This window comes from Camellia sinensis, chromosome 1 (genome assembly GCF_055761805.1).
Source record: "Camellia sinensis isolate YWXY chromosome 1, ASM5576180v1, whole genome shotgun sequence".
Lineage (NCBI taxonomy): Eukaryota > Viridiplantae > Streptophyta > Magnoliopsida > Ericales > Theaceae > Camellia > Camellia sinensis.
Genome location: NC_138961.1, coordinates 195,432,573 through 195,502,009, shown reverse-complemented (window position 1 = coordinate 195,502,009; position 69,437 = coordinate 195,432,573). Strand labels below are relative to the sequence as shown.

The 69,437-nt window shown below is 33.6% G+C and overlaps 2 protein-coding genes across 2 annotated transcripts; one reads left to right on the top strand and one right to left on the bottom strand.

Moving 5' to 3' along the window:
• Positions 1-17,293: 17,293 nt before the first annotated feature.
• Positions 17,294-24,522, bottom strand: LOC114308280 (isocitrate dehydrogenase [NAD] regulatory subunit 1, mitochondrial). Its single transcript, XM_028253838.2, has 4 exons — positions 23,702-24,522; positions 22,079-22,318; positions 19,082-19,160; positions 17,294-17,757 (listed from the first exon to the last, which is right to left on the bottom strand). The coding sequence occupies exons 1-4, from the start codon at positions 24,236-24,238 to the stop codon at positions 17,483-17,485; spliced, it is 1,131 nt and encodes a 376-aa protein (XP_028109639.1). The 5' UTR covers positions 24,239-24,522; the 3' UTR covers positions 17,294-17,482.
• A 6,966-nt stretch (positions 24,523-31,488) lies between these two features.
• On the top strand, positions 31,489-48,257 carry ATGRIP (Golgi-localized GRIP domain-containing protein). The gene is made up of 22 exons (XM_028253836.2): positions 31,489-31,834; positions 33,612-34,143; positions 34,374-34,489; positions 34,980-35,149; positions 35,844-35,937; positions 37,198-37,284; positions 37,394-37,474; positions 37,749-37,874; positions 40,639-40,747; positions 41,046-41,125; positions 42,518-42,646; positions 42,757-42,857; positions 43,225-43,358; positions 43,475-43,572; positions 43,651-43,770; positions 43,890-43,917; positions 44,018-44,076; positions 45,401-45,472; positions 45,544-45,591; positions 46,267-46,372; positions 46,794-46,852; positions 47,728-48,257. The coding sequence occupies exons 2-22, from the start codon at positions 33,675-33,677 to the stop codon at positions 47,836-47,838; spliced, it is 2,397 nt and encodes a 798-aa protein (XP_028109637.2). The 5' UTR covers positions 31,489-31,834; positions 33,612-33,674; the 3' UTR covers positions 47,839-48,257.
• Positions 48,258-69,437: the final 21,180 nt, after the last annotated feature.

The window sequence follows — 69,437 nt, the reverse complement described above, 5'->3', positions numbered from 1 at the left end:
TTCTTTTTCTTGAGTGTTAATTTTTTTGGGTGAAGCTAGTATATTTCCAGCAGGTTTGTTACTCTAATTCTTTTTCCAGCAAGTTTGTTTCCACTAGGCATTGTGTTTGATTAATTGGGTATTCGGATTCCCTTTTTCCAGCAGGTTTCAATATTGTGTTTGTTACTCTAAATCAATATTTTTAGATATATATATATATATATATATGCCTTCATCAATAAAATTGATTGTATAATTATATAGCATGTATAGATTGGCATAGCATGTGCACCAATTAAGAGATAAAAAGGGAAGACTAGGATGGCCGGCTGAGACCCACACAACATGTACAGATTGGTGGCTCTGATACATGAAGTAACATCAAACAGGAACTCACCTTTATTGTGCTTTTTGGGGTGGTTAGTCCATATATTTTGATATTGAAAATCAGATTTTTGAAATTAACACCAAAATTGCAAAGTTGAATGCAAAACCAGACAACATTTCAATGGAAGAAAATCAGGAAGATAGCTCAAAAATAGCACTAATGTCTTAGGTATGCATACCACAAGTGTGCCCGTGCAACATTTCATTAAAATTTCTGGATTGACGATAAAACATAGCATGTTCAAATTCATAAAAGCTGACCTGTACATTAATTCATACAACATAACAAACATAGATGAGCATTGTACCTTGATTATCTGGGAAGAAAATTTGGTGGAAAGTTGTGTAATGGATTTTCTCTCAATAGCTCTAATTCTGTGCCACACACACAAAAAAGAAAAAAGAAAACTTATAAAAAAGACATTTTAAGGTCACTGCTTACCTTATAACATGTTAATGACTTTGGCAATTCTTTTGCATAGTAGATGGTGATAAGCCAAAAATTTAAAACAATAAAAAATGATGATAACCAAAAGAATTGAAGAAGAATTCTGGATATAATCTTAAGTAATAGCAAAATGCTTACCAGATCAGCTCTCCTCCTCCAATAATGTCTCTTGAATTTATTTTTGTTGATTTTGGTCTTAAAAAAACTCCCATAGTCCATATTCAAACACCTTCAGCCTTATCAACCATGACAGTTGACAATGATCACCTACCAATCCTCCTTTCCTTCTGTAACTCCAACAACACAAACCAAGTCAAAGAAAACAATCTCAAAAGAAAGAAAATAAATTTGTATGGGCAAATTACACATACCTTTTACCTTTTTTCCTTTGTTGTTTTATGATTGATTTTGAGATAAATTGTGTTTGATGAAATGGCTGAGAGAGACACTGTGTAATATGTTCTTTTATTTTATTTTATTTTATTTTGAGGAAACGTCAGCTATTGTTTGTATATTAACAATGCATATAAGGTGCTTGAAAAAATGCATGTGAGAGATAGAAATTGATAGGCGTGGCTATTGGGCTGGTGGGTTTTAGCTGGTTTTGGAAAGTGTAATTTGGTCAATTAATTTTTTATTTATTGTTTAAAAGTACTAAAATAAACTTTAAAGGATAAAGTTTTTATTTTTATTTAAACTTTGACGACATTATTAATTTTTTTGCATTTATCTAATATTGATTAACATAAGATTGTAAGTTTAAAAAAATCATGTTGTCCCTTATCAATGTTTGGATTTTTAGGTGTTTGGACATGGAATTGAAGAGTTACGCTTTGAGATTGATACATGTTTAGGAATCTATTATGTTTTTCCTGTGTATAATACAGATATTACAAATAGCCAAATAATTTTTAGAAATAAAGAAATTGGACCAACCTTATCAACCATGACCGTTGATAGTTTACCAATCCTCCTTTCCTTCTTTAACTCCAATGACACAAACCAAGTCAAAGAAAACAATTTCAAAAGAAAGAAAATAAAATTGTATGGGAAAATTACACATACCTCACTTGACAATTATCCTTTTACCTTTTTTCCTTTGTTGTTTTATGATTGATTTTGAGAGAAACTGTGTTTGATGAAATGGTTGAGAGTTACACTGTGTAATATGTTCTTTTGATCAGTTATTACTAGGGTATGCCCGTGCTTGAAGGCGCGATGAAAATATTATTGGAATGAACATGTAATTGGAATGATTTTATGATTTTAAACAAACAATAAAATGTAAGTCCCACAACACAGAAATATATAATAAAAATCAGACGAAATATGCCAGCCAATGCATAAAAGGTGTTTGAAAAAATGCATGTGAGAGATAGAAATTGGTAGTGGTGGCTATTGGGGTGGTGGGTTTTAATTGGTTCTGGAAGGTGCAATTTGATCAATTAATTTTGTATTTATTGTTTAAAAGTACTAAAATAAACTTTGAAGATAAAATTTTTATTTTTATTTAAACTTTGATGACATTATTATTATTATTATTTTTTTACATTTATCTAATATTGATTAACATAAGATTGTAAGTGTACTATAATTTAGCTTTTAGCAAAATTTGTTATAATGTTTTATATCAATCGTCTTTTCTTTCTTTTTTTTTTTAATTATAAGCGGAGGTCCATAAAATATCAAAAAATGGTTCTTTCTATTTGGGACACCATGTGACACATCATAAACCAATCACAAATCATCATGCCTTCTGTTGTCCCTTATCACCTAACAAAAAAATCATGGGTTCTACCTTCTCTACTAAGCCATGCAATAACACGTGGTTGTGCCGTTGAGACACAAGACAACTGTTCTAAAATATCCTTAAATTGTTTTGACTATCTTAATGTGTCATTGACATGAAAATCAATGGTTGGACCTAGGATGAAACCTCTTACCTCACAAGCTATATCAAAAAGAAATTGCATAGTAAAAAAAATTACATGTGTGAATGTTTTTATACATAGGAAAAACATAATAGATTTGTATTATACACAGTTTGTTATCCTTACTATTCAAGATTTTAGCATTCCCATGCATAAATAGTTTGCGTTGCCTCTTAGCTTTTGTCGCCAATAGTTTGTTTGGATTTTATTGAGTGTCAACTCTTTTTTGGTTAGTGCTTTGATTGGTTATTATTTGGATGCAATATAGGACTGCTCTAAATCATAAAAAAAAGGAGTCTGATTTGTGCAAATTGGTGATTAGGTCATATTAAATTAGAACATATTTAATAGAAGCTGTGTTTGGATTTTTAGGTGTTTGGACAATTGGACTATGGATTTTATCAATTGCATATGACTAAAAACACCCTTGATTCCAAAACAAGGGTGAAAGTTTTTTTTTTTTTTTTTTGGTGTGCTTGAATCTTGGATTTGTAGAGTGATTTGTGGAGGGAAAAAGAAGTGATTGCAATTATGAATGAAAGCTAAGAGTTTTTTTGTGGCCCTTTCCTTCAATAAAATTTTTTCCTTGAAATATTTAGTTTACTAGGGTGTGTCCGTGTCTGAAGGCACGGTGAAAATATTATTGGAATGAAAATGTAATTGGAATGATTTTATGATTTTAAGCAAACAATAGAATATAAGTCCCACAACACAAACATATAATAAAAATCAAACGAAAAACGCCAGTCAGTGCTCTGCAATAGAAAAAAATAAACAATAAATTAAGCACACCAGTCAGTGCTCAGCAATATAAAGAAAATGCCAAATAACAAATTAAGCACATCAACCAATATTATTGGATACAAAAAAAGGACAAAAAACAAATTAAGCAGGCCAATTAGTGCTCCACAATAGAAAAAAATGACAAATTAAGCACACCAGCCGTACGTTGCAATTCAAAAAAAAATGATAAAAAATTGTGCAATAAACAATTATTTTAAAAGATTAATACGTGCACAATCCAATCCTATATTAAAACCAACACCCTTCCTGATAAAAATATATATGGAAGCAAAAAATCAAATTCAATCGAAAAAAATATATGAAGTTTTCTTTAAGCTAATTCAAGAGCATATTAGGAAGAAAAAAGAAAAAAGAAAAAAAGACTATAACACCAAGAAAAGGAAAAAAGAACCTATCTACGTGCAATTTATAACTAAGTTTAGATGTATGTTATATAATATACATTTGAATTATTCACTTGGTGTTATAGTCTTTTTTTCTTTTTTCTTTTGCCTTCCTAATATGCTCTTGAATTAGCTTAAAGAAAACTTCATATTTTTTTTCGGTTGAATTTGATTTTTTGCTTCCATATATATTTTTATCAAGAATGGTGTTGCTTTTAATATAGGATTGGATTGTGTACGTATTAATCTTTTAAAATAATTGTTTATTGCACAATTTTTTATCATTTTTTTTTTGAATTGCAACGTACGGCTGGTGTGCTTAATTTGTCATTTTTTTATTTGTCGTTTTTTTCTATTGTGGAACACTAATTGGCCTGCTTAATTTGTTATTTGTCTTTTTTTTGTATCCAATAATACTGGTTGATGTGCTTAATTTGTTATTTGACATTTTCTTTATATTGCTGAGCACTGACTGGTGTGCTTAATTTATTGTTTATTTTTTTCTATTGTAGAGCACTGATTGGTGTATTTCGTTTGATTTTTATTATATGTTTGTTTTGTGGGACTTATATTTTATTGTTTGCTTAAAATCATAAAATCATTCCAATTACATTTTCATTCCAAAAATATTTTCACCGTGCCTTCAAGCACGGGCATACCCTAGTATATATATATATATTTGACAATCGCAGGTTATGTACTTTTGCAAACTATTTCTCTCGAAAATTATTGACATGTATCACCGCTATCTAATGAAACTCTACTACTATTTTATTAGACTTTGCTTACTATTCAATTAAACCTCACTTACTAGTCGATGAGACTCAACTTACTTTTCATTGATACTCCACTCACTATTCCATCAAACTTGATTTACAACTCAATCAAACATAACTAATACTCAATAAGACTTCATTACTAATAGAATTAAAACAAATTGTAAGTAAAGTCACAATGAATGGTCAGTAATAAATATAAATATAAATTTTAAAATAGTAAACAAAATATAGACTTGACTTAGTACTTAATAAGACACCACTTCATTTGACTTGATTTACTACTTAATTAAGTCTCACTTGTTACTTAATTATTCGACTTGACTTACTACTAAGGTCTCATTTAGCATCTAACACTTTTAGCCTAAAAGTCAAAATGTTACTAAAAAAATCAAAAAGGTCTATAACATGTACTAAAAAGTCAAAGATTTTATTTTCTTTCTACTTTTTGCACATCTTTTCGTAAAAAATTAAAAAGTCATTCCAAACATGCTAAATTTTTTTTACCTCATACTTTATTCAAAAAGTCAAAAAGCTACTAAATATCATGTTCTTAAACGAGGCCTAAATTATACCTCACTTACTATTTAATGAGACCCTACTTACTACTTTATTAGACTTTGCTTTATTACTAAATTAAACTATACTTACTAGTTAACGAGACTCTACTTACTACTCCATCAAACTTACTTTCAACTCAATCATACATGAGTACTACTCAATAAAACCCTCTTACTATTGATTGGTAAGTAGGATGAGAACAAATTGTAAGCAAAGTCCCAAAAATAACTAGTAAGTAATAAATTAGAAACATCAAATAATGTTAAAATAAAACATTATTTAAAATTTATAAAATTAAAAATATCACATAATGTTCAAACAAAAGAGAGACAGAGACATAGATAAATTAGTAACTAGAAATTGTCTTCAATTTGTAAAATCTAAATCACCATATTTCACTTACTCTTTGTGAAAAAATATGGAAAAACAATCTTGTTCATTATGTATACAAATGAGTTGAGAGTTGTTCTATATTTTCCTAATTACCTATTCTTATATAGAAACTAGGGTATGCCCGTGCCTGAAGGCACGGTGAAAATATTATTGGAATGAAAATGTAATTGGAATGATTTTATGATTTTAAGCAAACAATAAAATATAAGTCCCACAAAACAAACATATAATAAAAATCAAACGAAATACACCAATCAGTGCTCTACAATAGAAAAAAATAAACAATAAATTAAGCACACCAGTCAGTGCTCAGCAATATAAAGAAAATGTCAAATAACAAATTAAGCACATCAACCAGTATTATTGGATACAAAAAAAAGACAAATAACAAATTAAGCAGGCCAATTAGTGTTCCACAATAGAAAAAAACGACAAATAAAAAAATGACAAATTAAGCACACCAGCCGTACATTGCAATTCAAAAAAAAAATGATAAAAAATTGTGCAATAAACAATTATTTTAAAAGATTAATACGTACACAATCCAATCCTATATTAAAAGCAACACCATTCTTGATAAAAATATATATGGAAGCAAAAAATCAAATTCAACCGAAAAAAAATATGAAGTTTTCTTTAAGCTAATTCAAGAGCATATTAGGAAGGAAAAAGAAAAAAGAAAAAAAGACTATAACACCAAGTGAATAATTCAAATGAATATTATATAACATACATCTAAACTTAGTTATAAATTGCACGTAGATAGGTTCTTTTTTCCTTTTCTTGGTGTTATAATCTTTTTTTCTTTTTTCTTTTTTCTTCCTAATATGCTCTTGAATTAGCTTAAAGAAAACTTCATATATTTTTTTCGGTTGAATTTGATTTTTTGCTTCCATATATATTTTTATCAGGAAGGGTGTTGGTTTTAATATAGGATTGGATTGTGTACGTATTAATCTTTTAAAATAATTGTTTATTGCACAATTTTTTATCATTTTTTTTTTGAATTGCAACGTACGGCTGGTGTGCTTAATTTGTCATTTTTTTCTATTGTGGAGCACTAATTGGCCTGCTTAATTTGTTTTTTGTCCTTTTTTTGTATCCAATAATATTGGTTGATGTGCTTAATTTGTTATTTGGCATTTTCTTTATATTGCTGAGCACTGACTGGTGTGCTTAATTTATTGTTTATTTTTTTCTATTGCAAAGCACTGACTGGCGTTTTTCGTTTGACTTTTATTATATGTTTGTGTTGTGGGACTTATATTCTATTGTTTGCTTAAAATCATAAAATCATTCCAATTACATTTTCATTCCAATAATATTTTCACCGTGCCTTCAGACACGGACACACCCTAGTAAACTAAATATTTCAAGGAAAAAATTTTATTGAAGGAAAGGGCCACAAAAAAACTCTTAGCTTTCATTCATAATTGCAATCACTTCTTTTTCCCTCCACAAATCACTCTACAAATCCAAGATTCAAGCACACCAAAAAAAAAAAAAAAAAACCTTTCACCCTTGTTTTGGAATCAAGGGTGTTTTTAGTCATATGCAATTGATAAAATCCATAGTCCAATTGTCCAAACACCTAAAAATCCAAACACAGCTTCTATTAAATATGTTCTAATTTAATATGACCTAATCACCAATTTGCACAAATCAGACTCCTTTTTTTTATGATTTAGAGCAGTCCTATATTGCATCCAAACAATAACCAATCAAAGCACTAACCAAAAAAGAGTTGACACTCAATAAAATCCAAACAAACTATTGGCGACAAAAGCTAAGAGGCAACGCAAACTATTTATGCATGGGAATGCTAAAATCTTGAATAGTAAGGATAACAAACTGTGTATAATACAAATCTATTATGTTTTTCCTATGTATAAAAACATTCACACATGTAATTTTTTTTACTATGCAATTTCTTTTTGATATAGCTTGTGAGGTAAGAGGTTTCATCCTAGGTCCAACCATTGATTTTCATGTCAATGACACATTAAGATAGTCAAAACAATTTAAGGATATTTTAGAACAGTTGGCTTGTGTCTCAACAGCACAACCACGTGTTATTGCATGGCTTAGTAGAGAAGGTAGAACCCATGATTTTTTTGTTAGGTGATAAGGGACAACAGAAGGCATGATGATTTGTGATTGGTTTATGATGTGTCACATGGTGTCCCAAATAGAAAGAACCATTTTTTGATATTTTATGGACCTCCGCTTATAATTAAAAAAAAAAAAAGACGATTGATATAAAACATTATAACAAATTTTGCTAAAAGCTAAATTATAGTACACTTACAATCTTATGTTAATCAATATTAGATAAATGTAAAAAAATAATAATAATAATAATGTCATCAAAGTTTAAATAAAAATAAAAATTTTATCTTCAAAGTTTATTTTAGTACTTTTAAACAATAAATACAAAATTAATTGATCAAATTGCACCTTCCAGAACCAATTAAAACCCACCACCCCAATAGCCACCACTACCAATTTCTATCTCTCACATGCATTTTTTCAAACACCTTTTATGCATTGGCTGGCATATTTCGTCTGATTTTTATTATATATTTCTGTGTTGTGGGACTTACATTTTATTGTTTGTTTAAAATCATAAAATCATTCCAATTACATGTTCATTCCAATAATATTTTCATCGCGCCTTCAAGCACGGGCATACCCTAGTAATAACTGATCAAAAGAACATATTACACAGTGTAACTCTCAACCATTTCATCAAACACAGTTTCTCTCAAAATCAATCATAAAACAACAAAGGAAAAAAGGTAAAAGGATAATTGTCAAGTGAGGTATGTGTAATTTTCCCATACAATTTTATTTTCTTTCTTTTGAAATTGTTTTCTTTGACTTGGTTTGTGTCATTGGAGTTAAAGAAGGAAAGGAGGATTGGTAAACTATCAACGGTCATGGTTGATAAGGTTGGTCCAATTTCTTTATTTCTAAAAATTATTTGGCTATTTGTAATATCTGTATTATACACAGGAAAAACATAATAGATTCCTAAACATGTATCAATCTCAAAGCGTAACTCTTCAATTCCATGTCCAAACACCTAAAAATCCAAACATTGATAAGGGACAACATGATTTTTTTAAACTTACAATCTTATGTTAATCAATATTAGATAAATGCAAAAAAATTAATAATGTCGTCAAAGTTTAAATAAAAATAAAAACTTTATCCTTTAAAGTTTATTTTAGTACTTTTAAACAATAAATAAAAAATTAATTGACCAAATTACACTTTCCAAAACCAGCTAAAACCCACCAGCCCAATAGCCACGCCTATCAATTTCTATCTCTCACATGCATTTTTTCAAGCACCTTATATGCATTGTTAATATACAAACAATAGCTGACGTTTCCTCAAAATAAAATAAAATAAAATAAAAGAACATATTACACAGTGTCTCTCTCAGCCATTTCATCAAACACAATTTATCTCAAAATCAATCATAAAACAACAAAGGAAAAAAGGTAAAAGGTATGTGTAATTTGCCCATACAAATTTATTTTCTTTCTTTTGAGATTGTTTTCTTTGACTTGGTTTGTGTTGTTGGAGTTACAGAAGGAAAGGAGGATTGGTAGGTGATCATTGTCAACTGTCATGGTTGATAAGGCTGAAGGTGTTTGAATATGGACTATGGGAGTTTTTTTAAGACCAAAATCAACAAAAATAAATTCAAGAGACATTATTGGAGGAGGAGAGCTGATCTGGTAAGCATTTTGCTATTACTTAAGATTATATCCAGAATTCTTCTTCAATTCTTTTGGTTATCATCATTTTTTATTGTTTTAAATTTTTGGCTTATCACCATCTACTATGCAAAAGAATTGCCAAAGTCATTAACATGTTATAAGGTAAGCAGTGACCTTAAAATGTCTTTTTTATAAGTTTTCTTTTTTCTTTTTTGTGTGTGTGGCACAGAATTAGAGCTATTGAGAGAAAATCCATTACACAACTTTCCACCAAATTTTCTTCCCAGATAATCAAGGTACAATGCTCATCTATGTTTGTTATGTTGTATGAATTAATGTACAGGTCAGCTTTTATGAATTTGAACATGCTATGTTTTATCGTCAATCCAGAAATTTTAATGAAATGTTGCACGGGCACACTTGTGGTATGCATACCTAAGACATTAGTGCTATTTTTGAGCTATCTTCCTGATTTTCTTCCATTGAAATGTTGTCTGGTTTTGCATTCAACTTTGCAATTTTGGTGTTAATTTCAAAAATCTGATTTTCAATATCAAAATATATGGACTAACCACCCCAAAAAGCACAATAAAGGTGAGTTCCTGTTTGATGTTACTTCATGTATCAGAGCCACCAATCTGTACATGTTGTGTGGGTCTCAGCCGGCCATCCTAGTCTTCCCTTTTTATCTCTTAATTGGTGCACATGCTATGCCAATCTATACATGCTATATAATTATACAATCAATTTTATTGATGAAGGCATATATATATATATATATATATATCTAAAAATATTGATTTAGAGTAACAAACACAATATTGAAACCTGCTGGAAAAAGGGAATCCGAATACCCAATTAATCAAACACAATGCCTAGTGGAAACAAACTTGCTGGAAAAAGAATTAGAGTAACAAACCTGCTGGAAATATACTAGCTTCACCCAAAAAAATTAACACTCAAGAAAAAGAATTAAACACCTCAAAATGTTACTATCAAATTTAGAAGAAACTCAAAAAAATATACTTGATTTAAAGATAGATACTCAAAAAAATATACTTGCTGGAAATATAGAAGAAGATTCTTCACCTGAACAGTATACCAGATTCTTTTGGTTTGCTCTCTTGCTGGAAATATGCCATGATGGGTCAAATATACTAGATTCTTCCTTTAGATTCTTCATTTTACAGTGGCTCCATTCATTCGGTCGTCGTTGCCACTGTTGATGAAGATTGGAATGGCGGAGAGAGAGAAGAAGAAAGAGAAAAGACGAAGAAGGTAATAGGGGGTTCAGTGTTGTGTCTCCAGCAATTGTTGGGCTCCGATAGGAATTGAAGAAGAGCTTGGGAATGGGCTCCGATGGAGAGAGAGAGAGAAAGGGGTCTCTTCAAATTTTGAAATTTGGAAGAGAGACAGATTTTGAGATGAGAGGAGTAGGTGTGAGGGATATATTTTGAGATATTTTGGAACTTACATTTTGCACCATTAGACCTTGATGGTAATTGATCTCAACCATTAAAATGTCCAAATAGGACAAATGAGAGTAAGACATTTTCAGCCATTGGATTAAATCAATCTAATGGTCCATATGTTGACACATATACATTTTGAGCCTTGAATTCAAACCAAGCCTTCCATTGTTATATAGATTAATGCTTTCAAGTGTAGTAGGTAAAAGAAAGTAATTATTGTACATGTATTCATTTATTACCATTAATAAATATTGACAAATGAGAGGTCTTTCTAAATTATTTTATTATATTTTATTTTCAATTTATACTTTACAATAATATAATATACTATAGATAATGAGAGTTAAAAGATGTAATATGATAAATAAATGAGTGAAAATGAATATTAAGTATTTTATTACACTTGACTTACTATTCAATGTGAAACTTCACTTTCTATTTTATTAGACTTGACTTACTCCATTTACTATTTTATTAGGTTTGACTTATTATTTTATTATATTTTACTTACTACTCAATTAAATTACACTTACTACTCAATGTTCACTTAATACTTTATTAAATTTGACTTTTTTGTTTTTTTGGATCAACAAAAAAGGAAACTTTATTGATGAAAACATATGAAATATAGTTGGATACATTAATAAAGGGGAGGACAAAAGCAACAAGTATCATAGCGAAACATCTTAATCTCAACTAGACTAGCACCAAGAGATCACCTAATCATATGCTAGCTCAAGACCAAGGAGTTGGTAAGGTACCAACACAAAAGAACCAGACAAACAAACACAAATACAACTCATAACACACCCACCACCAAGCAGTAGCCGCCATAAGCCTACGGCATACTACAATCAAGAACTAAGCAATAAATCTAATTAGTTGAACATTATTGATAATCTCCTGCACTGTGTACCAACAATCCTTAGAGTGAGCTTTTACCCAAAGAGCGATTCTAATCTTGATTAAATTTGACTTATTACTCAATTAAATACTATTTACTATTCAATAAAACTATCCTTACAACTTTATAGTAAGTAGCTTTGACCTACATTGAGAATTCACTTGCTATTTCATTAGATTTCATTTATTACTTAGGTTCCGTTTGTTTCGACATAAAATATTTTACACAAAAAAATATTTTTCTTATAAATTGATTTTACATAGAAAAAATATTTTTGTTTTTGTTTTTCAGCATTTAGTTGATACTTGAAACAAAAATATTTGGATAAATTATACAAATAGTCCCTGTATGTCAATTTGGTCCATGTTGTTTCAATTTGCTCAATTTTGCCCCTTAATTTAACAAATTGTGTCATTTTAGTCCAATAAATAGAAGTTGTTAAGTTTAGTGAACGGAAAGTCAAACTATGTGTCAATTTGATCTATGTAGTTTACACAATGTGTCGTTTGGTTTCTGTCAAAATCAAGCAAATTAAAATAACATGAACCAAATTGACACATTGTGTAAACTACAAAGACTAAATTGGCACATTGTACAGACTTTCTGTCCACCAAATTTAACAACCGTTATTTATTGGACTAAAATGACACAATCTGTTAAATTAAGGGGCAAAATTAAGCAAATTGAAACAACATGAACCAAATTGATACATCGTGTAAATTACAGGGACCATTTGCATAATTCATTCAAAATATTTTATTGCTTAAAAGAGAAATTTTAATTCAATAGAGTGTCATTTATGACTTTTTAGTGAGCTAACTAACATATTTACTTGAAAAAGATAAATGTGTTGAAAAGATAATGAGTCAGAGTCAACTTTGTAAAAATTGATTTATCAAATTTTTAAAGGTAAGTTATTTATTGAAAAAGGGAGCTTTTTTGATAAATCAACTTTCTAAGAGCTTTATTCCATCCAACCCATATTCTTTTTGACTATTCCATTAGGTCCTATTTGAGATAAGAAGACCAAAATACCATTTTCATCTACTTATGTTCCATTTAGTTCACATTATTTTCTTATATTTCAATAAGTCCTATGGGTGACATAATTACCAAAATACCCCTAATGTGAATGTTCACACCGTCAATGTGAATGTTCATATCGTCAATGTGTAGGGGCCCGACCCATGTCGATCCTCGTGAGTGCCCGGAAAAATTCAAGTCGGGCCGGGGCGGGCCCCGCCCATTAACAATGTGTATATTCACATTGACATATTAACATTCACATTAATAGAAGTGTAAAATTGGCCCATGTCCCGAGGCGGCGCGAAACCCGCCCGCGGCCCATGGACGGCCCGGGGCGAGCCCGGTCCGGCCCGTTGACAATGTGAATATTCACATTGACATATTAACATTCACATTGATAAGAGTATAAAATTGGCCCACAGCTCATGGACGGCCAAAAGCCCGCCCACGGCCTGGGGGCCGGGCTCGGCCTAGCCCGTTGACAATGTGAATATTCACATTGACATGTTAACATTCACATTGATAGGAGTGTAAAATTAGCCCGCGCCTCGTGGCTGCCCGAAACCTGCCTACGGCCCATAGGCGGCTCGGGGCGGGCCCAGCCCTGCTTGTTAACAATGTGAATATTCACATTGACATGTTAACATTTACATTAATAAGAGTATAAAATTGGCCAGCGGCCCAGGGCGGGCCCGGCCCGGCCCGTTGACAATATAAATATTCACATTAACATGTTAACATTCACATTGATAGGAGTGTAAAATTAGCCCGTGCCTCGTGGCTGCACGAAACCCGCCCACAATCCGTGGGCGGCCCAGGGCGGGCCTGGCCATTTTTTTTTAATTCTTTTTAATTTTTTGTACCAAAATTTTATTATTTTTTACAAAAAAAGACACTAGACCTCGACGCGAGCCGGGCTTCGGACCGAGCCTTGAATGAGCCTTAACCAAGCCGATAGGCCCGGCCGAGCTTCAAAGTGATGGCCCAAACCCTAGCCTAGGGTCTCGGACTAGGCTCGAGCATGGGCCCAAACGAGCCTTTCTCGGGCCCGGTCGGACCGACCCACAGGCCAAAAAATTAGGCCCAGACCCTAGCTCTGGCACAAGGGTATTCGGGCTTTGGACAGGCCGATGGATCGAGCCTCGGGTCGAGCTGGTGGGCCTAGGCTTAGCCTCGAGCTTAGGTCGGGCTTGGGCAAGCCCGGTCATTTTTTTTTAATTCTTTTTAATTTTTTCTACCAAAATTTTATTATTTTTCACAAAAAAATACATTGCGCCTCGGGCGAGCTGGGCCCCGGACTGAGCCTTGAATGGGCCTTAAGCGGGCCAATGGGCCGGGCCGGGCTTCAAAGTGATGATCTAGGCCCTAACCTAGGGTCTCGGACATGCTCGGGCCTGGATCGAAACAAGCCTGCCCCGGGCCGTGGGCGGGCTTCGAGTAGCCCACGGGCCGCGGGCCAATTCTACATTCCTATCAATGTGCATTTTAACATGTCAATGTAATATTCACATTGTCAACGGGCCGGGCCGAGCCTATCCCGGGCCGTGAGCAAGCTTCGGGCAGCGGACAAATTTTACACTCCTATCAATGTTAATGTTAACATGTCAATGTGAATATTTACATTGTCACGGGTCGGGCCAAGCCCGCCTCAGGCTGTGGTCGGGCTTCGGGCCGCCCACGGGCTGCAGGCCAATTTTACACTCTTATCAATACGAATGTTAACATGTTAATGTGAATATTCACATCGTCAACGGGCCGGGTCGGGCCCGCCCTGGGCCGCTGGCCAATTTTATACTCTTATCAATGTGAATGTTAACATGTCAATGTGAATATTCACATTGTCAACAGGCTGGGCCGGGCCTGCCCCGGGTTGCCCATGGGCCATGGGCAGGTTTCGGGCAATCACGAGGCACGGGCTAATTTTACACTCCTATCAATGTGAATGTTAGCATGTCAATGTGAATATTCACATTGTCAACGGGTCGGGCTGGGCCCGCCCTGGGCAGCGGGCTGGTTTTTGGCCAGCCATGGGCCGCGGGCCAATTTTAAACTCTTATCAATGTGAATGTTAACATGTCAATGTGAATATTCACATTGTCAACGGGCCGGATCGGGCCCGCCCCGGGCCGCCCATGGGCCGCAAACCGGTTTCGCGCCGCCATGGAACGCGTGCCAATTTTACACTCCTATTAATGTGAATGTTAACATGTCAATGTGAATATTCACATTGTCAACGGGGCGGGTTTCGGGTCGCCCACGGGCCAATTTTACATTCTTACCAATGTGAATTTTAAAATATGAATGTCCACATCATAAAATTGCTAACCGTTCAAAAAATATTTATAAGGGTATCAAAATTAAATATAAGGGCGTAAGTGTCCAAGAAAATAGTGTAAATAAAAAAAATGATTTTATGGAATAAAACTATACATACATGGGACTAAATGGGCTAAAAAATTTCTTAATGGACTTCTTGGGTTAAAACACTTCTAAATGGAATTCATCAATAATTTACCCATTGAAAAATGATGCAAAAATATTTTTCCTAAAAAATATTAACTTGCTTTTTGTTCAACCAAACAAAGGAATGAGTAAAATATTTCTAATAAAAAACATTTTACTTCAAAACAAACAAAGATTTCACTCACTATTTTATTAGACTTGAGTTACTACTCAATGAGACTTCATTTAATATTTCATTAAATTTGACTTACTACTCTACTTACTATTGAATATTTTTGTTTAACTAGGTGAAATGTTATTTGTTTAACTAGGTGAAATGTTATTACAACAAAACCTTAAATTTCATAAATGGCACATGTCGCATAACGTTAAAATAAAATAGAGATAGAGACTAAATATGAAGGGGAAATAGTTATATATATATATATATATATAGTGTGTCATTAATTTCATGTGTTGTCAAATCAACAAAAAAAAAAAAAAAAAAAAAAACTTCAAAAGAAAGGTAACCTGACTAACTGGTAATATTATTGAATTATATTTTATTTATATGTAAATAGTAAGTTTATTTATAACAAGTAACAAATGAGTTAATGATAAGTGGTATGTATATTTGTAATAAATAGTAAGTTAGATCTATTTTTCATTCCCAAATTAACTAAAACTACTTTAACTTTTGAAAAATCACTTTAATTTCCTATCTATTTTTAGTCATAACACATCTAATGACTAAAATTTTATCCTATTCAAATATAATGGTTCACATGTATTTAGGTACCGTACATAAAAACAACTTTCATGTCCCACAAATTTTTCCCAAGTTTCGCTAGCTTTGAATTTAAAGTGGGAAAATGTTTGGTAGCTCAAATTTTTGTGACTCAAATGGCTTAAATCTGTCAAAACGACGTCGTTTTACACTTAAAATCTGTCAAAACGACGTCGTTTTGACAGATTTGAACCATTTGAACCACAAAAATTTGAACTACTTAACATTATCGTTTAAAGTGAACCCAAGATATGCATTGTTGCAAGTGCAGATCCTCTTAAAAAAATAATAAATAAATAAATAAAATTGGGTACTACAAAACTTGTATTTTTTTTTTTTTCTTTTTTGGGGGTTTCCCAATAGTGTCCTGGCCGGCTTATTGCACATCTAGACTAATCCCCACTTACAGTGAAAGCCTGCCACTGATCATAAGGTGTTACAGCTATCAAAACTCAAATTACGGAGCAAACCCAATTGAATCTCAGAACTTATCCAAGCTTGTGGTTACAAAACTGGTAATTATTTTTTAATAATTTGCACTAGCACCTCTAGGTACTTCTCAAATCACAATGTTATCTCCCTCCTTGCTCTTTGAAATGTCACTTCACCCCCCTTAATTTGGATTATCGTTGAAATATCACTTCACTCCCTTAATTTGGATTATTGAGTAACAAACTCCTCCTTCCTTCATTTAACCTTCTTTTATTGGTAAATATCGCTGCTGTGTGTTAGTGTTGATGTTAACAAGATCTAGCTTGATTCAATCATGTTAGGGACCACTAATTTGGTAACTCTAAACCCACCACTAATGAGGTGAAAAAGCCCAAAAACAAACAAAAACAAACAAACACAACACATACTGTGGCAGTGGATGACCCACTGCCACATCATTAGTGATAGCTCTAATTAGAACTCCCACTCATTTTTTTTATTTTATTAACTTTTTAACTTTTTGAATAAAATATAAGATAAAAAAATTAATATGTTTAAAATAACTTTTAAATTTTTTACGAAAAAATGTATAAAAAATATAAATAAAATAATCTTTGACTTTTTAATTTAAGTTATAGACTTTTTTATTTTTTTTAGTGACTTTTAAGTTAAAGTGTTGCTTGCCAAACGAGGCCTAAATAATAGTAACAATATAAACCCATTCCAAATTCCTATTTTCCCCAATGCCATGCTTCTCCATGACAATCACCAAATATGAAAGACAAAGTGAACTTTTACAACAGTAAATATCACAAAATTTGACCCATTGATAGGTCCTTGTTTGAATTAGCAAAGCATTATTATTTAACTTGAATTGAGATTATTCAAACCAAAAATAATAATAATAATAAGTGATTAATAGTGTAAGAAAGCCTAGCAACTAATGCAAGTGAAATATTAATTGAGAAAAACAAGCATGTACGAACCCCACGTCCGGTAAACAGTTATGGAGGATTATCTTCTCAATCAGCCTAAAGCTGCTATGACTGCATCAACCACCTCTTGTGTGGTGCTACTGCCTCCAAGGTCTTTTGTCCGGTGCTTGCCCTCTGATATAACCCGCTTCACAGCAGTTTCTAATCGATCAGCAAATGATGGAAATTGGAGATGTCTCAGCATCATGGCTGACGAGAGAAGCAAGGCCACTGGATTTGCTTTCTTCTGCTCCAGTACTTTCATATTTCCCACATTTCCCGCTGAAGCACCTTGCTCAAAAACAGCATGATCAGCCCCAACATTTCCTGCAGCAAAAACAGATGATTGATTGAATATTTTCTTGGCACAGAGTCTATTTTCTAACTAATGCACTTCATACATTCGCCATAAAGTTTTTCAACAGAATTTGTACATATTTGTATGAAATGAACATGTATGCAGGTACTAGAAGCATCTAAACATGTATGCATTTGGTATGGATGAATGGCTTCTGTTGATAAACTTGCAAACAGATGCTGTCATATAGAAAAAGAAAAATAGAAAGAGAAAATAACTCCATTTTCACCCATCTCATACTACAAAAGACATTAATAAATCTAATGGTGAAGTTGTACGCTACTTTTACCCTCAACTTAACCTTTGTTGCCATGAACTATAAATGGTACCCTTTTCCTATGTCCCATTGTATTGACATCCACAGATCACCAAGCATTTTTGTTGATTATTTTTGCTGTACTTGGATAGAGAACTGATCTATAACTTCTTTAGCAATTTGGCTCATGTCCAAAATGATAAGGACAACCTTGTTCCTATTTCATTTAATCCACTAATACCAGTCAAGCTCAAGCAGAACTGGTGCTACAATATCTGTCTTGTTGCCACGAAGAAAATATCAACTTCTATGATAAGCATGGTTTTAAAGTGAAGGAGTTGTACCACCCAAGGAAAAGGTTCCACCATATTGATCTGGGCATGTCAGCACACAAAGGAAATTATATGGAGCCATTTAGTCTTACCCTAACCATTCATATGGTTGAAATAATTTGACAAAAGTGCCCAGCGCACCACATGGTTTAAGTAAATCATTGGTTGGAAAAAATTCCCCTCCCAACATAAAAATGGCAACTTGTGCCCTGAAGATCTCACATATGGTGTCATCAATTAGTGCCATGTCACAGCAGTTGAGTTACAAAATTTTTATTTATTTAAAAAAAAATAAAAAATTAAGAGCTCATATAGGAAACATGTCTAGTTTATGTTTAGTTATTGAAACATGTCTAGTTAACTAATGTATGATAACTGAAAACCCATCAATCAATTCCACTGAAGATAAGCATCATCCAGTAAATTCCACAGAAAAATATAGTTCAAATTAATAGCAAGGATGCACTAGCTTAAATTAAATAGTCAGGCACTTGAGTTAATTAATTTTCTTGAACTAACTCGATCCAGCTAGATTTTCAACACTGGCTGATTTTCATGGGGTTCCAACCAATACAATTAATGAACATTACACACCTATAAGTGGATTTCCAAAAACGATAAAAGGAGCAGAAAGGGAAAGGGGAAAAAAAATAACAAAAACATTAGGCAGGAATAATCAGAGTTGGAAAATGTTGATTGATGTACCTCCTGGCATGACTCCTGTGCCGCCAGCAATACCAGCAGCAGTATTTGCAACAAGATTGCCATAAAGATTAGGTGTCACCTGCAAAATGGAACCAGCATTTTTCTTCAGCTAAGAATCTTCATTTCCTTCTGGAAAATAAACAATCAAAGACGAAGCCAAGCAGTAGAGTGATAATGTTAATGACTGAATTTTGATTTTATGAACTTATCCTCGTATTGAGGCATAACATCATTTCACTGATCAATGCATATGTTGCCAAAAGGAATTATGATGATCCATACAGATGGAGAAATCGAAAAAAGTTTATGCCCGTACAACTATAGTGAGATGAGTGAAGGGGAATTATTTCTGTGCAACATGACAAGAGACTGTCTATCAAGATTCAAGACAAGGAGATTCTATAGAAGTGCCAGCCACTTTCGCTGGGGAACTCTCTTAGTAAGTAATAATACCCCGAGACTTGGTGGTAAAACACTTGCTTACCCAAAAGAGGTATTTGGGGACCATGAACCCCCCAAAGCTCCAAAAGATCCAAATAAACGAAACCTTCATATGTATTTCACCATAAGCCCTCCAAGAGTTTCAAGGCTGGCCCCTCAAAATTTTCAAAATTCTTGCACTGCCGGCCCTAAAGAAAACTCCTTCCTTTGTCTCTAGGATGGTTATGTTATGGGCAAGAGGAGAGCCACCCAGCCTACCCACCATTGTGTAGCCCATCACCATTGAACCTTTATAATATATATATATATATAAGAAGAAGAAGAAGAAGAAGAAGAAGAAGAAGAAGAAGACTAAAATCTACATGATGACTACACCAGTTATGGACTTCAGTTGTCCAGCAGCAGGCAGTTATGTATATAGAACAAGTTTGTAGCTAAAATAAAAAAGCAATAAGATGGAAAACAGGCAATACAGAGACAATAAGAATGTACGAGCATGAGCAATTTAAATGACAACAATCAGAGAGAAATAGTTGAGTGTTCTTGTCTAAGATGCTTCTGTCATGTGAAGCAAAACCAATGAAGGCACCACTAAGGAGTGATTAATGTTCCAAGAGACAGTAGGAAGGTCCCAAAAAAATATGGGACTCCTACACAGTGAGAGTAGCCTATTCTTCTGACAAAGCATATGTCCCAGCATAGAGCTAATGCCCTTAAAAGGATTCATGTACATGACTCCAAGCAGTTAGAACAGGAAAACCATATATTATTGAATTAATTTATTGCAATCAGAACAGGAAAAAAAAATCATTGCAATAAAAATAATATATATAAAAAAAAGACTACTAAAAATATGATCTATCACCTTTATTTTTATTTTTTTTTTCTCCTTTATCAGTTTAGTTATCATATCCGGATTAAAAATAAATAAAAACAACCCCACATCACCTAATTTCTCTCTGATTGACAGCGAGAATAAGCCTCTTCAGGCAGATACATGTTGACACATCACCTCCAACAACATTAGAAGACATAATTCTAGAGTAAAAAGACGATGTATTGAGTATTTGCATCAGCTTGTGATAGTTATATTTCCACCATCCCTTTTTTCGACCACACATGGTTCCGGACTGATGGTCCTTATCTTAACAAAATCAGACAACCAGTAAAGAAAAGGGAAAAATAAGACAAACTAAAAATTTCCCCTAAAGGAAACTTTAGTTGCAAGAAATTAATTGAAAAGCCCACCCCACATTTCTCCTTAAAACCCAATTATTAAGGAGAGGAAAACTAGAGCCTTATAACTAGCACAGATGGGCAACTCTAGGCGATGTGGGACACATTCCAACACACCCTCCTGGATCATATATGGGGCAACTCCAAGCGATGTGAGACACATTCCAACACACTCTCCTAGACCACAACATACAGTAGCCGGACAAACGACACACCAATTACAGGCCCAACCAAGCTCTGATACCAAATTGAAAACCCCAACCCACATTTCTGCTTAAAACCCAGGCATTACCGAGAGGGAAATTGGAGCCTTATAACCAACACAGATGGGCAACTCAAGGTGATATGGGACACATTCTAACAAAATTCCGATTGGAGGTAATGTTTTCACTCCAAAACTATGATTTCACAATTCAAAATCGAAATCTTATCAAAATCTCAAGCTCGCCGAGATAGAATTGGGGTTCAACTGGAATGGAACCACTCAAACATATGAATCCCAATTAAAAACAATACCAAAGTAAAAGAAAACCTGTAGAGAAGAAATGTGTATCTTAGATTTTGGCTTTCCACTTACAGATAGGAGTAAAACCATATATTATGAGAGATAAACAGTGAGGTTTGCAATGATAATTTATTATTTTTATGTTTAACAGACAAGAAATGTATACATTTAACATAAATATTACAACAAAAAAACAAAAATATTTCAACAAAAAAACAAAAATATTTCTTGCAATATATTTATATTATATGTATATATATTGCATAATTGCTCGCCTAGGTGCTCCCAACCTTAGACCCTTCTATGTGTCTCCATTGTGCGCCCTGCTTCGTACAACTAAGAAGGAAACTTTAGTTCAAAAACTTTAAAAGAAGATGATGAAAGAAAGAAAGAGAAAATGAAAAAAAGTATCTACAAGGGAAGATATTCATGCCTCGTTTGGGGAGAAGCTTTTTGGCTAAAATAGTCAAAAGGCCACAAAAAAGTCAAAAAAACCTAAATGTCGCATCTTACACATCAATCAATCACTTTTTCCCTCACAACCATCTATTCAACTAAAAAATTATCTCAAACACACTAACTTTTTTCATCTCATAAAAAAATCAAAAGGCCAAGTTCAAAATAACTGATAAGACTAATGTTTATATGGATGCGGTATTCCATCAAAACACATTTGTTATTTATGTATCAAGTTTGCAAACTCCACAAACCTCTAGAGTGCCAAGATGCAAATATCCTCTACAGATAGTTAAAAAGTCAGAACTAAATAAGAACATGTAGTAACTAAGAAAACTAAATTCAACTACCTAACTTACCATGACATCAAATTGCTCAGGCTTTGAAACAAGTTGCATGCAGCAGTTGTCCACGATAATTTCATTGTACTTGATTCCTGGATATTTAATTGCGACCTCCCGACAAGATTCCAAGAATAGACCATCTGCAAGCTTCATGATGTTTGCTTTATGCACAGCAGTGACTTTCTTTCTGTTGTTTAAGTACGCATACTCGAAAGCATATTGCGCAATGCGTTCTGAGCAAAACTTTGTAATCACCTATCAAGGAGTGGTATCAGACAATATATACTTCTGAAGCATAAAATAAAAAGAAGTAAATTATGGAAACTCCCTATGTCTTTCAGGAAAAAGATGTGATCATAGGAAACAAAATGTAGCTCATCAAGAAACAAGTTAAAATGACACAAACATAAATGATTCTCATTTCGCAATTAAAAAAAGTACCTCTGAATAGACATGGCTGCATTAAGCCAAACATGAACTTGCCTCATGCACAAAACAAACATCAATTAAATCAGTAATTTCACTACATTTATGGTTGTTCTCTCCAGGAATAAATAGAAGGTTGACAATCCATTATAGCTTAAATCCTAAGGACGGACGCTTCTAATAAGGTGGTGTGTCCATGTCAAACACTAATACACATCAGATACTTCCCAACACATGTTGAATGTTACCAAGAACGCAGATCATGTTAGTACGAGGAAGTAGAATGGGAACGTGATACACCACATACTCTAATGTGGTACAATTAGGGTACTTCTTACTTTGACATCCAATCCTTCACTTTTTCTCTCATCAAATTTAAATTTGATGAAAAAATGCTAAAAAATTATCTCCAATCCTTTCATCAAATGTTCATCAAACCAAGAAAGAATCATTTTTTCATCAAATTGAGAACTTATCAAATCCGTCATTAATTTTGAATTTGATGAAAAGGGAAAATTGGGATAAGAGGAAAAAAATTAAAAAATATTTTGATGAAATATATCAAAACAAGTTTTTTACTCAAATTAGATGCAAAAATTGGTGAAGGGTTGGAGATCATCAGACACCAGCATTTCCAGATGCTATCTTTGGCATAGTTATAGGCTTCATTTGGCATAAATGGTTTGGGCTAAAATAACCACAAAAAGACAAAATAGACTAAAAAGCCAATAAGACAAAATGTCACCCCAAACCATAATTATTTTATTTTTCTCTCACAAAAGTCAAAAAGCTCATCATAAACGAGGCATTTTAGCCTAGACTAAAATAGCCAAAAACCAACCCAAATCACAAACAAACACATAGTCAAATCACTCATTTAACAGATAGATACCAAGACAGAGTGTGCAATATTTAAGCAATATTGACAGGTTCCAATAGAAAGTAATTTCGACTGGACAAATAAGCCAATTCTGAACTTAACCAATCCATAGTATGACACAACAGTAGTATGCAATGCATCTACCATTAAGTCAAATTCCATGTTCATTTATGTTCTTTTGTGTGCAGTTTTTACCATCTCATTTCAAAATTATACAACCAAACCCTCAAAAACCATACAATTCCCAATCAACCAATCACAAGCCCATCAAGATCGCTCATTCAATCGAAATTCAGCACGAAAGTATCAACCAAACACAATAAAAACGATACCTTGAGACTTTCCACGACGCCGGGAACGACTTCGTGCTCGAGGCCCGAATACTCCCCTTCGGTATTCTCCCGAATCACGACGATATCAACGTTTTCGTGCCTCGTCGGCAGTCCAGGCAAATTGAAGCAATGCACGAGCGAAGCATAGAGATCGAGCTCCTTCCTGAGCTGAACATTCAACGAGCTCACACCTCCACCAACAGGAGTGATCAAACCTCCTTTAAGACACACCTTGTTCTTCTTGATCGAATCGAGTACTTCCTGAGGGACTTTCTTCATGTCGCCGTGGACCTCGTACCTCTCAAAGTACACCGGAGCGTGCATCGCCTCCATGACCTGGACGACGGCGCCAGTGACGAGAGGGCCGATGCCATCGCCGGGGATGAGGGTGACCTGGCGAGGAGAGCCGTCACCGGGTCGGGGCATGTAGGTGACGGATCGGGTAGGGTCGAACCTTGAAGGCAACCCTAGGTGGACTTGATTGTCGGAAGAAGATTGGAGGAGTCGTTTTAGGAGTGGTGATGCTCTTCTCGCCATTGATGAATTCTAGGGTTTTGAGAAGATGCAGAAGGAAACTGCTGTGTGTGTATGTCTGTGTAGTGGTTCAGCGATCCGGCGTGAGAGAGCTTTGAAAAGAAGGGTGGAGACCGGAGAGGGAATAATTGAATATTAATTATTTTTAGTAACTAAAAGTGTTTTTTTTTTAGATTTGTAATTATAAAAGTGGTGATTGACTTCCTTTTAATTTGTGATCGGCGTAGAGAGTGTTGTTGGGCTTGTAAAAGTTTGTTACCTATTTTGTTTTAATAATTTAAATTGTTTAATAAGTAAAGTTTCTCGAGGATTGTATGTTTGTAAAAAAACATGTTCAATATTTAATGATTGATTTTTTTAGTGATTTTTTGATTTTTTTGCTAAAATCACTACTTGTCAAACGAGATCTCAGTGTTGCTTTAAGTTATTGGGATGGGTGAAAGTTTTAAAATTTATGATTTTATATCAGATAATTAAAAGATATGATGTATGATGATTAATGAAAGATTATTGATTAATAAAAAATTAAAAATCATAACCTATCTATGAGCATTTTTTCTAAATGTGATGCCAATATGGATTTTTTTTTTTTTTTAAATTATAGTTTGGGTAAGTAAAAAAAATTATTAATTTATGTAACATTACTTGTCAGCAAAACTATTGTGTAAGATAAAAATGTATGTCGTGAGTCAAAGTGTTGTGATTTTTTTTTACAAAACAACCTAGTATATAATTATGTTAAAATATATGGTTAAATATGATTAATTACTCACTCTATAAAAATCAACATAATGTTATGTGTTATTAAAAAAAAATCCTATTAAATATAGAGGGGTGATTTATTTCTCTATTAAAATATTAGGATTTGAATTGGAAAAAAATTTAATTTGTTGGTCAATTTTTTTTTATTTTTATTTTTTTTGGAGAAAGATAATCTAAGTGCATTTTATAGAGAAAATTGTTGAAAAATTCAATATGACAATTGCGTAAGGCATCAGATCCAATATATTTTTTATTTTATTTATGAGAGGTAAGTGCTTTTGTTGTTTTTCAGGATAGTTTATTCCTTATCTATTTGTTGAATTTTTTTGACCATTTGTTTAAATAAATTTTTATCTATTTCATTGTTTACTATTTGTTCAATTTTTTATCCTTATCTGTTCAAATATCTATCCAAAATTTATTATTTGTTCAATTTTTTTGCTTATCTGTTTAAATATATTTGTCAAAATTTTATTATATGTTCAATTTTTTCGCTTATCTGTTTGATTGTATCTCAACCTATCTATTCAATACCTGAGCCTTTTGGAGTGATTTGTTCAAATTGTTTTCCAAGTAGTGATCCGATCTATTTTTGTTATTTGTAAAAATTAGAGCCCTCAATGTGTTTGTTTGTGTGATCATATCACTATCCATACAATCTATCATTTTATTATCAATGCAAAAATTACAGATTTGTTCAACAAAAAATCTTTACAGATCAATAACAACTACAACAAAAACAAAAAATAGATCTCCCACTCTCAAACCCATATCCAAATCCAAATCTAGACATTTTCTGGTAATCCAAATCCAAATCCGAGCCATTTTTGCATAATGAGTCAAATAAATAAATAAATAAATAACATATCTCTCCCATCTCTCTCTCTCTCTTCTAAACTTTGTTGTCCGCCATCGTTGACGAAGTGCTAGAGCTGTTGCCAACACTGTTCCAAAATTATGAGGATTTAGAGAAAGCAAGAATATGAGGATCTGTCACATTTCTCCTGTAACACCCCAAAATAATTGACATAAATTAGACATGATGATTCCAACCAATACTTGATTCCATCTTGATTGATCAATTTCCCTCAAATAGTATTTCATTTCATATGAGAGGAATACAAAAGTGTTCACATATAATATATATTCAATCTCCTAAAAGGGTGAATGTATAACATGTGCAACAATAATGAGTAAATAAATAACAACAAAATATATGCTCCAAGGCTACAAATTTTCAAGACTTTAACCTGGTTACACACAAAAGGTTATCAAATCGAAACACATTTAGCCATTGGCTTGCCAAAAATTCACAAAAAAAGAAAGAGAGCCCATTGCCCTCTAAACGCTCCGCACCCTTAACTAGGCGGGATCACCACATACTTTCCTGCACAATCCACCAAGGGTAAGCACAAGGCCAAGTAAAAATATCTTAACAAAGTAAGGGTGTTTGGCAAGACAAGTTTTAGCTTCTTTTAAGCTAAAATTTACAAAAAAAACAAAATAGGCTAAAATAACTAATAAAATAAAATGTCACATCAAATTCATAGTCATTTCACTTTTTATTTCACAAATATCACATCTAACTACAAAAAAATCTAATCATCTTCCAAAACACAAAAAATTTAGCATACTAAAATAGCCAAAAACTAAAATAGCCTACCAAAATAGCAACTTCCCAAACACCCATAGTATATATGTTTAAGCTGTCTCATATACATGAATGCAATGCCATACCATGTTCAAATATCAAAATTCTATATTTCTTTAAAAATACATGCAATGTTTCTTTCAAAAGTCCATTTTCTCTATAAGATTCAAATAATGACAAATGAGTGATAAATACGACTCAAGTAATCCATAGGCTAGTGTTTGTAAGTAGGCATAACAAGCACTGCCGAATCCTCACTTTACCGGCTCCTAACCAGAAGGCACGTGGTACCTTCTACACTTGTATTTTCGGTCCTTCACCCTGGACACTCATGCCAACTTAAACAATACCAATTACACCCCCTATCTGGACTTATCAAACGTATTTATCCCAAACATTTCAATAACAACAATTATTTTCTCAAAACAATAAATTTATTTTAAGGCATATCCATAATAGAACACTGTTTAAAGTGATACAAACGCATGAAATGAGAGGTAATTACACATAAGTATCTCATTTGTACAATATATCCATAAATCTCCACATTTGTTCAAAGTAAACTTATATTATTCCATGATTCTTTTAAACCATAACAAAATACAATCCATGTGACATTTATACCTTTTTATGTTCAAAATCACTATTGCATTCATATCCCACGTATACCATTTCAAGGCTAATAACATTTTTCAACAACAATAATTATTCATCCCATGGATATCTCCATTACACAATTAATATAAAGAAATTTCTATCGATTTCTTGATAAATTTAACACCAATTTCGTAGATTTTTCACAAAATTCACTTTTCCCCAAATTTCTTCAAAACTAGGGTTTGACCCAAAAGGTTTTTCTTTCATTCTTCGTAGATTATTCTCACAATATATTTTCAAGAGTTTCATAAATTCATAAAACATTTCTAATTTGAACATCCTCATAAGAGAAGTCATTTTCATCAACATTTACAAACCCACACTACAAAAAATCCACATCATACTTCCAAAATCATAAAAGGAATGACTAGACATACTAAAATCATATCTATAACTCAAAGAACTCCCTATCTCAAGATTTTGAGAGAAAAATATGAAAAGTTTCAAAATCAATGGCGTCAAAATTTGATCTCCACTATACACAACGTAGCCCTTGATGAGCTCTCCAAAATTAAAGAAGGCATTATAATCGAAATCTCAATGAATAAGGAGAGATCAAGGATGTAAATAAATTGGGTGGAGGGTCTATAGAGAGAGATGAGAGAAAAGAGGATGTGAGTTAATGTAAAGCGAGAGAGTGAAGTGAAAAGTGAAAGAAAAGAGTACAAGGGCTCAACTTTTGAGTGATTTGATACATTTTTCGGAGCAGATTGTAGACAGACCGCTCGAGTGACCAAACCTACACTTAAGCGAACAATTCAAATTTGAGAACTACTCGAGCAAACAATTCATAACTCAAACGAAGAATACCAACTCCCATAATCTCTCTACCCTCTTGCAAAAGACCGCTTGAGTGATAAAAAAACTTTGCTTGAGCGAAGAACACATACTCCCAGAAGTTTAGACTGCAAAATGAGATATTGGCAGGTCGATGTCATCGTTTGAGCAGTCTCAACCTAAAACGTGAAACAGGACAACCTCAAAACATTCACACCTTCCCGATTGCACTCCAAAGTACAAGATGATATCTCGGAACACGCTAAAATATACATACAGGAATAATCACAAGGAAGAATAGGATAATAACACAAGGCTCAAAGGCTTAACTATGATGAAGACAATTAGAGAAGATAGAAAATATAGATTAATACACTTAATTTGCTTTAAAAGGACTCAGGGCATCATATCTCCTCTTTACCGTTATACTTTGAATCTCAAGAGAAACAGAAGAGGATAAGGAGAGAGAGAGAGAGAGAGATATTAGTGTCACGACCCAACCCCGCCCCTATAGGTTTAGCGTCGTAGCCGGCCAGTAATCCTTGGATTACCGAAGGCCTCTTAACAATTAGACTTGTAATTAGGGGTTGCGGAAGTAAATACATAAAAGAAAAATATACATAGTCCATCGAGATGTGCAGACATACATGAGACTGATAATTTTAACTTTTATAAACATACGAATGACGTCATAGGTACAGTATTTACACGTCACCTCATGTACATATAAAAGGAAAACTTGTTCATAGAGTAAAAGGAACAGTCTTATACATTCATATTAACACAGCCACAAGACATAACTTGATCTGGAACATCCTTGCGAGGTACAAAAGATGGCTGACAAACACAAAAATGCTTCAGGCATCATCTTAAGCCTGATCACGAGCCTGCTCACTTACATACATAATAAATAACTAGTGAGCGGTGGCCCAGTAAATAATAATAGAGTAAATGGGTAAATGAATGATGTCCCATAACTGTGTTTGAAACCAAAGTTCACATTCGTATTCTCATTCTGAGCATGTATACAGAGATTAGAGATTCATTATAAATCTTACATGGTGTATCCGCAAGCACTGACAGAACACATACAAAGAATGTTAAATCGTACTTGTCAGTTCTATAGAAGAACCTCCGGCCGAGTAATGATAATTTGTCAGTTCCATAAATAAACCTCCAGACTAGGAACTTATAAACTTGTTAGTTCCACCTAGGAACCTTCAGCCGGGTACAGATAGTTTGTCAGTTCCATAAGGAACCTCTGGTACCGGTCACTTGTAACATACTTGAATCATAGCATAATGTCATAAATGCTTGTTATTGTTGGACAATCATTCATAGTATAAAACATGACATTTCATTCGACAGATCTTATTTCATATACCAAAAATAATTTAACTTGAACATAACTTTACTAAGTTATTACTCACATATAACAGATGTTGCAAGTAGACAATTCAACTTCCTTGTGCGCGCGTGACCTACACAGTTACAAAACGAACGTATACTGAATTACACTCAAAACTTGCCGAAAACAGGGTCCACGCTCAAGCGTGGCTTTCCTCGCTCGAGCAGGCATGTAGAATGTGAGGGTTCGCTCGAGTGGTCTGTAAATTTTGAAAAAAGTATTGGTTGCTTGTTTTTTACACTCAATGAACGCTCAGTCCTCGCTCGAGCGTGAGACTTAAACCCTCGCTCGAATGTGACTTTTGTCGCTTGAGCGTGCTGTAAAACACAAGAACTTCTGAGGGTTTGCATTTTATGCTCGAGCGTACTTCAGGTCACTCGAGCGGAAGTGCACGCACTCAGAATGGTCGTTCGAGCGTAGATTCCTGCGCTCGAGCGTATATGCAAATTCTGGAATTTTCAGATTTGATCTCCAAGTTCAAAACTTAATCTTTAAGCACCAAAACTTGATTTTTCTGGGGCCAAAACTTGAGAAAATGCATGGAAACTCTCAAAACAACATGAATTAGAGATCATTCCAAGAAATCATGGCCCAATGACTTGCTAATTGAGCAAAATTCAACTTGAAGTGCAGGAACATGCTATAAATATGACATGCATGCATAATTTGAGTTCATAGCTTCCCAACACATGACCAAATAAAATATTCAACTAAAAAACATGGTGAATTCTTAGATTACAACCAAAATATGAACATGCATGTGAGATTTCTCATGAAAAGAACTTCAAAACTTCATGATATGGACATACATGCATGAAATGACTTACAATTCCCAAGTTCTAACTCAATTCTTGCATAAATCAACATAATTCTCTTGAATTCATGCATTATAGTCTAGATTTTAAGGTTTAAGGATCAAATTCTTACCTAGAGGCTTTAGTTCACAAGTGTTGAAGTTGTAACTCTTCAATTCCTCTAATTCTTGCTAGCTTGGCTTCAAATTGACTCTAATCTCTCCCCCTTCTCTCACTCTCACATTTGAATGAAGGGAAGAAAGGTGAATGGAGGCAATAGGTGCCTTTATATAGGCTTCATTAATGTTGTTTTATTAAAACCCATCAAATGGGTATTAAATTAATCTAATTTAATTGTTCGGAATTGAATTTCAACTGAGCTTACCATAATGTTCTAAAAATTTCAAATAGCACATATATCAAGCCAATTTCGTGATTGGATGTCGATAAGACCTTCGATTTATAGAACAAAACAGAAATTCAAACAGATGTGTCTACGATGAACAGATAAAATCACAAATTATGTAACACATATGCAATTAATTCAAAATCTGGTCTTAATAACTTATTAGACATATTAAATCATGAATTAACGTTAATCGTAGGTTGGGGTTGTTACAATTAGCCAGTAGAGAGAGAAATGGTGATTGTGATTATGATGGAAGCAGCGTGTGGTAGTCTAGATATAGGGTTAGGGTAGACAAATCTATAGATTTGTAGATGTTGACGTCGGATTGACAATAGTGGGAGTGTAGTCTCATTCCATCATTTGAACATTTCTGTCTTTATGATGGTTGCTCTAGTAGAGTTATCAGAGTGAATATAGAACCGGTTCAACTAAGCCAACGGCGGTATAAGAGCGAACTACCAGTGGAACATGGCGAACTCCAAGACTAGGTTTCGAACATATAAAGAGAGTGAGGTGATTTAGAGAGGAGAGAGAGAGAGAAGTTTGATGGTAGAATAAAATCATCTTGATTTTAAATATATAAGGTAGTTTAGTCATTGTGTACAAGTATGTCCTTATGAACATAATAATTTCGCATCTGAATCCTTGAATAAAAAAAATTAAATTTAAATATAATAATTTCGCATCTGAATCCTTGAATAAAAAAAATTAAATTTAAATTTATGAATCGAGTGGCCTTATTTTATACCACTATAAATTTAGATGTACTTAATTTTGAAAAATATTTTATTTTGGAAAGTATACTTTGCATTGTGATAAGAGGTATAATTTGCATTTACCAAAAATATCCGTCACGGTTGGAAAACTTTGAGCTTGGCATTGCGAAACGGAAGCGTGTGTAATATTCGGTAGTCATCGTTGTCCCACATGGCATGCGTGAGATGAGACCCGGTTCTCCACAGACGCCCGCGATCTCAATCTCACTCTCACTCCCTCTCCCTCTGCATAAATCCTTCATTATTTTTCTATTCGATTGGTGAAATAGGGTTTTGTTTCAACCAATTCAATTCAATTCAATTTATCCACTCGGCGGAGTCCACAGATCTGACGGAACCATCATTTGATCTCGTCAACTACAAAGGTTGGTCAGTTCTGAAACCTCAAAATCGTAATTCAATTCCCTAATGCACATGCACTTACATACACACACATACACGTACACATACACATACAGGCAAACCAGAACTTGTTCGGCAAAGCTGAAGCTTGGGGGGTTATATTATATATACATCTCAATTTGCATATATATATATATGGCTTTGAGTTTGTGATTGAACACTCGAGTATGGGGATTTAATGTATATACATTTATTGACCATTTTCGTGTAAAATGTATGTATGTGACTGAGTGTTGGGGGGATGGGATGAATCAGCCAGCGGATGTGATGAAATTAACCATTTCTAGAGAAGAATTAGGGGATATATTTGTTTTAGATTGATGTATCAGTGGACACCAAAGTGAAAGATAAATATTATTTCAGTGAGTTAAGCAAAGTATTATGATTCTCGTATTAAGAGACAGAAGTTTCTTTCAAGCCAGAGCTCAACTATTCATTCTTGTATGCCTACACTTGACGGCTTAAGTCCTGTTATTAACTAAAAATGCAGTTCTGCCAGCTCAGCATTATGAGTGCACATTGAATGGCATGACAAAACACACAAAACAAAACAAAATAAAATGTTGAGTGATTGAGATTGGCACTACTGAATAATTCAAACCAAACTAATCCTTATGTCCCACTTAAATAGGGTCAGCAACATGAATAATTTTTTGCCATTCCTCTAATATTTTCATCGATACTGAGGATTTAATGAGGGATTTGGAAAGGGAAAGGGAAAAGTTAGGTGAAATGTGAATAAAATATATCTACATTTCACCTAGTTTCACACATCTTTTCTCTTTCCCTTTCCCTTTCCAAATCCCTCCCCAAATCCCCCAACCAAACACAACATTAGTTAATTTATCCATGAATGAGGCAAATAAGCAAGGACTCAAATTTGATCCTTGACGCCACCTTATAGTGATTGAAAATTACCAGTTCCTTATGCAAGCGATCTACTTGTAGTCACAACTCCATCATAAATGTCTGTTGTTGCATCAATATACCCTTTGGTCACAACTTTTCTTCAACATCCACCATATTATATCTATAGGCACCCTATTATAAACTTTTTTAAATACATAAAAAACATATGTAGATCCCTTATTTTCTTTCTATAGTTTTATTGATTTGACAAGGAGATGTGAGCAATAGTGCTGTGTTTGCTTTTTGTTGGCTCTCTAATTTTGTTCTCAATCTCCCCCCCCCCCGCCCTTTTTCTTCCCTAATATTCAAAATGAAGTAATCATACAATTTTTTTTTGAGCGGATGGATGTACAAAATGAAATTCAACTAAAGAAGCTTCAATATCCAATATTGTATTTATTAACAATCTTTATAATAGCTTTATTGTCTTTATTGTAAAATCAATTATTATTAAACATGTTATAAATGGGTTATTGGATTCTTGTGTTATGTGTGTCTGTCAATCCAACACAACTTGTTCAGGTCATCTATTTTTGTGTATAATGAATAGTTCGGGTTAGAGTTGAAGATCTTGACTAATAAATGGGTCTTGTTTGAGTTGACCCATTTATTGTAAACCCAACCAACGTGACACCATTGCTGCCTCTAGTACTGATTTATTTTGGCTTCTTTGCATCATTGATAGTTAGTTATTTTGTTAGTAATAACTTTAAAATCTTTGCACCCTGATATGTGAATTAGACTTATTTCAATGTTTTGAGTGATTATCTTTTGTTTACTCACTCTCTCTCTCTCTCTCTATATATATATATATATGATCATCATTTGTAGTTGATGGGAAAAGAACGTTGAATTCTTGTATAACAAGCCACGGTGGTTCCAAATAGTGAAACAATGTCGACAGAGGGCGTGGATGTTGGTGAGATGATTGAAAAGCACGCAGAAGATGGTATAAAACCTGACAAACAGCTGATTGGCACGGACAATGGAAGTGGTGAAAATCTTGTTGAAGAGAACGGGTTTCATGACAGTAACACATATACTAGTGATACTCAAGATGAACTTGTAGAAATGGTTTTAGAACTCAATTTCCAGAATGAGTACTTGAAATGTCAGTTTGAGAGCTTGAAAAATTTCCAGTCAGAATTTAGTGAGACTAACCAACAAAAGTGGGCAATTGAGCGAGATGGTGGGCGATCTGAAGATTTGAAAGAGCTCCATGAAAAGGTAGAATCTATGAATAGAGAACTTACGGAAGAAAAACAAACACGCGGTGCTGCAGAGGAGGCTTTAAAGCATCTTCGAGCTGAATACTCGGAAGCAGATGCAAAAGCCCAGGAGCTTTCTACCAAGCTTGCTGAAGGTCAGAATTAATCCATTTCTTGTCTCTCTTTTGACATGTTTAGATGCATCTTCATTTTTAGTATGATTACTTTCAACTTTCAACTTTGCGCTTTGCATTCTGACTCCTTATACATCTCAAAGAATTGTTGTTTTTATACCGAAATTGTTCAGTCTAATGGAATCTTATATTTTTTTTAACATTATTAAGTTTTCTTAGTGTAAAATGCATTTGATGGTTTGTTTGTGTAGCTCAACAGAAGATGGAACAAGAAATAAAAGAGCGTGATGAGAAGTACGCAGAACTTGACTCCAAGTTAAACAGGCTTCACAAACGAGCCAAGCAGAGAATTCAAGAGGTTCAGAAGGTAAATTTAATTTCTGGCTTCTTTTAAGCTTAGCCTTAGAATTATTTGTGAGGCAAAGGGAAACAGTTCCCTCTATACTCATTCAGGCATTGTGGCATTAGGTTTCGGTTCTATCTATATTGTTTTTTCTAAGTTTGAATCTCCCACCAAAAAACTAGTTTGAATTTATAGTTGTGTTTGTAGACATTCAGCTCTGAATAACCCTAGTAATTAATTCATTATACTACATAAATTGTTCTTTCATGCCTGTTTGAAGGTTATTAGAATGGATAACAATGTGGATGATTTCATGTGAGTAAGTCTTACAAGGAACAATAGAGTTGTCAAACACCAGAACATAGAATTGAAGAGTAACAATATAATGCTTTAAATTTTTAATATTATTCCTCAACTGTGTTTCATTGAGCTTAGATTAATTATTAAATATTAAAAGAAAGATATGCTTGTGTTTATTTATTAATTTCAAATCTTGTTTGGAGATAATATTCAGGAAAAAGACGATCTTGAGGCACAGTTTCGTGATCTGAAGGAAAAAGCCGATCAAGCATCATCTCAACAGTCATCATTGCAGCAAGACCTGGATCGCACACAGAAACAAGCGAATGAAGCACTGAAAGCAATAGATTTGGACAGACAACAACTACGAAGTGCAAATAATAAGTACAATCTCCCAATCATTGCAAATTTGCACCAATTTACATAAATTGAGAAACTATCCTCATTTAGTAATTCTGTTTTATTTTTATTTTTATTTATATTTATTTTTTAATTCTACCATGTGCGAGTCCTTTTGATTTGATTCTGCTTGTCTGTGCCGTATATTAGTTGAATCTGTTTGAAATAATAGTATCTGTTGAGTTGCATAACAATGTTGTCCGCCCAATGAGAAACTCTAATCCGTAGTCCAAATCAACGTTTCTACGCTAATCTACCTCATGACTGTATGTAAACCATGACATAGTGTATTTAAATTTTGTGTTTCTATTCCTTTCCTTGTTGTTGTTTCTTGGTCTAGGACCAAAATACCTACTTCTTTGTAAATATCTTCTCCATTTGCAGTAAAGAATCAATTTTTTTTTTTTTATGATTATATTTTTAATTTCTTGGACTTCAGCAAAAGAATCTGTCAAACTTTGAATGTGAAAATATTGGGTTCAAACTCAAAAATGGTTGAGGAAGTAAACTTATCCACTGTCCTTTGAATGTCATGTCTCACTTGATATCTTTCTGTGTGCTGATAAGAGTTTCAAAGTTATTTTCTTAATCTGAAGTTTGCATCATTATTTTCTTGATTTATATAATTGTTTGTCCTTAATTTTGTCATCGTCGTTGTGACAATGTGACTGATATACAGACTTCGAGACAACATTGAAGAACTGCGTCGTTCATTGCAACCCAAAGATAATGCTATTGAGGCATTACAACAATCGCTTTTGGAGAAAGAGCAGGTATAAAAACTTTGGAACAATTGGCAGACTATATTTATGCTTATACTTCAAAAGGAACTGCTTGTTTGTCCAATCTATATAGCTGAAATTGTAAATCCCTGAACATGCCTTGGGATTACGGAAGGGATCCTCTTGCTTCCGTAACTTTGCTGTTTGATGATTGAGGCTCATTTGATGTGCTTGTGAGTTTATGCATACTAGAAAAACCTGTCAAGTGTTCATGTGCATTTTCTCTTTCTCTGTATATTAACCACTTCACATGTTTGTTTTGCATATGTTCAGTGTTTGCAAGTATGTTAAGCACTGCACATGCTTGTAAGAAGATGAACCAAACACTGGAAATTATAAAGCTTATTTGAACTTATCTTTCCTTTGTTAATAAAATTTTCTTATTGGTAAAAAGTTTTCTGAACTGCTTTCATGTCCTAACATATGACATATGTTTTTCAATTTTCTTTGCCTCGTACTTTTAATGTATGCATTGTGTTAAAGAAGAAAAAATATCAGATGCCCTTGTGCTTGATTTTTTCTTCCCTTGCAATTTATGGATCTTGTAGAGATGAACTTTTTGTTGTTCTTTCAAAGCATGCTAACACCTAATGGATAACACTAAACGTGCTTGGGGTTATTATTTGGGGAAAGAAAATTGATAAGACATTTTCGTGAGTCCATGCAAGTGTGATTAAATGTTGATGTATGTTCTACTTTCACTTACCCTCCATTTTGAACTCGTTTATTTTGTTTAAAGTTTAAAAGAATTTATCTCTCATGTTAATAGTCTTAACAAACTCAGTTTAAAATTTTCATTTTCTCGTTTTAATGTGAGAAAAATTGTTGCTGAAACCACATTTAAATTGATTTTTATGCAACCCTGAGCTATGATCAATTATATGTGAAGAGAAGCTAAATACTGTTTTTATTTTTTCTTTTCTTCTACTTCTTTTATTATTTTTTATTTTTAAATGAATCATTTGTAGGATTTGTATGTGATGGCCATGGTCTGTATTTTCCTAGCTTTACAAGTTGAGCTTATATCAATGTTTACCGAGTTTTAAGCTTTATATCAATGTAGGCTCCTAGGTCTCTCTCTATATTGAGAATATTTTCTCATCCTTTACAAAATCACTCCACAAATCAATTATATCGAAGAAAATGCTAATTTGCAACATCAATTCATAATTAAATAAAGGTGCTTTTGGAAGAGATGCATGATCTCTGAATGTGTTTTCTATGTCTGCACATTAACTTGCTTACTTGCAGATGTTGGAAGACATGAGAGGGTTACTGCAAACAGCAGATGACAAAAGGCAAGCTGCAATAGCTGAGCTCTCTGCTAAACATCAGAAGGTAAAAAACATGTATGCAGATGCCTCGGATGTAAAGTTGTGTTTCTGCTGTTCCATTTTGCAAAAAAAAATATACCTTAGTGTCCTCCTGTCTTTTATTTCTTTTTTAGCAAATTGAGAGTGTGGAAGCCCAACTTGGTGATGCATTAGCAGATAGAAGCAAAGCAACCGAAACAATTTCCTTTTTGCAGGTAAGAGCAGAATGTTGAAAGGTGCATTTTTGTTTGATAACATGGAATAGAAAGGAGCAGTTTAATTACTTGCATTTCTTCTATCCATAATATTCTTGCTCAAATGATCACATCCTTTTTTGTCTTTGCTCCTTGTTTGTTTTGGGTCGTTGCTTCTTTTTGCTCCTTGATCTTTGTGCCATTTTTTTTTTCTTCTTATAGCTGATGTTTGTTGGATGCATCCAAAATTTCCCGATGATTACTTGAAACCAAGTGGGCATTATATTTTTTGCAGGGCCTAATTGTCGAGAAAGAGTCTAAGATTGCAGAGATGGATGCAGCTTCAAGTGGTGAAGCAGCACGGCTTAGAGCTGCTATGGAAACTTTAAAAGGAGAGCTTATTCACCTGGAACACAAGCATGTATGAGTTAGATTCTTTAATGCAAGTTACTGAGATCTCCTTCAATTGCATTAACTATCTTGTTTGTTAGATTCACCTTAATGTTATGTATGTTGAAACAACTCAGATAGATTTGATTGGTTGAAAGATCAAGTTCCAGGCTTCCAAGCCTAGGGACAATTTTTTTTTTTTTGGTTGATAAGTTTACCTTGTTCATTGTTTTTTGCTAACCTTATTTTACCTTTTAACTTCGTTTGTAACTTCCTTGACCAAAATATCGATGCCACATCTATTGAATGGTTAGATAAATATAATAGGCTTTGGAAGCCTAAAATGAAGTCTATAGGTCCCGCAAAAGCGTTTTTGGTCCTAAGAGAACTGTCCATGGACCATGGTAGTGTTTAGGATCTTTATCACATTTATTCTCAACTAGTACGTTGCTGGAGTTTTTTATTTATGTTTTCTCTAAATTTAGGAGTTGGGGGTATTTTGGTAATTTCAATAGCCAATAGACATGAGTGGTAGTCGTAGTCCATAAGTGAATAGGGGTTTTGAAGGGTTAACCCACACCATAAACTCAAAAGGACTAGCCAATGTTTAGGGAGGTGAAGGACCTTATCTACTCCACACCGAAAGGGCTCACAACCAATGTGGGACAAATGTGTTAATTGGTAGCTAGAAATTTTCTATTTTTTTAAGTGGAATGCATTCGTACAACCACACCCCAGAGGACCCAACAGCAGTTTATAAGGGTTAGGCCACCTCGCACACCCAAAAGGACTAGCTAAAATTTGGGGAGGTGGAATACCTTATCTACTCCTCACCTAAAGGGTTGTTAGATGAATGCTTTTGAAAAAGTGGCAATGCATTCGTACTCACACCAGGAATACTCAACAGGGGTTTTGTAAGGGTCAACCCATCACACACACCTAAGGGACTAGCCAACTTTTGGGGAGGCTGAGGACCATATCTACTCGCCTAAAGAGCTCACAACAGATCTGGGATAAATGCTAAATGTGTCATTTGGTAGCTAGATTTCAATAAAGCTGATATTGTGTTTTGTGTGAGATTTGTTTAACCCTTTGCGAGGTTAAGCTATTGGTTTCTTTCTTTCTTTCTTTTTCTTCTCACTCTGTCAATCAACCTCTAGCCACTGTTTATGACCCTCACCCTAAAATCAGTCCTAACATTTACGGACCAAAACTTACAACAAAATTAAGATTTATTGTTCTAGGGGTACTATTCACAGCCTAAATTTCAGTTAAGAACTCAACCATATTGAGACCTTATAAACTCCAACCTCTTCCCCTCAGCTTAGGCCTTTGATTTAACTTCAAAACTTATAAATTGGCTGCTGCCCTAGCCCTTGAATACCAAGTTTCAGAAAATTTAGTGACTTGAAAATCTGAAAATCAGGTGCAGTTTTATTCTTATTTACCAACAAAACCTAGAACCTTCTTTCTATCACTTAAAACCCTAAATCACCACAAGCTTTTTGTCATGTTTTGCTACCCTAACTCATTCGTAAAGATGCCATATTTAGAGTATTCAAATATACAACTACTCCTTGACTGAATATATTTACCATGCTTACAGCTGAGCACATGTAGTGTGGTCAATACATAAACCTCTAGTTATAAAAATGGCTTCTAAAGTTTTTTAAGTAAATCCTATTTACTAAATGTAGAAGCTGCCGAGCTGGTCATTTTATTAGCGGTCTATAATTTGCCTTTCTTTCCAGTTTAGAATTCTTTTAGTGCATTATGGTCAATTTACCATATTTTCAGCATATATTGATCCAGATCAATCTGAATATTATTAAAAGACAAGTACTATGCCCTTTTTATTTTCCCCAAGACACTACGTGTAACAATTTTCTTGAGGTCTGTTGTTCTGTGAGTCTGGAAGAAGACTTTGTGTGCTTTTAACACTTGTCTTTTCGGAAAGTGTGCTTTTAACATTTGTCTTCCTAGTTGGCACCTGGTTTGCTAGATAGAAAGGTTTGGAGCGTTGAACACTGGAACTTCTGTATTCTATACATTTCTAAAGGGTGTACTCTTTTTGCAAGTAGAGATGTCTTCGGTTCTTTACTTTGGTGACTGAACAGGAAACATATGCCTTTTATTAAGGTTACTTGGAATGAGTCGTATAGCATTAATAATGTGAAATTGACATGTTGTTCCCCTAAGAAATTCTTTACAGATTCTAGGCATTAAATTGTTAGCTACCATGATCTGGTAGTATTTTTTGTGTAAATAATACCAATGAGGAGTCCAAATGTTCTAGTTTTTTGCCTCTTACAAGATGATTTGGAATGCATGAGTGCATCTTAAAGTTGAAGTCTTTGCATGGCCAATGAGTCACTTGGAACTTAATACCAATGACAATGACATGTTTGAGAGGAAGTGGCCTAATTGTTATCTACTTCCAAAGTGGTGTGGTGTATTAGAGGGATGAGGAAAATATCGACCATCTATTTCTACATTCTCTGGTGGCTATAGCATTGGTATAGATTGTTGGCAAATGATGATTGGGTAGTTCTAGCTTCATGTGCTTAGTTGCTTTTCATTTACCATAAGGGTTTTGGGTCCAACAAGAGGGGGCACAAGTACTTTGGGGTTGTGCCATTTGTGCTGTGATTTGGGTTATTTGGTTGTAGAGAAATGTAAGAATCTTTGAAGTACATGGTCACAAACATCATGAATTTTATTATATTTTTTCCAGTTATTTAGCTAGCCTTCATGCATAAATTCTTGGTTTATTTGCCTGAAAATTTTGATTTCAGGAGAAAGAAAAGGAGAATTGGGAAGCTACAACCCACTCACTCAAAACCAAGTTGGAGGTTGCTGAGAGTAACTGCATACGTATTGAAATTGAAGCTGCTAAAATGAGAAGTATTTTTATTTTCTTTGCTGAGGCCTCGTTTGGGAACATGCTAATTTAGTAACTTTTTGGCTATTTGGCTAAAATATGAGCTAAAAAAAACTAGTATGTTTGGGATGACTTTTTGACTTTTTACGAAAAGATGTGCAAAAAGAGAATTTTTGACTTTTTGGTATGAGTTGGCTTTTTGACTAATTTAGTAATTTTTTGACTTTTTGGCTAAAAATGAGGGTTCCCAAACGAGGCCTGAACCTATTTTTGGTTACTTATTTTTGTTGAATTGAGGTTTCACAAATTAGTTACCTGCAGGTCAGCTGGAATTAGAATTGTCTGTGCAAGTTCAGCTGCTAAGTACAAGGGATGCTGAATTTAAGGCTGCAAAAGAGGAGGTATCGAATCATTCTCTTTGCTGCTCTCATTACCACTAAAAAATGGAGAAACAAGGAAACCAACTTGTTTGATTTTTTTTTGATCGGCAAAAGTCAGTGGTTAGTTGTTAGATTAACACTTTGGGGAGTTGAAACTCACACCCATACACCTTGTAAGAAAATCTTGCCCTCCTATTGCACTCTTAGGAGTGGAACCCAAGGCCTCCTCTTAGGAGTGGAACCCAAGGCCTCCTCTTAGGAGAGACTTGGTGGCCAAAGGGCTACCATTTCGTCTGTTTGATGACTATGATAGGTTTAGAAAAGCTTTTTATTTTGGCCAAGCATTTACATTTTTCCCTGAATTCAAACTTAGCTAACATATTGTGATGGTCAGAAGATATTTAATTATTTCCTCGATATCTGGCCTCTGATGAGATATCATGTTTATTGGGAATGGGGAAGGAAGATATGGAGAGGATGCCCTTGTTCCTGTTGTCATGAGCTTGACCTCTTGCTCATCAGATTATATTTTTTCCTAAAAAGCACCATGTGCCCACTTGGAGAGGAAGTGCTCACAATGAGGCCACCTTCTCAATAATCTTCCTCAATCATAAATACCCCAGCGAGAGGGCTGTATATTACCAGTGTGTCGTTTCCATTGTATTGTGATCAAAGCATCATTAACAAACCTATGGCATATTGAGAGTTAGGCCACAGTATTCTCCTTTGTCAATATTGGGAAATCTAGGATGAAAAATGTGCACTATTTTGAGTGTCAAAAATCACACAATCCATCTATGGAAATTCTATCACATTGATTTATCTGCAAATAGCTCCTTTTTATATAATAAATAAATGAATATTACACGAAGCTCCCACTAGAGCAGGGTACAGGGAGGGCAAGATGTACGCAGCCTATAATCTTTTGGTCTAAAATCTTTCTCCAAAATTAGTTTCGACAGTTTCTATTGTAGTTTAGAAGTCCAAACTGTAAGGAGTCCACAAAGGCTGAGTACTGGTTGGGTAGTGAAGTCGTTGATGAATCTCTAGGCTGAATATGATATCTGAAAATTAAGATGGAAGTGGTGTAAAAATTCAATTAAAAGGATCTGCCAATACAGACATTCTAGTGTTCCAAGCAATTCTATGTAACAAAGCCTTGGTCCTAACATTACAGGTTTGCAAGTAGATTTGGTGAAGATTTGTTTGATAGTTTATAACTTCTGCAAATCACTTGGTTCCCAGCCTCAGCCTTACCAGGTCACAAGCCCAAGCACACCGTGCACATGCAAACATTGCAGCACCATAGGCTGATGATGCTTAAACACACTGCACTGTTGCTTCTCCCTAGTCTCCTTTTTCACGCATCTTACTCTGGTACCTCTCATTGTCATCCCAATTTATACCATGCAGATCAACCGTGTCGAAACTGAATTTGCTTCTTACAAGGTTCGAGCTCATTCACTTCTTCAGAGAAAGGATGCAGAACTAGCCTCGGCTAGGGACAATGAACTGCTCAAAGCGCAGGAGGAAGCCCTAAAAGTACACACTTGTTGCCCATATTTTATAAAATGAAGAATGACTTGGTATTGAAGCATTATTGCATTGAATTTCTTTGCTACTCACAACATTTATTTTTCCTTTTCCCTTAGGAGGCTGAGAAAGAAGTATTGTTGGTATCTGCCGAAAGGGATAGGGCCATTCAAGAGCTTCAGGATGCTCTTGCTAATCATGATAAAGAACTTGCTGCCAGGTAACATTATTGCTGAAAATGCATGTTGATATTTTTCTTCTTCAATCCAAAATTGCTTATTTATTTCTTTATTTGTTTATTTTAAAATTATTTAGTTATTGTCATTTTTGTTTCTAGAAATTCTTTCCATTTTTGCTTTTAACATTGGAATTGACCCCTTCAATTACTGTACTGGCATATTTGTATTTCAGTGAATGGAAGCTTTTAAATAATTAGATTTGTATTGCACACTATTTATTAGCTATCTAATTTCATGTTTTAGTATTGTCATAAATGCTGGCTTTCATTGTACATAAATTGATGTTCTGCATATTCGTTACTCATAAAAACTTAATGAACTTAGATTACAATTTCATATTTATTTCAGAGATGCAGCTCTTAGCACTGTTGAGCAGCAAATAAAGAGCATGGAAATCAAGCTTAATTCTGATAATGCTCGGTACCAATCAGAGAAAGAAGCATGGGAAATAAGCCTTCAGAATTTGGAAGAAACTTGGCGATGTACTCAACCATGCATAGCTTTTTATATTTTCTCACTATTTCCCTGTTTTCTAGTAAGTAATATCACATACTTTGATCTTGGAAATGAGAATATGCTTTGAATGGTAATCATGCAGTGAGATGTGAAGCAGTGAAGACTCAAAAGGAAGCGTCTCCTTGTCCAGATCTAAAAATTGAACTAGAAGATTTGAAACTACAGTATAAAAAATTGAAGGTATAATATATTCTCATCTTTTCTTAGAATGCTGATTAGAAGCTACCTTTTTGTGTTGAGTTATTTTATGATGTGTAGGAAGAACACGATTCATTTCGTGATCTGGCTGATAAAATGATTGAGGAGAAGGACAAAGAGATCTCTAAGCTTATAGATGACAATAAGAATCTTCAGAAATCACTAGAATTGAGACCACAGGTATCTCTCTCTCTGAGACACACACACGCACATACACTTGTACAAATGTGTAAAGTTGCAACAAAATGGTTTTTCATTATTTCTATTCTTCATCCTGACAATGTGGTAAATAATTTCAGGCTGAGCACGTTTATAGTTATGGCACAGGTATGAAGGCTCTTCCGGTCACTTTTTCCAGTATCAATTATAGTTAAAAATTTAAAACTCAACAAAATGGATTTTCACCCCTAATTAACGGTAATTACAGCTTTCCAGAAACAAGATGAGTCTTATACAAGCACCTCAGCAGCAGAACAGCAGATATTGGTATTCAGAATTTACTTAAATCTCATGTTTTTTTTTCACTTTTAATTTGTTGAACTTGATTTTATAGGTTGTACTCAGTTATTGATATGATGAGCTTCATTAGAATTCAATTTTAAGCTGTTGAGTTGAAAGTTTGGTTATTCTGGAAGGACAGATAAAAATGCTGGATTATGGTTTCTAGATAAAACCCTCTTCACTTGTATACTCATTCAATTTTAGCATTATTTTGTGTGCTGGTCCGTTCTTCATCATTTTTACATTTAACATTTGATTTGATTTGATTTTTTATTTTTTATTTACTCGAAAACTCTTACTATATGTTGTATTTAAGTTTTTGTAGATAATTTTCAATATTATTTCCTTTGAGGTTAACAATTGCTTCTTCTTTTTTTTTTTTTTGGTTATATTTGCGAATCAGTTTTTAAATAGCAAAGTGCACATGAAAAACAATCTGAAAACATCATAAGAGACATAGGGAATTGTTTTTTTTTTTATTTATTTTTTTAAAAATATTCAGTAGATGCATATTTGAGGTAAAAAAATGTGTTATTAAAGAAAGTAGTTATCAACCGGAAATAAAACAATCAAAAAAATGTAAAACAACAACTGAACTGTTTCCAAAACTTTAAATGATCTTATAATTAAAACAAGATGAATCGAACTTCCTGGTTTTATTACTTTGTGTATAAGACCATGATGCTTCACAATGGCCTTCCTTTGTCATTTCCCATTTTGTCTTTTGAATTATTTTCCTCGTATGGTCCTGCTTGTTTTCTGCATTAGATTATGTTTTAGGGAGAGCTCTATTTTCTTTCCTCAACTCTGATCAAACAATGATGTTCATAGTTCTCCGGCTACTATGAGCTTTCTGCATACTGCAATTGAAAGCCGAAGTGAGTCAGCACAACAATGCTGTAGTGCCAACTATTTGGAGTTTCCTACACAAATCCGGTAGTCGAGACAATGGTGTTATTGATCTAAGTCACTTAGGAGGGGGGGGGGGGGGGGGGTGGTTGTGTGGGGAGGGGGGGTGGGTTGTGTGGGGAAGAATAGAAAATCATAAAGGGACACAAATGTGAGTGAACACTGTGCAATTGGATGGACATCTCTTGCGTTGACTATCATGAACCCATTAAAGTTGCAATTACCTAGCTGTTTTAGTTGTTTGCTAAAGCTGCATATTATGAGAAGTTCCATTTATATATTCTCTCAGGGTTTTGTTCTTTTAAATCAAAATGTTCTCTATGCTCAAATAGACACTTACGGCCAAGAAAACACCAAGTAGTCATGGTCTTTTTATTCTTTTTCACCTTCCGGTTTTCAGATTTTGGCAAGACAACAAGCTCAAAGGGAGGAAGAGCTGTCGCAATCTCAGCGGCACATTCTTGCACTCCAGGTAAACTACTTACCTTTTTTAGTTTTTTAATTTAATTTCAAGAGTACAGATTTTGATGTACTTCAATTCAGGAGGAAATTGAGGAGCTTGAACGAGAAAATCGTCTCCACAGCCAACAGGTATCTACAAATCTAAGTTTCTTTACATTTTTGCCTGTTTATTTTAGGTGAAGCACTCTCAAAGCATAATTCTGTGATAGATGTTCCATATACTTTTCTCATTTTTTAAGCAGTCTTTTAACTTTACGTGGGTGCCTAGCAGTAGTAGGATGCTTTAACCAGTTTTTATTTACTTTAGCGAAATGTTACCAATTATTTTTTTTAATCTGATTTTATTTAATTATCTTTCATCCATTTTAAAGAAGAATGAATGAATAACTATATTGATGATTTGATAAATAGGTTATGTAAGTGGGAAGGGATGTGGTGAAAATCTGATAGGTTACCATAATAGAAGGTTGTGTGTTGTCCAGAATTGGATTCTGTTTGTTATCTAGAAGTATTTAATTCTTATCACAAATATCATTTTTTATACTAGAGTTTGCAAATATTGTTAGACATGAAGGTATCATCCTAAATGCAAACTATGTGACTCTTTGTTTCACAATGCAACCATTAAGCATACTTCCAGTCATTATTGTTGTTTTATAGGAATTTTTATTTCATGTGTGCATGTATGCGTGTCTCGGTGTGCATTTTGACTTTTGATGGAGGATGTGATCTGAGTGCACTTCAATTTGTCCTCCTGGTTTTCCTTTTACTAATTGACTTGACTTTTGACTATAACGACTGTAGGAAGCCATGCTGAAGGAAGAGCTCCGCAACATGGAGAGAATGAAAAAGAGGGAAGGGGTAGATATGACGTATCTTAAAAATGTAATCCTAAAGCTTCTTCAAACAGGTGCACTATGAATCTTACCGTTTGGTTCCACTTATTTGCAACTTACATTTAGCTTAAAATTTGAAATCACATGCTTAAGCAATTATACTTCAAAAGGTGTTTGGTTCTACTTTACAGGTTTCCACAGTTTATTTGCTTTTTCAGCTTAAAAAGCTCAAAAAGATTATTTTTAAAGCTGGGGTTTCAATGCATCTCTCAAGCTAAAATCAACTTTTTTTTTTTATTATTTATTTATTTATTTTTTTAAGTATTACCAAACATATCTGACTGAATTAGAAGCCAAATTTTTTTATTTCTATTCACCCTTATGTCAAAGAATGTCATCTTGCATTAAAATATATATATATATATATATATTTGATGAAATCTCTCCTCTTTTATTTTTGAAATAATTTTATGCCGTTGGACTTTCTGTAAACAGGTGAAGTGGAGGCTCTGCTACCTGTGGTTGGAATGCTTCTTCAATTCAGTCCTGATGAGGTGAATTTCCTATTTTCCCTTGATGCTCCAATGTTGTTGCAAATCTAAACTTAGGATTAATAAGTTATAACTGTTCAATCAGGTCATTAATAGTATGTGAGAGAAGCATTCTGACCATTTGCCCATTTGTTATTTACCAAAAAAAGAAAAAAGAAAACAGCCCATTTGTTTGTCAGTCTCTGGTAATTTCTCATGTAGTCATGTCCCTTTTTGCCTTGAAAACAAACTACCAGATTGGGTGCCATATTAATAGTTGGGAGAATGTGTCTCGGTTCATAAGATGCTTGGAAATGATTTTCCTAGTAACTAGGCACTTAAATTGAAAATTGATCGTAGTTATATAAGAGTAGATGTCCTGAAACCTTCCTGATCATTCATTTCCCTCCATTAGTGTTCGATATGTTTAACTGTCAAGTTTGGACTATTGGATGAGTACCCCAAGCATTAATCCAGGCCAAACCAAACAGTTAAGAAGTGATTGATATTTCTGGGGCAATTATTCCAGGGATTTATAATCCCACTTTATCATATCCCGTAAAACAAACATGGTCTTGTTTAAATCAGAGGTACAACCTTGAACAATGTTAATTCATTTATTTTTTATAATCAAAAGATTAATATAAACTATCAAAAACGCTTAACCACACTTATATATCACACATCTATAACTGCACAAAAGACAACCCGAAAGGGAGAATCCTTGCTCAACCAAGAAAAGAAGAAAAGAAACGAGTGTGGATCGTTTCAAATGAAACAAAGGTAACTCAACTTCTTCGAACAATCTTTGGTTGTGTTCCTTCCAAACCCATCCACAGCACAAACTGAGATGCTGTAACTATCTGCTAAAGCCACTGGCATTGAATTTGGCAATGCAGATTCAGAAGTGTCAACAAGCCTACCGCAATTCAACAGATGTTCCACCGAGCCCAGCAAGTGATGCATCAGGATCTAGCCGCTCTCTTTTCTCCAGATTTGCATTTTCTTGACAGCGGAAACAATTGTGAAGGAAATACTTTCGCTGTGGGGAGAAGAACTATCTGGCAACCGTGATCCACTGGCAACAATATTTGGCTCTTTGGCCAGAGGCTGGGGGAAGCCGGGATGGAGGGAAGTCACTGTAATTCATATATATTCTTTTTGTAACAACAAACTTTATATATTAAACACTGTTGAGATTATTGTAAAGAACTATAATACGATAGGAAATGAAACACATCAAATGCAAGAGATGAAGACCTCCTGTATGGCGGGATTTTGTGGAGTACTGTGAAGACACCAGAGTTATTTGGTTTTCATTTAGTTTTTTTTTTTTTTTTTTTTCTTCTCATTTTTTGGCATAGCAGAAAAGAGTGTAGTATTTGTGACTAATTTATATATGACAATATCTTACTGAAATTTCTTGTTATACCTTCCACTTTTCTGATTCTTATTTATTTTAAAAAAAAATTTGTCAAAGTCACTGGGTTATTGTTAAAGATGAGAATAATGTCCAAAAATTTGGAATTTTAGTGCCTTTTTATGCACTTTTCCCTTACATTAGTTTCTTAGGCTGGAAAACATTTTTTAGATTTTTTAGTTTTTTTTTTCAGTATGAAAACAAGAAAATATTTTTTTTATGTTGGGTTATGATTTTAAAACTAATTTAGTAGTTGTGTTAATGGTGGTGACGGTAGTGGAGGTGATAGTGCTGATGGTGGCTGGGGGTGGCTGTGGTGGCAATGGGATAACATTTTTTGTTGAAAATATTTTTCATCTAAATAAATTTTTGTTTTTTTGTTTGACGATGGAAAATTCATTTATTGTTGTACCAAAAGAAAAAGAAAAAAAAAAAAATCAATCACAAAGTGTTAAAATGTGATTTTGTTTAGTTATCCACAAGTAGATAAATATTTATTTAATTTAATTTTTTATTTTGAAAATTAGTTCTTTCAACGTAAGAAGAAGATCCATGAGGTGAAGAAGAAAAATTTATTTTGTTCAACCACCCTCGGGGGACCCACATTTATTGGCACTACACAACCAGTGTGAGTGTGTCATTCATCATTCTCATTCATAGCCAATTATGCTATGAGAAAGTGTTGACTTATCCACCCCGTTTGAAGAAATGTACAAATCTGTAGAGCACAGTGAGCAACTTGCACACCAAAGTTTCCAGATCCAAAAGGTAGATATTTTAAGAGTTAAATACGTTTAACAGTGGTGATTAAGAGCTCTAATAATAAAATTTTAACAAGAGTATTAGTGACGTGACAATTTCAAAATAAAAAATAAAACAAAACAAACAAAAGTTAAAATATCAAATCACACAGTGAGATCTACAGATTGACACTCTTTTTAGAGCTCACAATTTAGAGGTCGGAAGCATTTTTTTACGTTTAATTTCTTCCGTCATTTTCATAAATGCGACACGAGGGTTGGTGGTGTTGGTGGATGATGTGATGGCTAAGTAATGTGGTGGTGTCGTGTACTAAAATATTCTTTTCCTTAAATACTTTATACTTTTGTTAGATGTGTGCAAATTTTACTTACCAACCGTGGTTTATGAATACCACGGGGGGCGGGGGCCCAAGTAGCTAATGTAATTAGCGTACTCCGATTGATTTGAAAATTTTTTTGACCTGTGATTGAATTCTATTAGTGTTTTGGTAATGAATTTTTTTTTATGAGTTAGATTAAATCTAATTTATAATCGATTATTTCAGAATTAAAATTTACGAATATTGTGACGATACCACACGAATATTGTGACAACATCACAGGACATTCTTTTTTTTATATTAAAAAACAAAAAACCTCAGATTATGAGTATACATGTTTGACATTTTGACTCAGTGGTTGTGAAATATTATTTTGTACTTGTTGAGTTTTCTTCTTATTCAAATTTTATATCAGAGAATTTGAAGGGTTCAAGTCCCGTTTTGATAATTTGAACCGTTCATTTTATAAAAACTCTCAATGTATATCATTTATGAAAAAAATTAATTTGATTCGATAATCGTAATTTTTTCATTTTATAACATTTGTGTTGAAAAAATAGACAACAAATATATTTTTGAAAATAGATCATCTATTTTTGTAGGGACAAACACGATGAATTAAAAATATTATGATTATCAAATCGATTTAATTTTTTTCATGGATAATGAACTGTTGAGATCATCAAAACAAGACATGTGGTGAACTCCTAAAATTCTCTGATGTTGAAATGCGAAAATGAAATAAAGCCAACCCATTTTGTAATATAAGGTTATGGATTCAATTTTTACGAAGAAATTTGATATCTTTGTGCTATTTATTTATATAATTATTTATTATTTATTTCTCTTTTTAAATTAAATTTGAGCTTGGTGCTTGTTAGATTTTTTTTAGCTATTGGTAGATTTTAATTGTCTAGCTTCATGTAGCTCTGTTTGTTTCAAAATATTTCATTTATTTTTCATTTGATTAGCTTATTTACGGACTTTTGATATGTATCTCTCTCTCCAATGTTTTTCCGATGAAACAATGAAAAACAAAGGGGGAATTATCTTACAGTGGGTTCAAAAGATGTAAACCACAAATCAGTGGGATATGTTTAAAAATTTCAACAACATTGACAAGTGAAAAATATATTACAAGAACATGACCCTTAACTCTCAAATCTCTACCAAGACACATCACACACATCACAGTTCTGCTCTCTCCTCCTAGCACACAAATCACATCACCCACCTCACTTTATAATTAAAAAATAAAATAAAATTTATTCTATTTTATTTTAAGAAAATATATGTAAATTTTAATATATAAATTTAATTTTTATAAAATTAATATTATTCAAAAAATATCAACAAAATCTTTAAAATGAGACTAATATTTAATGAAAATTTAAATTAATAATTCAAAAAATATTAAAAAAAAACTTATATAATTAAAATGATTTGTATGATTTGAAATTAGTATAAATAATAATGATTTAGAATTACTTTTTAAATAGAAAATATTATTTTTATTCATTAAGAGAAAACGTAAAGACTAATAAAAATAAAAATATTAACACAAACTGTATATATATATATATAAAGAATACCGTAATTTTCAAATCACATGAATATTGACTCAAATAAAAAAAGAATAATAAATTATAATAATTATACCATACAAATAATAATAATTGAAGCATACAAATATTATTTTGTATTTTTATTAACTCAAATTATACAATAAAAATAATACAAATTAATACAAAAATAAAAGTTCACTAAAAATAACTACAAAAATAGTCACATATATTTTAGCATTAAAAATAGTTTCTAAAAATTAGGATATTAGAAATTCAATTCATCATATTTAGTTGAATTTTGTCTTCTATATTTTTTAAAAAATAAAAACTAGTTTGTAAAAAAAATATCAATTTCATATGATTCTATCTTTTTTGTGAGAAAAATATTTTTTATAATTAATAAACATTTTTTTATGTTTATTTTTCAAATAAAATATAGATTAGTTTGACAAAAAAATTATAAAAATACTACAACCTGTGCATCGTGTAAGTTCAATTTGTGCAGAGTGCAAGTTCAAACTGTGTAAGGTGCAAGTCAAATTTGTGCGGGATGCAAGTGTAATGACCCTCGCCACTGTTTACCGCTAAACTACCGATTACTGCTAAACTGAGACTGATTATGGAAAGTAATTGAACTGATTGAAATACTGAACTGACTGACTGAAATCTGAAACTGATTGATTGACTGTATCTGTTTAAATGCATTATCTATCTGTTTGACTGTTTGATTATCTGTTTATGTTTTTATGGTTAAATTGCAAATTGAAGGCCTTATCGGCGGCCGAACCCGAAATCGATTAGTGTTTTATGATCAATAGAATTTATGCGAATTTATGGTGTATTTATCTGAAAATTGATTTGGTATAATTAAATTGGATTAAAATGAGTTAAATTGCAATAGTTGGCTTAATTACCAACATGCCACTTAATGGACCACTTAGGCAACATATTTGAGCTTTATTATACATTCAACACAATATTTCATTAGCCTCTTTCCTTGTTATTGCCGACCAAGAGAGGAGAGTGAGAGGTTTGGAATGAATTCAACTTGATTTTGTGCATTGGCTTGAAGAATTGGAATATAGGTTGCAAATTAAGCTTCCTCACCTTGTATTGGAGACCTAGGTAAGGGAATTCAACCTCTCATTGTTGTGTTTAAGCTTGTTCTTGCATGGTTTTGAGCAAAGTTGAAGTCTAGAGCCAATTTATGGCTCAAATTGTTGAATTGGAGCTTAAGTGTTGCATGCATGTATATATATTGAAGTTTTGAGGTTGTAGTCCATAATTCCTCACATGCATGTCCATGTTTTGAGTGTAGACCATGATTTCATCTTGTCTTTGAAGGAATTGGCTCATTAGAGCAAGTATTGGAAGCTTTGAATTGGTTTAAACTCATGCATGTTCAATTGAAGTTATGTTCTTGAGTTTTGGTTTGAAATTGAGTTAAATCGATCTTCCTTTGGGGCTTTGATTTTATAATTGAGCTTTGAATCATGTTAAACTATGAGTTTTGATGTGTTTTCCAGCAAACTAGCCCAAGAGGATCGAAATTTATGTTTTAAAAGTTGAATTTGAGCTTGGGGTTCAAATCTGGGAATTCCAGATTTTGAACTCACGCTCGAGCGGGGTGACTGGCGCTCGAGCGTGAAATTCGTGCTCCTAGTACTTTACACTGTTTTGAAGTCTGCTCGAGTGGAATAATTGACGCTCGAGCGGGACATTGTGTCTCATGCTCGAGCGGGTGTCGAGCGCCCAATAGAGCGTGATTTTCACCTATCCAGCACTTTTGACTGTTTTGCATAACGCTCGAGCGAGTAAGTCTACGCTCGAGCGGAAACCTTTGTCTACATGTCCGCTCGAGCGGAGTAACCTACGCTCGAGCGTGACCCCTGTTTTCTGAAAATTCTGAAAATGCTTTTAAAGTGCATCTTTGCATCCTCATCTCATCCTAGGCATTATTAGGCCTAGTTTAAGGCATCTTAATGAGGATATAGATGTAGAACCACACCGAGACAAATTAGGGATTAAGTTATTATTTTTCCAACTGTGTAGCTTAGTGTGTGTTCAATCTGTAAACTGTGTAGGGTTGGCGACTGGGGACGCGCTCTAGCTTTACTGTAGCCCAGAACTCTGTGAGTAACAACTATGTAAAGATATGTTCAAAATGATTATCTTCTGAACAATTGAACTGTACTGCTTTCTGAACTGATACTGTTAATTGAATGAATGTATGTCCTATATTCTATACTGTATTGTGGCATCCTTAGCAACTACTGTTTACTGTTACTGTTACAGAGATCTCTGTCGGTTCCCTTGTTGGAACCACTACTGTTTACTGATTGATGGCCATCATTTACTGTTCGGTCTTTTAAGACCTACTGTTTACTGTACTGTTATGCTAATGGATGTACCACATATGACTGAATGACTGATATATTGAATTAACGAACTGTTTTCATTACTGTAAGGACATTCATTCTTAACCTCTTTACGCATTATGTTATTCGCTGGGCTTTAGCTCACCGCTCATATATATATGTAGATGTACAGGCACCAGACCGCAGCTAAAAGCGTCGGGGTAAACTCCAGTTTTGTCGAGCCAACCTATGTGCCTCACTGCGAGGTTCCGAGCCTGTCAAGTTATGGCTTAGGGGTGTTTTAATTTCCCCCGTTTGTCCCTGTAACTGTTTTGTAAACTGTATAGACTGTTACTGTACTGTTTAATAGGGATTAGGTCCCTGAACTGAATGATTGTAAATATGTACATACTATTTTGTCACTGACTACATATATGTATGAAAAGTCTTTTTGGCATACAGACTGTCGCAGCTCATTAGACATTGTTTATTTACTGTGTTGGCTTCCGCCAGGCCCCTGTACTCTGTTTTACTGTTCTACTGTTAAGCAGGCCTTCGGTAATCTCAGATTACTGGCCGGTTACGATGCTAAACCCATAGGGGCGACTTTGGATCGTGACAGAGTGGTATCAGAACGATACTTACCACGAGTTATACCGCACACACGTGTCCAAATGAGCTATAGGATGTCCTAGAAAAACGATTACGGCATTACATGAGCATGAAAAGTGCATGTGGCTATGACATGACTGAATATGTGCTAATGTGATAAACTGTTTAAGTATACAACTGCTTATGTTTAAAATTGCTTTAACTGCTTATAGTGAAATGGATAATACAAGAACTGCAAATGAATCCTCATCCTCATCCTCTGAGGCAAGAATGGCAAGACTGGAAAGAATGATGGAACTAATAACTGAAAGACTAGATCAACAACAAAATCAACAGTCCCCACCTCCTCCTCCGGTACAGCCGGAATAGAATGTGAATGTTAATGATGAGGACATAATTGCTCTCACCCATAAGTTCAGCAAAATGAAACCGCCATCCTTCTAGGGAGGCCTTGAACCGTTAAAAGCTGAAGCATGGGTTCTTGAGACAGAAAAATTGTTTGAGGTTTTTCCGTGCTTCGAAGCACATAAAGTGCTATTGGCCACCTTTACTCTGCAAGAAGAAGCTAGAAGGTGGTGGATGCTTATCCGTGATGACAATACTGTTATGACTTGGGCTCAATTCAAAGGAGCCTTCTTTGAAAAGTATTTCCCTCAGTGTGTTAGGGACAGGAAAGTAACTGAATTCGAACAGCTGAGACAGGGCACAATGTCCGTTGCTGAATATGAGACAAAATTTACTGAACTTGTCCGTTATGCACCACACATGGTGGACACTAATTATAAGAAGGCCAGAAAGTTTGAAGGCGGCCTTAATATTGCAATACTGGACAGAATAAATGTTCTGAAATTACTGAATTATGTAAATGTTCTTGACCGAGCTTTGATGGCTGAATCGAACATCGAGGCACTGAAAACTGAAACACCAGCGTCTGAATGGCGTGGTAAAAGGCAGGGTTTTAAATTCAAGAAAGGCAAGCATAACCCATTGAACAAGAAACAGAATACGGGGTCAACAACTAGCCCCAGCCAAAGGAGTGGTTTCATACCACCCTGTTCTGAGTGTGGCAAGAAGCACAAAAGGGTCTGTTACAAAATATCTGGAGCCTGTTACAGGTGTGGCAAGGTGGGCCACATGGTTAAAGACTGTCCCTCTGCTCTACAAGCCAATAGTAAAGCTGCACCAAGCGTGGCAGCATCAACTGTTGCACCAAAACCGAACCCCAAAGCTACCGAGAAAGAGCCTATGAGGCAGGGCCGAGTGTTCGCCCTAGTACCAGGAGACGTACAAAATACTGAGACCGTTGTGTCAGGTATCCTCTCTATTTGTACTCAAAATGCATATGTACTGATTGATTCAGGGTCTACACATTCGTATGTATCGCATGTTTTTTCGCAAAAATTGAATAGACCATTAGAACCCATGAATTATCTGTTAGCTGTATCATCACCCGTTGGGGGGTCTATGACTTGTGCATATATGTACCCTGCTTGTGAAATTATTGTTGAAGATGCACATCTGTATATTGATTTACTGCCACTGAACATTGATCATTTTGATGTAATATTAGGAATGGACTGGTTAACGAAATACCATGCTACCATAGATTGTGTAACGAAACAAGTAGTTTTCCGTCCACCGGGTTTACCCGAATTTGTGTTTAATGGGGTTGGAGTAGTACTTCCTCCGTATTTGATTTCATCTGTGAAAGCTGTTAAATTGATTAGAAAGGGGTGTAAAGGATATCTGTGTTCTGTATTGACTGTATCTACTAATGATAATGCTAATGTGAACAGTATTCCCATAGTCAAAGAATTCCCAGATATTTTTCCAGATAACCTGTCAGGGGATTTGGTTGATAGGGAGATTGAATTCACCGTTGATGTAATCCCGAGTACCCAGCTAGTATCTAAAGCTCCTTACCGAATGGCTCCGACTGAATTGAAAGAATTGAAAGTGCAATTGCAGGAACTGTTAGATAAGAAGTTCATCAGGCCTAGCACTTCGCCATGGGGCGCTCCTATTTTATTTGTAAAGAAGAAAGACGGCTCACTGAGACTGTGTATTGGCTACCATGAACTGAATAGGTAACTGTGAAAAATAAATACCCATTGCCACGTATTGATGACTTATTTGATCAGTTACAGGGTGCTCAAGTGTTCTCTAAGATCGACCTCAGATCAGGATACCATCAGTTGAAAGTTAAACCAGAAGACATTGACAAAACTGCTTTTCGAACGAGGTATGGACATTACGAATTTTTAGTTATGCCTTTCAGAGTTACCAATGCACCTGCTGCATTTATGGACCTCATGAACAGAATCTTTAAACCATACCTTGATGACTTTGTTGTTGTATTCATTGATGACATACTGATTTACTCCAAAAGTGTAGAAGAACATGAACATCATCTGAGATTTGCCCTACAGACCCTAAGAGAATAGAAACTTTATGCTAAACTGTCTAAATGTGAATTTTGGCTTGATCATATTATGTTTTTGGGGCATGTTGTTAGCAAAAGTAAACTGGCCTAGACTAACAAATGTGACAGAAGTCTGAAGCTTTTTGGATTTGGCTGGATATTACAGAAAATTTGTCAAAGATTTCTCCAAAATTGCCTTACCGTTAACTCAGTTAACTCAGAAGGGGATATCATTTGACTGGACTGACCAAAGGGAATCAGCATTTCAAGAGTTGAAAACTCGACTTGTGACTGCACCGGTTCTTACCCTACCTTCAGGTACGGATGGTTATACTATATTTAGTGATGCTTCTCATAAGGGTTTGGGGTGTGTTTTAATGCAAAATGGGAGAGTTATTGCTTATGCTTCCCGACAACTGAGACCGCATGAAAAGAACTACCCGACCCATGATCTGGAACTTGCTGCAGTAGTATTTGCACTGAAAATCTGGCGTCACTATTTATATGGGGCGACATGTGAAGTATATACCGACCACAAGAGTTTGAAATATTTCTTCACACAGAAAGAACTGAACATGAGACAGCGGAGATGGCTAGAACTGATTAAAGACTATGACCTACAGATTCTGTACCATCCCGGGAAAGCCAATACCGTTGCCGATACATTGAGTTGGAAATCAATTGGAAACTTAGCCTATTTGCTTACCGGGTAAAAAGAACTACTTTGTGACCTTGAAAAATCTGAAATTGAAATTGTTTTACGAGAACAAGGTGGAACAATAGCTGCTATTTCTGCTCAACCAGCATTGATTGAAAAAATTAAAGAGAAACAACAATCGCATGACTTCTTAAAGAAGATCATCGAAGAAAGGGAAACTAAACCAAGATCGGGTTTCAAATTTGAAAATAATGTACTGAAATTTCAAGAAAGACTATGTGTACCAAATGATGCTAAACTGAAAAGAAGAGTTCTGCAAGAAGGCCACAATTCAAAATTTTCCATCCATCCGGGGAATACGAAAATGTACCAAGACTTGAAACTGAATTTCTGGTGGCCGGGAATGAAGAAAGAAATTGCTGATTTTGTATCGAAATGTCTTCATTTCCAACAAGTTAAAGCCGAACATCAATGACCCGCAGGCTTATTGTAGCCCTTACCCATACCGGAGTGGAAATGGGAACATATCACCATAGATTTTTTTGTGGGATTGCCTCGCTCCAATAAAGGTATGGACTCAATTTGGGTTATTGTTGATAGACTGACTAAATCTGCTCACTTCTTACCTGTTAAGACAATTTATAATGCGGACAAATTGGCTATACTCTATATTGATTAAATTGTTAGACTGCATGGAGTGCTTGTGTCCATTGTTTCTGACAGGGATTCGAAGTTTACATCGAAATTTTGGCAAAGCCTACAGACTGAATTGGGTACTGAATTGAGACTGAGTAGTGCTTATCATCCTCAGACAGATGGCCAGTCAGAAAGGACCATCCAGACTCTAGAGGATTTACTGAGAATGTGTGTCCTTGATTTTCAGGGAAACTGGGAAAGCTATTTGCCATTGGTTGAATTCGCCTACAACAACAGTTATCATTCAAGTATTGGTATGGCGCCTTTCGAGGCATTGTATGGCAGAAAATGTAGATCTCCGATTTGCTGGGCAGAAGTTAGAGATGGGCCTTTGCTTGGGCCCGAGATTGTATACGAAACGACTGAGAAAGTGAAACTGATACAACAGAGACTGAAAACCTCATAGAGCAGACAGAAAAGTTATGCTGATGTCAGAAGACGGGATAGAGAATACGAAGTGGGTGATCACGTGTTTGTGAAAGTGACACCGATGAAAGGCCAGACTCGTTTTAGAGTCAAAGGCAAGTTAGCGCCGAGATATGTCGGACCATATGAGATTATTGAGAAAATCAATCCGGTGGCGTATCAAGTTGCGCTTCCTCCTGAAATGGAGCTTATGCATAACGTCTTCTACATTTCTATGTTGAGGGACTACCTCTGGGATCCTTTCCACGTGATAGAGCCTACTCGTGTAGTGCTGAGTGATAACTATACTTATGAGGAACGGCCTATTCAGATTGTAAACAGACGGATCAAGAAGTTGAGAAGCAAAGAGATCCCGTTAATTAAAGTTGATTGGCAAAACCATGGTGGCGTGTATGCCACTTAGGAAAGGGAAGATGACATGGCTAAAAGATATCCTAAACTGTTCCCACTGAATCCTATTTTCTTCCAAAATGAAGGTAATTCGAGTTTAGAGGACTAACATCTTTTAAGGAGGGGAGACTTAACGACCCTCGCCACTATTTACCGATAAACTACTGATTACTGCTAAACTGAGACAGATTATGAAAAGTAATTGAACTGATTGAAATACTGAACTGACTGACTGAAATCTGAAACTGATTGATTGACTGTATCTGTTTAAATGCATTATCTATCTGTTTGACTGTTTGATTATCTGTTTATGTTTTTATGGTTAAATTGCAAATTGAAGGCCTTATCGGCGGCCGAACCCGAAATCGATTAGTGTTTTATGATCAATAGAATTTATGCGAATTTATGGTGTATTTATCTGAAAATTGATTTGGTATGATTAAATTGGATTAAAATGAGTTAAATTGCAATAGTTGGCTTAATTACCAACATGCCACTTAGTGGACTACTTAGGCAACATATTTGAGCTTTATTATACATTCAACACAACATTTCATCAGCCTCTTTCCTTGTTATTGCCGACCAAGAGAGGAGAGTGAGAGGTTTGAAATGAATTCAACTTGATTTTGTGCATTGGCTTGAAGAATTGGAATATAGGTTGCAAATTAAGCTTCCTTACCTTGTATTGAAGACCTAGGTAAGGGAATTCAACCTCTCATTGTTGTGTTTAAGCTTGTTCTTGCATGGTTTTGAGCAAAGTTGAAGTCTAGAGCCAATTTATGGCTCAAATTGTTGAATTGGAGCTTAAGTGTTGCATGCATGTATATATATTGAAATTTTGAGGTTGTAGTCCATAATTCCTCACATGCATGTCCATGTTTTGAGTGTAGACCATGATTTCATCTTGTCTTTGAAGGAATTGGCTCATTAGAGCAAGTATTGGAAGCTTTGAATTGGTTTAAACTCATGCATGTTCAATTGAAGTTATGTTCTTGAGTTTTGGTTTGAAATTGAGTTGAATTGATCTTCCTTTGGGGTTTTGATTTTATAATTGAGCTTTGAATCATGTTAAACTATGAGTTTTGATGTGTTTTCCAGCAAACTAGCCCAAGAGGATCGAAATTTATGTTTTAAAAGTTGAATTTGAGCTTGGGGTTCAAATCTGGGAATTCCAGATTTTGAACTCACGCTCGAGCGGGGTGACTGGCGCTCGAGCGTGAAATTCGTGCTCCCAGTACTTTACACTGTTTTGAAGTCTGCTCGAGCGGAATAATTGACGCTCGAGCGGGACATTGTGTCTCATGCTCGAGCGGGTGTCGAGCGCCCAATAGAGCGTGATTTTCACCTATCCAGCACTTTTGACTGTTTTGCATAACGCTCGAGCGAGTAAGTCTACGCTCGAGCAGAAACCTTTGTCTACATGTCCGCTCGAGCGGAGTAACCTACGCTCGAGCGTGACCCCTGTTTTCTGAAAATTCTGAAAATGCTTTTAAAGTGCATCTTTGCATCCTCATCTCATCCTAGGCATTATTAGGCCTAGTTTAAGGCATCTTAATGAGGATATAGATGTAGAACCACACCGAGACAAATTAGGGATTAAGTTATTATTTTCCCAACTGTGTAGCTTAGTGTGTGTTCAATCTGTAAATTGTGTAGGGTTGGCGACTGGGGACGCGCTCTAGCTTTACTGTAGCCCAGAACTCTGTGAGTAACAACTATGTAAAGATATGTTCAAAATGATTATCTTCCGAACAATTGAACTGTACTGCTTTCTGAACTGATACTGTTAATTGAATGAATGTATGTCCTATATTCTGTACTGTATTGTGGCATCCTTAGCAACTACTGTTTACTGTTACTGTTATAGAGATCTTTGTCGGTTCCTTTGTTGGAACCACTACTGTTTACTGATTGATGGCCATCATTTACTGTTCGGTCTTTTAAGACCTACTGTTTACTGTACTGTTATGCTAATGGATGTACGACATATGACTGAATGACTGATATACTGAATTAACGAACTGTTTTCATGACTGTAAGGACATTCATTCTTAACCTCTTTACGCATTATGTTATTCATTGGGCTTTAGCTCACCGCTCATATATATATGTAGGTGTATAGGCACCAGACCGCAGCTAGAAGCGTTGGGGTAAACTCCAGTTTTGTCGAGTCAACCTATGTGCCTCACTACGAGGTTCCGAGCCTGTCAAGTTATGGCTTAGGGGTGTTTCAATTTCCCCCGTTTGTCCCTGTAACTGTTTTGTATACTGTATAGACTGTTACTGTACTGTTTAATAGGGATTAGGTCCCTGAACTGAATGATTGTATATATGTACATACTGTTTTGTCACTGATTGCATATATGTATGAAAAGTCTTTTTGGCATACAGACTATCACAGCTCATTGGACATTGTTTATTTACTGTGTTGGCTTCCGCTAGGCCCCTATACTCTGTTTTACTGTTCTACTGTTAAGCAGGCCTTCAGTAATTTCAGATTACTGGCTGGTTACGGTGCTAAACCCATAGGGGCGGGTTTGGGTCGTGACAGCAAGTTACATATGTATGGGTGTAAGTTCAACCTATGTATGGGTGCAAGTCCAACATTTCTAGGGTGCAAATCCAACCTGTGCATCGGTGCAAGTCCAACTTATGTAGGGTGTAAGTTCCATCTATGCGGAGTGCAAGTCTAACTTGTGTGTGGGTGTAAGTCCAATGTGTGTGTCGGTGCAAGTTTGATCTGTGCCATAAAAATAAAATAATAATTAAACCATAGAATATTTTTTTGTATTTTTATTAACTCAAATCATACAATAAAAATTAATACAAATATTAATTAAAATCATACAAATAAAAGAGGTCACTCAAAATTAACCCCCAAAAAATTGAATAAATTAGCATTAAAATAGTTACAAAAAATTTAGAAGAAAAATTCAAATTACCATGTTTAGTTGAATTCAAATATTTGGTGAATAAATTGAAAAAATAAAAGAATTCATCATTTTAATAATGGACTTGCACTCATGTATAGGTTGGATTTGGACCCAGCATAGATGTGACTTACATCTCGCACAGTTTGGACTTGCATTCATTCATATGTTGAACTTACACCCTATATAGGTTAGACTTGCATCCCGCACAAATTGAATTTGTACTCCACACATGTTAGACTTGCACCCATTAGGTTGGACGTGCACTCCACACAGATGTAACTTGCATCCCTACATAGATTTGACTTGCACTCCACACAGCTTGAACTTGCATACAACATAGATTGAATTAGATTAAACTTGCACCATGCACAAGTTGTAATTAATTTTTAATATTTTTTTTGTCAAACTAATTTATATTTTATTTGAAAAAATAAATATAAAAAATATTTATTAATTTTAAAAATTATTTCCTCCAAAAAAAAGATAGAATCATAAGAAATTGATATCTTTTTGACAAACTAGTTTTTATTTAAAAAAATAGAAGAGAGAATTCAACTAAATTTGATGAATTGAATTTCTCATATCCTAATTTTTTGAAACTATATTAATGCTAAAGTATATGTGACTATTTTTTTAGTTATTTTTAGTGATTTTTTTTTTCGTATTAATTTGTATTATTTTTATTATATGATTTGAGTTAATAAAAATACAAATTAATATTTGTATGATTTAATTATTATTTGTATAGTTTATTATTATTTTTTATTTGTACGGTTTAAGTTAATACTTTTGTGATTTGAATATTATTCGTTTGTTTTTTTTTCACAGTTTGAGTTAATATTTTTATTTTTATTAGTCTTTACATTTTCTCTTAGTAAAGAAAAACAATATTTTTCTATTCAAAAATTAATTCTAAATAATTATTAATTACGGTATGTTCAAATCATACAAATTATTTTAATTATGTAAGTTTATATATATATATATTTGAAATTATTAATTTAAATTTTTATTAAATATGTTAAATATTAGTCTCATTTTAAAGATTTTGTTGTCATTTTAAAATAATATTAACTTTATAAAACTTAAATTGATATATTAAAAATTATATGTATTTTATTAAAATAAAAAAAATAAAATTTGTTTTTGTTTTGTTTTGTTTTTAATTATAAAATGGGGTTGTGATTTTTGTGCTAGATAGAGAGAGGGGAGAGAGAGAGAAAGAGAGGAATTGTGATGTGTGTGTTTTTTTGATGAGTGTGTCGGTTTGGGTTATTTTGAAAAAATAGTTATAATTAATTTTTTGATTAAAAATTGGTTATAATCACTTTTTTGTGAGAGAGAAAAGTGAGTTATAATTTGAGAAGTAAAAGACTCCTTTGTTGTGAGATGAGAGAGATTTGGGAGTTATTGTAATGTAATATATTGGGTAAATTAGCATAATTACCGTACTATGTACGGATATAAATAAATAATTAAAAATTAATTTTTAAAATTAAATAATAATTTAAAATATTTATTTATAATATTTATTTATAATATTTAGCAAAAATGATGTGGAATCAATTTATTTATTTTTATCATAATTACATATAAGAGAATTTTTTTTTATATTCTTATATCATTAATTATATGCTCTAAGTTCTTAATAACAAATTTATATCATAATTTAAGTGATAAAAATTAAAAATAAATCACAAAAATTATCTTTATGACAAAATATAAATAAATTTCGTCTTATGAGTTTCGTAAATTTAATTTCTCATATGGTAATGATAAATTACATTTGTCAATATAATAATTTTTTCATATTTTGCGAAATCCAAAAATTATAATTTGTCTTATATTATAAGATTTACTTGTAATATTAAATTTGGGCTTAACATTAGATTTATGCCAACTTGTCCTTCACTTAATTATTAAAAATTGTCTTATTCTGTTCCCAACTTATACGAATCATTTGACATATCTATTTATTAAATTAGTAAATAAATATTTGTAAATATTTTTTTATAATAAAAATAAGAAATATGAATTTATTTTATGCATACTTATTAAAAAGTTTGAACAATAGTTAAAAAAAAAACTATATATTTATGTTTAAAACAATTAAATGAATAGTTATATATATTTATGTATAAAAAAAATTATTTAAGATAAAACCACTCTAAATTGTAGGTCATATTTTAGTTTAAATAAATTTAAATTTTATATTTAAATTATATCATAGTTTATCAATTCGTGATTGATATGAGCTAATTTGAAAGTTCTAATATTGGATTAAACACTAAATAGTAGCCAAGAAAATTTAGTTCAAGTCAATTATTTTTGTCAATAATTCTTGATTTAAGCCTAGTCCTTAGAGAATCTTTTAGTTCATGTTCAATCCATGAGTTAGTAGACCTACCTATTTATTTAATTTTTAATTAGTAAAAATATATTTTTAAAATAAATTTATAACAAAAATAGGAAATATGTACATACTTGTTTGGTATATATATTAACAATTTCAAAATTAATTAAGAAATTATGTACTTATTCTTAAAATGATTAATTACATTGGTAATCCCTATATTTTAACTCTTGTGTTATTCTTATCTTTGTAATTTTAATTTGCTCAATTTTGACCATGAATTTATAATTTTGTCTCAATTTGGTTCAATTATTGTAATTACTAGTGTTTTTTTTTTTTATTAAAAATACACACATCGATAACATCTGTTGTACATTTATAAACAAAATTATAAACTTATTCAACTCAATAAGTTAATCTCAACCAATTCAATAACTATTTTCTTTCAAAAATCTTAACCGGCATTATTAATTGGACCAAATTAACACAAAATCTAAAATTAGGGATAAAAATCAAATAATTAAAATTATAGAGACCAAATTGACACAAGAGACAAAATGTGGGGACTATCGATATAATTTACCTTTCTTAAAATATGTCTAATATTGATTATATCAATATTAAGATATATTTATATGTGAAAAACTATTTAAGACCAGATCAGGCTAGAACCTGAATAAAAAATTAATGGCTTATTAAAAATATTTAATAATTATAAATTCAAATTTGATCAATTTTCATTTAATTTTTTTCTTAGAATTAGATTGTTTGATAATTTTAATTTATAGTTCCAATTTTTCTTTGTATTTTTTTTAAAAAAAATAAAATTATACATAATTATAATTTCTTTTGAAATTTCCTTTTCAATCTCAACACTTCTCATCTACAAAAATTAGGGGTGAACAGTGGATATACCGATCCGTTCAAATCGATCGAATCGAACCGATCCACTATATTTTGGACGGATGCGTGATGACGAGCGAAAGGTTACAGATTGATTTTTTCAACCTGCTTAGTTTTGGATGGATGACGGATTTGAGGTTCCTTTGGCCACAATCGAACTGCCAAACAGCAAGCATCCTTAGTAATTTGTAAGATTTTGTATTTTCAATTTGTTTAGATATTCTGTTTATGTTTTCAATAAAAAAAGAGATTAAATATTCTGTTGAATAGGTTCTCTTGAAAAAGAGTTTTCAACTTGAATATATTTTTTAAATTGAAAAAAATAAATGTATTATTTATCTATATTTTTTGGTTTTTAAATCTAACTCTAAAAATAATAAATAAAAAAAGATGATATATGCTGGTTGATTTTTGTTTTTAAAAAACAGCTATAGATGTAACTGTTACCCAAAAAGCAACCTAAGAGGGGGGGTGAATTAGGTTTCTACAAAATAAAATTAATAATACCACAATAAAATTAACTACTAGTACAACAAATTATTAACAAGCACAATGATGAACTTAGCAGCACAATGATGAACTTAGCAGTAAATGATCAAACAAAATAATAATGAAGTATAACTAACATACAGGGTAAATCAACTGATTAACACATGAATATTAGATAGCTATAGCAATAGTATGAAAGTAAAGAGATTAGGAAAAATGAGACAAACAGATTTATAGTGGTTCGGCTTCAACCAAGCCTAAATCCACTCCTCAAGCTTCACTTGAGATTTTCCACTACCTTCTAACTTCACAGAGGTGCTAACAACCTCTTTACAAATGGAGCAATCCTCCATGGATTTTACACAGACTTCACAAACCCAAACCCTTGCAAATCTTAGGTGATTCACAATCACTCTCAAGATTTCAAGAGCACAGTGTTTGCAACACTTTTACAAGATGAAATGGTATTTTTACTTTCAAAGAAAGCTTACAATAAATATCTCTCAAAGATAGATATATAAAATGAAACTTTGATTTTTCTATAAATCTCACACAGGAAAGATAGGCTTAAAACTATAAAACTCGGTGTATAATTTCTGAAAAAAGATGTGAGTGATTATAAATCAAAGAATATTTTTTTAACTTGTTTACATTAGAGGCTTTGATATATATAATGAAAATTATGGCCGTTTATAGCCGTTGTATTCATTTGAATTTATAACCGTTTATAGCCATTGTAGTCATTTGAATTTATAGTCGTTTATAACTGTTGTAGTCATTTGAATTTATAGTTGTTTATAGCCATTGTACTTCCATCATTACCAATTTGAATATCTTCCACTCCATCATTACTAATTTGAATATCTTCCACTTGAATCTTTTGGCATTTTGAACCTTTATAGCCGTTTATGGCCGTTGTACTTCCATCATTACTAATTTGAATAACTTCTACTTGAGCCTTTTGAACCTTTGGCCTGCTGCTGTGCTAGGCTGTTTAAACCTTTGTTTTGGGCTATTTGAACTCCTGATTTAATCAAATATTAAATACATTCTAACAATATTTAGAATAAAGGTTTAGGTGAGAAATAATGGGACAAAATAAATTTTGATTTTATTTTTCTCTTTCAAATAAATCATCAAAATAAATTTTGAATTCTATTTTTCTCTTTTAAATAAATTAAAACATAATTAAATAAATCATTAAAATAAATAAGTCTAACAATCTCCCCGTTTTTTATGATGGCACACAATGATGTTTTGATTTGATTTGGGAGTAAGAAAAGCTCCCCCTCAAGTCATGCTCCCTGAATTCATTTCATAATTTGAAAATAATATCATAATACATAATATCATAAGTTTTCTCCTCCTGTGACATTGTCAAAAGGAAATCATGGGTCAGAATCTGGAGGTGGAGGTGGAGGTGGAGGAGGAGGAGGAGGAGGAGGAAAATGATAGTGATAAATGGTAGAAAAAAATAGATAATCAAAATAGATATACAATATATATGCATACACATACAACTCTCCCGCGTCTCTCTCGTTTTTCGCAAAACGCGGTTGCCACGTGGCCTGGCTTTCATTCACCGACAAAAGTAGCTCTCCTAGATTGCCACTTGCCTCGGCTATCTCTCCCACCTTGTCTTCTTCTCTTCAACCTCTTATTTTCAGCCTTCTTCTTAATCACACTCGTCCATTTTCTTCTTCACCATTCTCTTCTATCTCTTCTACACCACTCTCTTCTATTTTTTCACAACTCATTTCTTTTACACCTTTCACCTCTAAACCATGGCTTCCTCATCCCGTCTCCTCACTCTATTTCCATACCTGAATGATCCCATAAGCGGTGCTAGACCCAGTGTCCCTACTCCTACTCTTCCTGTCATTCCTCTGCCTAACATTCCTATGATGTTGATTGAGCAAATCATGGTAGCTTAATCAGATATTGAAGCCAGCCATTTCACACTGACGTCCTGTATGGAGACAGTGACTACAGTCACAAAATTGGCTCACCGATTGCAGAACATGACGAGTGAGCTCCAGCAGGTCAACGCCCAACTCTCTCTACTTTAGCGCATGTATAAGGATGCGTAAGTAAAAATAGGCGCATTGAAGGCCGAAAATAAAGAGCTTAAACGGAAGACCACCTCAATGGCCTGATTTGGAGCAACGTCGTTCTTGGCCTTTGATAGTCAGCGGGGAGTTGTCGCTCTCGATGAAAGCACGGGAGCAGGGGCATCAAGGGTCGCTCAAAGTGATAAAAAGAAAAAGAAAATGATGGAAGAGGCGAGTAAGTAAGATCGGCGTATGGCCAGAAAAAAATAAAGGTTTTTTTTTTTTTATGTTCGTTTTGATCGGCATGTGGCCGTAAAAAAAAAATGAAGGGTGTTTTTTTTTTATGTAAATATTTGTATTTTGATTTGTTGTTGTGTTTATGTTTAAGTACTAAAAAATGAAATTAAAAAGCAGAGAAAAAAAGAAAAGAAAATTAAGCCCAAACAAAAAATAATAATGAGAGACCAAATTGTTAATGAGTATATGAGAAGCATTTGAGCATGATCTAATTCTCAATTTCTTAGCAAGAGCATACCAATCTCAAAACTATAATAGACATAATAGTGCATAGATCAAACAAGGTTGCCAAGCAAGGGCATAAATATGGAGCTAAAGTTCAAGTCACTCTTCCTTGAGGAAAATGATTTTCCTCTTACATTATCAACAACTAATCAGCTCAAAGGTCATATTCTAAGAATTAAGATAGCAAAAGCATAGAGATACCAAAATAATCAGAGATACTAAAACAATCAAGTCTCTTTTTCTCCCCTGATGACATTTTCAACAAAATCAAGCACAACGAGGGAGTATGGTACAGTATATAGGATGAAAGAATGTAAGTCTCATTATAGCACAAATAATCATCCATATCAAGGTAGCTTTATGATACTAAAAAAATGGTAGCACATAATGATCATACAATTGAAGCTCATACCATTTGACAATAATGGGCAAAACAAATAGTAACATGTGAAGGTGCAAGCCCATAAGTTTGATATCCAAAATAGAATAGAAACTGAGGGGATTTTAAAAAATCATCAAGTTTAAATTCTTTCCCTTATTTCATTTGGCAAAATCAATAGGAGATATGACAAATGAAAGCTTATAACTGAAATGTTGTACTCAATAATATCAAAAATGATGCCAAATATTACCAATAAGGATGCCAAAATGATACCAACATGCAATCTACCAAGGATACCAATATGCAATCTAGAAGATTTAACAATCATAGCTTAAACATTATGTAGAATACCAAATATTGCTCATAATAGGTTAAACTTAATATAATCTCATGGCACTAATGTAATTCCAAAAAATGACGCATGTTCAAGGTATAGCAATCCATATGCCAAGAAAAATCATGAATTTCAATATATAGCACACATTTAATCATAGGCATGATTCTTAGACAAGAGCATCATCAAAGAGTATACATTGCAAAGCATATGAAGCATAATCAATCTTTTTCATATCAAAGTAATAACAGTAGTAGCTCAAAGGATATAAGATATAATTTTTACCTCAAAAGCTTAAAAGAGTGTAGGAGGCATACCTTTGGTTCATGAGTTAGAAGCTTTTCAATCTTCAATTTTCTTTTATGAGGAGTTCATCTCAAAAGGGTTTAACAAGTATATTAGCAAAATGATTTCTCCCCCTAAGTTGGTGTTACCCTTTTCTAATATGATTTTGTGTAAATATAGCATTCATAGAACAATCACTATTACTCAATAAAAATACAGCACAAATCACTTCTTAAAAAAAGGTGAAAAATAATTTAATGATCAAACAAGAGTTTGGAATGTTATTTTTCAGAATTTTCAAGTTGTAGCACGTAGCATAATATGCATAAGAAAATAGTGTTATGCTCTTTGTTTTATTAAGAAATGATGCACCAATCTCATTTAATCACATAACATTATCAAGAGGCATTTTCATCAATTCAATCCACATACTCAAGTATGATAAAATATTTTACTTAATGTGGAACACAACATGAATGTCATAAACAATTAATTCAATAATTTATCAATCAAAAACATTTCATGAGATGTATGCCTATATAATCCATATTCAAAAGATATTCAATAGGATAGATGCAATGTCTCTACAAACGTATGATACTTCTTTTCATTTAGACATTGTTGATGGATCATAATCAAGGAATTTCACAACTCGTTCAAATATTTCAATGTAAAGGATATAAGTATGAAATTTTCATATTGAGCATATTATCGAGATCACAAATGTAGA

Excerpts from the sequence above, each read along its gene's own strand:
- LOC114308280 (XM_028253838.2), bottom strand. The coding sequence starts at position 24,238 with ATGGCGAGAAGAGCATCACCACTCCTAAAACGACTCCTCCAATCTTCT. Across the intron at positions 22,319-23,701 it reads GCGTCGTGGAAAGTCTCAAG|GTGATTACAAAGTTTTGCTC; the intron begins GTATCGTTTTTA and ends ACTCCTTGATAG. Across the intron at positions 17,758-19,081 it reads CACAGGAGTCATGCCAGGAG|GAAATGTTGGGGCTGATCAT; the intron begins GTACATCAATCA and ends TTTTTGCTGCAG.
- ATGRIP (XM_028253836.2), top strand. The coding sequence starts at position 33,675 with ATGTCGACAGAGGGCGTGGATGTTGGTGAGATGATTGAAAAGCACGCA. Across the intron at positions 37,875-40,638 it reads TTCACCTGGAACACAAGCAT|GAGAAAGAAAAGGAGAATTG; the intron begins GTATGAGTTAGA and ends TTTTGATTTCAG. Across the intron at positions 43,918-44,017 it reads CGTTTATAGTTATGGCACAG|CTTTCCAGAAACAAGATGAG; the intron begins GTATGAAGGCTC and ends CGGTAATTACAG.